General features: G+C 48.6%; 3 protein-coding genes across 3 annotated transcripts; 2 read left to right on the top strand and 1 right to left on the bottom strand.

The window, feature by feature from the left end:
- Window positions 1-3,629: 3,629 nt before the first annotated feature.
- LOC126993796 (histone H3-like) lies at window positions 3,630-4,262 on the bottom strand. Its single transcript, XM_050852954.1, has one exon. The coding sequence runs from the start codon at window positions 4,240-4,242 to the stop codon at window positions 3,685-3,687; it is 558 nt and encodes a 185-aa protein (XP_050708911.1). The 5' UTR covers window positions 4,243-4,262; the 3' UTR covers window positions 3,630-3,684.
- Window positions 4,263-13,127: 8,865 nt separating this feature from the next.
- On the top strand, window positions 13,128-13,885 carry LOC126993803 (histone H3). Its single transcript, XM_050852959.1, has one exon. The coding sequence runs from the start codon at window positions 13,420-13,422 to the stop codon at window positions 13,828-13,830; it is 411 nt and encodes a 136-aa protein (XP_050708916.1). The 5' UTR covers window positions 13,128-13,419; the 3' UTR covers window positions 13,831-13,885.
- A 14,360-nt stretch (window positions 13,886-28,245) lies between these two features.
- On the top strand, window positions 28,246-38,185 carry LOC126993802 (histone H3). The gene is made up of 2 exons (XM_050852958.1): window positions 28,246-28,374; window positions 37,412-38,185. The coding sequence occupies exon 2, from the start codon at window positions 37,756-37,758 to the stop codon at window positions 38,164-38,166; it is 411 nt and encodes a 136-aa protein (XP_050708915.1). The 5' UTR covers window positions 28,246-28,374; window positions 37,412-37,755; the 3' UTR covers window positions 38,167-38,185.
- The last annotated feature ends 30,879 nt before the right edge of the window (window positions 38,186-69,064 follow it).

The following is a 69,064-nucleotide window of genomic DNA, read 5'->3' as shown; positions in this document are numbered from 1 at the left end:
CAGAACAGATATATTTTCATTATTGTATGTGAGAGGTATAGAGGGAAGTAATTGCTTGTTAAGGCTTTTATTCTAAGAATCTACCTCAAAAAGTCTAAAAAGTTCAGAGTTAAAAGTGTAATGATTACCGAAGTAGAAAAATCACATAAGATCTCTATTCATAACTCCAGTAACACCTACTATACATTTCAGCGGCAGACAAACGCTGTTTTTCGCAAATATCTCCTAAACGAATCTTTGGATCAGTATGATATTTCAGCACACTACCTATAATACCCGGACCTAATTTATGGCTAACCTAACATTACTATATGTCTTGTGTGACGAGTTTACTTGTGCAAAATATCGCAAACCCGACGAGTCATGTTGACGCATTCGAAGGAAAGTGTGCCCCCCCCCCCTGCACCCTCCCAAACTATTCCTAGCCACAACTACTCCCCCTTCTCGCTCTCGTTATCCCTCCTCTTCTCCCCCTAACTTCTCGCCTCCCTCATCACTCTTGTGTCCCTCCCTATTTCTCCCATCACTGTATTATATATTAGAATGTTATGTACGTGTACATGTATAGATAGTATGATTATTAACTAAGAGCATGGTACAGTTCCATGGAGGCAAGACGTATTTCACGTTGATAATTACTGTACAACAGCATGTTTACATACATATAGTATGTAGAAGGTCCATGTTTGCAGTCCTTATGGTCACCCAAGTGAACACGATGTACTGGCATTACCTGTGGTCTGGACCTTCTAGGAAAAGTTATTACTGTTATTACATACTGTGTAGTACATATTCATCATAAAATGTCAACTTGGTCCAGCTAATATAATGTTATTTTGTTGACTTGTCTCTTTCATATTTCTATTTTGCCAAAATTATAAACCGCATATATTTTTCTCCATCTATACATATGGTTATCATGCGTATGAATTATTCTTTAATATATATATATGTACATCGTGTATTATTGTAAATACGATTACATACATTCCACTACTTATTAAGTGGAAGCAATATGAAAAAAGTATGACAGTGTTCCTTTGCTTGCTAATAGCACAGGTAGTTTGACGCTATTTATAAGAGCACTGATGATGATCATAGTGCTACTAGATGATGTTCAGCACCAGACTTGAGTTAGAAACAGATTCCAAAGAGCAACTCGTGGGGTTCCCCGTCCGCTAGGGGAACCTACGGCGGAGCTATGTGCGTGGTTCTCCTTAAACTCTTTTTTTTTTTTTTTTTTTTTTTTTTTTTTTTTTGTGTGTGTGTGTGTGTGTGTGTGTGTGTGTGTGTGTGTGTGTGTTCTTCTAATTCTAATTCATTCTAATTCTTATTCTTACTAGCTAGCGCAAGACTAATGTATCGCAGTGTCTGTGCTGGCTGGCTGGCTGGCCCTGGTGGTTTTGCACTTAGTTTAGCTTACCCTCCCAAACGTTTTCTTCTTCTCCTCAGGGTCTACCTCGCCACCTAGCACCTGTGTGTGAGGCCGGATGTTTAGGTTGGGTTAAACTATACCGTGTGAAGGTGAAGGTACAAACCGATGCATGCTTTCTCGGGTGAGGCAGGGGATCATACATGACGTCAGTGACTGACTGACTGATTGATTTTACTCATTCCGGACCTACTCCACAGGCCACAGCGGGTCGGAGCCCACCCAGCTACTACCTACCTACCTACCTACTTCATCTCGGCGGGGGCAGCGCCGCATCCGATCTGCACGACGGCCATCATCGTCTCAACGACCTACCTCCCGGCTCTGTTTTGCGTTTTTTTTTATTTGTTATGTTATGTTATGTCTTGTGGGTTAATTGTTGTTATCGTCGTTGTCAGCAGAGGAGTCCCTTACCTGCCGTGAAGAAAACAAACTAAGTGTGGGAAGCCTGCCAGACGTGGGGGTTGTTAATTGTTGTCATGACTGAGGGTCTTCTTCCTAGTAATATCAGCAGGAATTGACCTAGGAATGTCACTATGTAGTTGAGGGTGTGTGTCCAGAAGTCTCTTATTTGAAAAGGGTGTGGCTCCCAAGGGGAGCCGGATTAAACGGTACTGAATTGTCGTCCCTGAAAGGCCGAGGGCGATTACTTCTCGGTCTTCTTGGGCAGGAGCACCGCCTGGATGTTAGGCAGCACACCTCCCTGGGCAATGGTGACGCCGGAGAGGAGCTTGTTCAGCTCCTCGTCGTTGCGGATGGCCAGCTGCAGGTGGCGGGGGATGATGCGGGTCTTCTTGTTGTCGCGGGCCGCGTTGCCGGCCAGCTCGAGCACCTCGGCGGCCAGGTACTCCATGACGGCCGCCAGGTACACGGGGGCGCAGGCGCCCACGCGCTCGGCGTAGTTGCCCTTCCTCAGGAGACGGTGGATCCTGCCCACGGGGAACTGCAGGCCGGCACGGCTGGAGCGGGACTTTGACTTCCCCTTCACCTTTCCTCCCTTGCCGCGTCCAGACATGTCGACAGTGAGTGGTGGGGTCGTGGACTTGCGCTTCAGCTGAGGGCTCGGAGCGCGAATACCTGCCGCTCGCGGCTCTTTCGCCCGATCTAGTGCAGCGCAGGATCGGAGGGCGGGGACGGCCGGGCGAGCCTGCCAATGGGAGCGCGAGCCGCCACGCGTCCCCGCGATCCCGAGGGAGCGGCGCCGCCATAAAGGGGGAATCCGGGGGCGGCCCGGCAACATTCGCTCGCCGTCTGGGAACGAAGAAGCAGACATGCCCCCCAAAGCATCAGGAAAGGCCGCCAAGAAGGCTGGCAAGGCCCAGAAGGCCATCGCCAAGGGTGACAAGAAGAAGAAGCGCAGGAGGAAGGAGAGCTACTCGATCTACATCTACAAGGTGCTCAAGCAGGTCCACCCCGACACCGGCGTCTCCTCCAAGGCCATGTCCATCATGAACTCTTTCGTGAACGACATCTTCGAGCGCATCGCCGCCGAGGCCTCTCGCCTGGCCCATTACAACAAGCGCTCCACCATCACCAGTCGGGAGATCCAGACGGCCGTCCGTCTCCTCCTGCCCGGTGAGCTGGCCAAGCACGCCGTGTCCGAAGGCACCAAGGCCGTCACCAAGTACACCTCCTCCAAATAAGCAACCCACCAACTTGCTTGCACTGTAAAAGAACCGGCTCCATCGGAGCCACAAACTATTTCCCGAAAGAGAACGAAGACGGTTAGTCCCCCTCTCTCTCTCTCTCGCTCGCTCACCCACTCACGCCCTGAGCTGACCCACCAAGGGATGCATGGCATCAATAAGCGGACCGAGTCCCGCCAGTGCTCGCCAAACCGCGACCAAAGCTTGAAATCGCCAATGCTTCTCTCGGTCGTTTGTTGTTAGCTGCAGGGGATCACGATGAGCGATATATGCCTACATAGCAGCCGTCATCAGTAGTTAGTGATTCCGCCCCTCCGCTTATATTTATTTACTTGTTCTGGTAATTCCTGTCTTCCTGCCTGCATGTAGTCCCCACATATTCCCTACTCGTGCACCCGCCAGTTGAAATAAGTTAAGAGAGAAATCAAAGCCCCCCAATCAATTGATATGAGATTATGAAGCAGAAGGATATGTGGGAAAGGCAACAAGCCAGTGATCCTCCTGCCCCCCCTCCCGCCCCAGTGTTTGTCTAAACTATCCCGGAAAGTGACTTTGGCCCTGAAAAGGGCCTAGATATAGTGTGAGCAGATTGTAGTACTCAGACGCTTAGGCACGCTCGCCGCGAATGCGACGGGCCAGCTGGATGTCCTTTGGCATGATGGTGACACGCTTGGCGTGGATGGCGCAGAGGTTGGTGTCCTCGAAGAGACCGACGAGGTAGGCCTCGGAGGCTTCCTGCAGAGCCATGACGGCAGAGGACTGGAAGCGGAGATCGGTCTTGAAATCCTGGGCGATCTCGCGCACCAGACGCTGGAAGGGCAGCTTCCTGATGAGGAGCTCGGTGCTCTTCTGGTAGCGGCGGATCTCACGGAGGGCCACGGTCCCGGGCCTGTAGCGGTGAGGCTTATTGACTCCTCCGGTGGCCGGGGCCGACTTGCGAGCGGCCTTGGTGGCCAGCTGCTTGCGGGGCGCCTTGCCACCGGTGGATTTCCTGGCAGTCTGCTTGGTACGGGCCATGGCTACGGACGAACAGAACAGTTGAGTCTGCCAGCCGTTTCTGGTTTTTATAGTTTTGGCGGCCGGGGGAGGAGCGGTGGTCCGCCGCGCCCTGCGCGTGCGCCGCCTCCTAGTCCCGCGCTTGCCCGCCCCCGTCAGGCAGTGCATCTATCTAGCCCTATTGGAGGAATTTAGGGTCTTTGAGCTGTCTGCATATGCTAGAGCCTAGTACAGTGTGGAGGCTCACCCAACGTCACTGGGCCGTCCGGAAGTAGACGGCAGGAGCCAGCCTATCGCCCAAAGACCCACCACCGCCGCCTCTGGCTCTGCATATATAGAGCGAACGCTGCAACCAGTTCCGGCGCAGACAGCAGTGAGTGCAGACCCTCTCTCCTCACTGCTGCTCTCCCTGACTTGCCCCTGCAGACGGCCCGGTTGAGCTATCAGCTCCCGCCTCTGCTATGGCGGCAAGGAGGAAGCGGCCCACGGAGTCCGCTCCTGACGACGGGGACGGATGGACCCGCGTGCAGAGCAAGCGGGCCCGAAGGAGGACGCTTCACGAGGACGGCGGGGAGGACCGATCGAGCGGACCCCTGCCGGAGTGGAGGCTGGTGTCTTCGGACTTCAGCACCCACTACCAGGCCATTCGGTGGATGGAGGACGAGCGGAAGCTGCGACTCCGGGTGACGGTCTCCCGCGCGGGGGACTTCCTCATCCGTGCGTGGGACTGGGACCACGCCACCACCCTGGACGAGATTGCTGCTGGACGGACCCGCGGCATCACCCTGGAGAAAAAGGAGGCGGCGGTGAAGGGTGTCCTGCTTGGATACCCAACCCACCTCCCATTGGACCCGGTGTTGGCGCACCCCTGCGTTGCAGCTGCAGTGAGGTGCCACTACAACGCCGGCCACGGACGACGCCTGCCCACCCGGAGCGTGCAGCTGACGCTGCGGGGACGTGTCCCCGCCTCGCTGGACCTCGGATGCTGGGGACGCTTTACCTGCCGCCGCTACGTGCCGGAGCCTGTGCGCTGTTACAAGTGCCAGGCTTTCGGCCACAGGCAGCGGCAGTGTACCAGGACGAAGGAGCTGTGCGGCGTGTGCAGCGGGGACCACGCTACGAGGGACTGCGTTCGCCGCCTTAGGGAAGGCGTGGCGCGCCCGGTGGCTGTGTGCCCCAACTGCAGTTCAGGTCACCATGCCTGGAACCGCAGGTGCCCCGCTCGACTCCGCAGAATCCCGGGAGCCAAGCTGCAGAGGACGACGTCTTCGGCGGACCCGGCAGCAGCGCGGCCAAGGCAGCCGCCCACGGAGGAGAGGACGCCACCCCACGGTGAAGGACGAAAGAGGAGGCGCCGCAGACGGAAGAGGAGGACGGGACCCACGGAACTGAGCGTCCCGACACCAAAGTCTCCCGCTAGGGAGATGGAGGTGGACCCACCACGGCCGACGAGAACGGAGACGGCTGCGGCGACCGCCGAGGTGACACCCCCAGTAGTGTCCCCAGATGTACCCGCGCCGAAGAAGACAAAGAGGACCAGGGACCAGACACTCGAGACGGTGGACGCGCCGGCGACTGCAGTGGAGCCAGCACCCCGCGAGGCCCCCGGCAGCTGCCAGGCGACCCAGACCCCACGGACCTACAATTTCAGTGAGGGCGAGTTGGTGGATCTCCTGATCCGCTACGAGCACCTCACTGAACAAGAGGAGGAGGCTAGGTTCGAGAGGATCCCGCACGAGACAGCCCTCCCCTTAGTGAGGAGGACACTCCGTGAAGGGAAGCCGCTCCCAGCCTCCATCCGCACGGCCCGCCCACTGGGTAACCCCCCACGTCACTTCGACCACAGGCAGGAGGTTGAGTGGGCGACTTACGAGGAGGAAGACGTCTCGGAGGAAGAGGTCGACGTCGGAGACGTGGACGACGACTTCTTCCTCAACGCAGACAGAGACCTCACCGACGCTGAGCTCGAAAGCTACTACGCCGGTGACCACTGAATAAAAAGACATTTCATCCATGTGTAATCTTGTCCAATTGTAACTAGTGCCAACTATGTATCGTACATCGGGCAGGCTGCTTGTTTAGAGCCTGCTTTGGTAACCGCTTATTTTTGTAATTTTCATGTTTATTTTTATTTTTGTATCTTATGTAAAAGTTATCAATAAACTATTAAAGCAAAAGCAACAACCCAACACTCACTCCACTGTTGAGCTACCCACCTGAACCATGACTGGCCGCGGCAAGGGAGGCAAGGGACTCGGAAAGGGAGGCGCCAAGCGTCACCGCAAGGTTCTTCGGGACAACATCCAGGGCATCACCAAGCCGGCCATCCGTCGTCTGGCGCGCCGTGGCGGTGTGAAGCGCATCTCCGGGCTCATCTACGAAGAGACCCGTGGTGTGCTCAAGGTGTTCCTGGAGAACGTCATCAGGGATGCCGTCACCTACACTGAGCACGCCAAGCGCAAGACCGTCACCGCCATGGACGTGGTGTACGCCCTCAAACGCCAGGGCCGCACCCTGTACGGCTTCGGTGGTTAATGCCGCTGCCTGAGCGAGCCCGACCTAACCCACCCACCCCGGACCTCTTTGAGGTCCACATTCTTATTCACTAAGAGAATAGTAGCACACTTTTTACTTCAGTTATATTTTCTTTCTTTCTTTCTTTCGTTCTTCCTCCCTCCTCCCTCCCTCCCTGCCTAATGATGGTTCACACCTCCGCCCACTGCTCCCCATCCACCTCATTTGACACTAGTTTGTTTGTTTCCTCAATCCCATCTTTTTCCCTCCCTCCCTCCTGCCTAATGATGGTTCACACCTCCGCCCACTGCTCCCCATCCACCTCATTTGCCACTAGTAAGCTCCAATTTGTTTGTTTCAGTTCTTACGGAAACATCATTTTGCCATAATTTCCCCTGTCCCTGTCAATTCTTTGTAAAATCAGTAACAGGATATTTATGAAAAGAGAGAGAGAGAGAGAGAGAGAGAGAGAGAGAGAGAGAGAGAGAGAGAGAGAGAGAGAGAGAGAGAGAGAGAGAGAGAGAGAGAGAGAGAAAACTATATTGGAAAATACATAGACAAAACAAAGCGACGTCTGGACGGGAACAGGAAAAGAAAGAGAGGAAGAATGACATAGAAAGGTTAAGAAAGAAAAAAAGGAGGAGAAAAAGAGAAAGAAAGCAATAATGAGAAAGACGGCAAATATATAGACAGAGAGAAAGAAGCCTCCCCTTCTTGATCCACTCCTTCTATTGTCTCTTGGAGTGTGCAGGAGTGTATAGGAAAGCAAGGGTAGGGTTAGAGGGTGAGGGACAGGCTCAGAACGAACTTGAAAGGGAAAGGCTGAGGAAGTGGGAATCTCCCTCTCCCTCCTCCCTCCTCCCCCTCCCCCTCCTCCTCCTCCTCCTCCTTCTTCTTCTTCTTCTTCTTCTTCTTCTTCTTCTTCTTCTTCTTCTTCTTCTTCTTCTTCTTCTTCTTCTTGTTTCTCGTTGTCGTCCTCATCATAACGTTGCGCCCTCTCTTACTGGACCCGCTTTTTCAGATACGTTGAACCAGCCCCGCCACCGAGTAGCCCGCCGGAACCCTGGGCAAGCGTCTACATGCCCAACAGTAGACAGGTGGATGACTAAAAAGCTGCAAATACGTTTCTATGAAAGTAGGTGTGCCGGCATGTAAATAGGTGTGCCTGCCTGCCTGCCTGCCTGCCTGCCTGCCTGCCTGCCTGCCTGCCTGCCTGCCTGCCTGCCTGCCAATTAAAGCGAACGGGCTAGCTAACAGACAAACACAAAACTAGCTAGCTAACAAACTAAAAGACAAACTAGCTAGCTAGCAAACAAACAAACAAACAAACTCACTAGCTAGCTAGCAAGCAATCAAACAAGCTAGCTAGCTAGCAAACAAACCAACCAACAAACAAACAAACAAACTAACTAACTAACTAACTAACTAACAAACAAACAAACAAACAAACAAACAAACAAACAAACAAACAAACAAACAAACAAAAACAAACAAACAAACAAACAAACAAACAAACAAACAAACTCACTAGCTAGCTAGCTAGCTAGCTAGCTAGCAAGCAAGCAAACAAGCTAGCTAGCAAACAAACAAACAAACAAACAAACAAACAAACAAACAAACAAACAAACTAACTAACTAACAAACAAACAAACAAACAAGGTTGCTAGCTAGCAAACAAACAAACAAACAAACAAACAAGGTAGCTAGCTAGCAAACAAACAAAATAACAAGCTAACTAGCAAACAAACAAACTAACTAACTAACTAACTAACTAACTAACTAACTAACTAACTAACTAACTAACTAACTAACTAACTAACTAACTAACAAACAAACAAACAAACAAGGTAGCTAGCTAGCAAACAAACAAAATAACAAGCTAACTAGCAAACAAACAAAAACAAACAAACAAACAAACAAACAAACAAACTAACTAACTAACTAACTAACTAACTAACTAACTAACTAACTAACTAACTAACTAACTAACTAACTAACTAACTAACTAACTAACTAACTAACTAACAAACTAACTAACTAACTAACTAACTAACTAACTAACTAACTAACTAACTAACTAACTAACTAACTAACTAACTAACTAACTAACTAACTAACTAACTAACTAACAAACAAACAAACAAACAAGGTAGCTAGCTAGCAAACAAACAAAATAACAAGCTAACTAGCAAACAAACAAAAACAAACAAACAAACAAACAAACAAACAAACAAACAAACAAACAAACTAACTAACTAACTAACTAACTAACTAACTAACTAACTAACTAACTAACTAACTAACTAACTAACAAACAAACAAACAAGGTAGCTAGCTACCAAACAAACAAAATAACAAGCTAAATAGCAAACATACAAACAAACAAACAAACAAACAAACAAACAAACAAAGAAACAAGCTAACTAACTAACTAACTAACTAACTAACTAACTAACTAACTAACTAACTAACTAACTAGCTAGCTAACTAGCAAAAAAGCTAATTAGGGAGCTAGCTCGTTTGTTTGTTGCAAGCTGTGCTCAGTGTAGGTGACGGCATCCCTGATGACGTTCTCCAGGAACACCTTGAGCACACCACGGGTCTCTTCGTAGATGAGCCCGGAGATGCGCTTCACACCGCCACGGCGCGCCAGGCGACGGATGGCCGGCTTGGTGATGCCCTGGATGTTGTCCCGAAGAACCTTGCGGTGACGCTTGGCGCCTCCCTTTCCGAGTCCCTTGCCTCCCTTGCCGCGGCCAGTCATGGTTCAGGTGGGTAGCTCAACAGTGGAGTGAGTGTTGGGCTGCCATTTTTTGCTTTGCTTTAATAGTTTATTGGTAACCTTTACATAAGACATACAGAAAAATAAACATGAAAAATTACAAAAATAATCAGTTACCAAAGCAGGCTCTAAACAAGCAGCCTGCCCGATGTACTGTACATATACTACACATGGTACAAATCTATCAAAAATTACACGTGGGGGAAATGTCTTTTTAATCACATGTCACCGGCGTAGTAGCTTGCAAGCTCCTCGTCGGTGAGGTCCCTGTCTGCATTCAGGAAGAGGTCTTCGTCCACGCCTCCGACGTCGACCTCATCCTCCGAGACGTCTTCTTCCTCATACGTCGCCCACTCAACCTCCTGCTTATGATCGAAGTGGCGTGGGGGGTTACCCAGTGGGCGGGCCGTGCAGATGGAGGCAGGGAGCGGCTTCCCTTCACGGAGTGTCCTCCTCACTAGGGGGAGGGCTGTCTCGTGCGGGATCCTCTCGAACCTGGCCTCCTCTTCTTGCTCAGTGAGGTGCTCGTAGCGGATCAGAAGATCCACCAGCTCGCCCTCACTGAAGGTGTAGATCCGTGGGGTCTGGGTCGCCTGGCAGCTACCGGGGGCCTCGCGGGGTGCTGGCTCCTCCGTAGTCGTCGGCGCGTCCCTCGTCTCAGGTGTCTGGTCCCTGGTCCTCTTTTTCTTCTTGCTGGCGGGTACCTCCGGGGACACAGCTGGGGGTGTCACCTCAGCGGTCACCGCTGCCGTCTCCGTCAGACGTGGTGGGTCCACCTCCATCTCCCTAGCGGGAGACTTTGGTGTCGGGACGCTCTGCTCCGTGGGTCCCGGCTTCCTCCTCCGTCTGCGGCGCCTCCTCTTCCGTCCTTCTCCGTGGGGTGTCGTCCTCTCCTCCGTGGGCGGCTGCATAGGCCGCGCTGCTGCCGGGTCCGCCGAAGACGTCGTCCTCCGCAGCTTGGCACCCGGGATTCTGCAGAGCCGAGCGGGGCACCTGCGGTTCCAGGCATGGTGCCCGGAACTGCAGTTGGGGCACACAGCCACTGGGCGCGCCACACCTTCCCGAAGGCGGCGAACGCAGTCCCTCGTGGCGTGGTCCCTGCTGCACACGCCGCACAGCTCCTCCGTCCTGGTACACTGCCGCTGCCTGTGGCCGAAGGCCTGGCACTTGTAACAGCGCACAGGCTCCGGCACATAGCGGCGGCAGGTAAAACGTCCCCAGCATCCGAGGTCCAGCGAGGCGGGGACACGTCCCCGCAGCGTCAGCTGCACGCTCCGGGTGGGCAGGCGTCGTCCGTGGCCGGCGTTGTAGTGGCACCTCACTGCAGCTGCAACGCAGGGGTGCGCCAACACCGGGTCCAATGGGAGGTGGGTAGGGTATCCAAGCAGGACACCCTTCACCGCCGCCTCCTTTTTCTCCAGGGTGATGCCGCGAGTCCGTCCTGCAGCAATCTCGTCCAGGGTGGTGGCGTGGTCCCAGTCCCACGCACGGATGAGGAAGTCCCCCGCGCGGGAGACCGTCACCCGGAGTCGCAGCTTCCGCTCGTCCTCCATCCACCGGATGGCCTGGTAGTGGGTGCTGAAGTCCGAAGACACCAGCCTCCACTCCGGCAGGGGTCCGCTCGATCGGTCCTCCCCGCCGTCCTCGTGAAGCGTCCTCCTTCGGGCCCGCTTGCTCTGCACGCGGGTCCATCCGTCCCCGTCGTCAGGAGCAGACTCCGTGGGCCGCTTCCGTCTTGCCGCCATAGCAGAGGCGGGAGCTGAAAGCTCAACCGGGCCGTCTGCAGGGGCAAGTCAGGGAGAGCAGCAGTGAGGAGAGAGGGTCTGCACTCACTGCTGTTTTGCTTTAATAGTTTATTGATAACTATTACATAAGATACAAAAATAAAAATAAACATGAAAATTACAAAAATAAGCGGTTACCAAAGCAGGCTCTAAACAAGCAGCCTGCCCGATGTACGATACATAGTTGGCACTAGTTACAATTGGACAAGATTACACATGGATGAAATGTCTTTTTATTCAGTGGTCACCGGCGTAGTAGCTTTCGAGCTCAGCGTCGGTGAGGTCTCTGTCTGCGTTGAGGAAGAGGTCGTCGTCCACGTCTCCGACGTCGACCTCGTCCTCCGAGACGTCTTCCTCCTCGTAAGTCGCCCACTCAACCTCCTGCCTGTGGTCGAAGTGACGTGGGGGGTTACCCAGTGGGCGGGCCGTGCGGATGGAGGCTGGGAGCGGCTTCCCTTCACGGAGTGTCCTCCTCACTAAGGGGAGGGCTGTCTCGTGCGGGATCCTCTCGAACCTAGCCTCCTCCTCTTGTTCAGTGAGGTGCTCGTAGCGGATCAGGAGATCCACCAACTCGCCCTCACTGAAATTGTAGGTCCGTGGGGTCTGGGTCGCCTGGCAGCTGCCGGGGGCCTCGCGGGGTGCTGGCTCCACTGCAGTCGCCGGCGCGTCCACCGTCTCGAGTGTCTGGTCCCTGGTCCTCTTTGTCTTCTTCGGCGCGGGTACATCTGGGGACACTACTGGGGGTGTCACCTCGGCGGTCGCCGCAGCCGTCTCCGTTCTCGTCGGCCGTGGTGGGTCCACCTCCATCTCCCTAGCGGGAGACTTTGGTGTCGGGACGCTCAGTTCCGTGGGTCCCGTCCTCCTCTTCCGTCTGCGGTGCCTCCTCTTTCGTCCTTCACCGTGGGGTGGCGTCCTCTCCTCCGTGGGCGGCTGCCTTGGCCGCGCTGCTGCCGGGTCCGCCGAAGACGTCGTCCTCTGCAGCTTGGCTCCCGGGATTCTGCGGAGTCGAGCGGGGCACCTGCGGTTCCAGGCATGGTGACCTGAACTGCAGTTGGGGCACACAGCCACCGGGCGCGCCACGCCTTCCCTAAGGCGGCGAACGCAGTCCCTCGTAGCGTGGTCCCCGCTGCACACGCCGCACAGCTCCTTCGTCCTGGTACACTGCCGCTGCCTGTGGCCGAAAGCCTGGCACTTGTAACAGCGCACAGGCTCCGGCACGTAGCGGCGGCAGGTAAAGCGTCCCCAGCATCCGAGGTCCAGCGAGGCGGGGACACGTCCCCGCAGCGTCAGCTGCACGCTCCGGGTGGGCAGGCGTCGTCCGTGGCCGGCGTTGTAGTGGCACCTCACTGCAGCTGCAACGCAGGGGTGCGCCAACACCGGGTCCAATGGGAGGTGGGTTGGGTATCCAAGCAGGACACCCTTCACCGCCGCCTCCTTTTTCTCCAGGGTGATGCCGCGGGTCCGTCCAGCAGCAATCTCGTCCAGGGTGGTGGCGTGGTCCCAGTCCCACGCACGGATGAGGAAGTCCCCCGCGCGGGAGACCGTCACCCGGAGTCGCAGCTTCCGCTCGTCCTCCATCCACCGAATGGCCTGGTAGTGGGTGCTGAAGTCCGAAGACACCAGCCTCCACTCCGGCAGGGGTCCGCTCGATCGGTCCTCCCCGCCGTCCTCGTGAAGCGTCCTCCTTCGGGCCCGCTTGCTCTGCACGCGGGTCCATCCGTCCCCGTCGTCAGGAGCAGACTCCGTGGGCCGCTTCCTTCTTGCCGCCATAGCAGAGGCGGGAGCTGAGAGCTCAACCGGGCCGTCTGCAGGGGCAAGTCAGGGAGAGCAGCAGTGAGGAGAGAGGGTCTGCACTCACTGCTGTCTGCGCCGGAACTTTTTTTTTTTTTTTTTTTTTTTGTTTTTTTTGCTTTTGCTTTTTGTTCACTGCTGTCTGCGTTCGCTCTATATATGCAGAGCCAGAGGCTGCGGTGGTGGGTCTTTGGGCGATAGGCTGGCTCCTGCCGTCTACTTCCGGACGGCCCAGTGACGTTGGGTGAGCCTCCACACGGTACTAGGCTCTAGCATATGCAGACAGCTCCAAGAGACCCCTAAATTCCTCCAATAGGGCTAGATAGATGCACTGCCTGACGGGGGCGGGCAAGCGCGGGACTAGGAGGCGGCGCACGCGCAGGACGCGGCGGACCACCGCTCCTCCCCCGGCCGCCAAAACTATAAAAACCAGAAACAGCTGGGAAGACTCAACTGTTCTGTTCGTCCGTAGCCATGGCCCGTACCAAGCAGACTGCCAGGAAATCCACCGGTGGCAAGGCGCCCCGCAAGCAGCTGGCCACCAAGGCCGCTCGCAAGTCGGCCCCGGCCACCGGAGGAGTCAAGAAGCCTCACCGCTACAGGCCCGGGACCGTGGCCCTCCGTGAGATCCGCCGCTACCAGAAGAGCACCGAGCTCCTCATCAGGAAGCTGCCCTTCCAGCGTCTGGTGCGCGAGATCGCCCAGGATTTCAAGACCGATCTCCGCTTCCAGTCCTCTGCCGTCATGGCTCTGCAGGAAGCCTCCGAGGCCTACCTCGTCGGTCTCTTCGAGGACACCAACCTCTGCGCCATCCACGCCAAGCGTGTCACCATCATGCCAAAGGACATCCAGCTGGCCCGTCGCATTCGCGGCGAGCGTGCCTAAGCGTCTGAGTACTACAATCTGCTCACACTATATCTAGGCCCTTTTCAGGGCCAAAGTCACTTTCCGGGAGAGAATTTAGACAGACACTGGGGCGGGCAGGGGGGGAGGAGGATCACTGGCTTGTTGCCTTTCCCACATATCCTTCTGCTTCATAATCTCATATCCATTGATTGGGGGGGCTTTGATTTCTCTCTTAACTTATTTCAACTGGCGGGTGCACGAGTAGGGAATATGTGGGGACTACATGCAGGCAGGAAGACAGGAATTACCAGAACAAGTAAATAAATATAAACGGAGGGGCGGAATCACTAACTACTGATGACGGCTGCTATGTATACGCATATATCGCTCATCGCGATCCCCTGCACCTAACCACAAACGACCGAGAGAAGCATTGGCGATTTCAAGCCTTGGTCGCGGTTTGGCGAGCACTGGCGGGACTCGGTCCGCTTATCGATGCCATGCATCCCTTGGTGGGTCAGCTCAGTGAGTGAGTGAGTAAGAGAGAGAGAGAGAGAGAGAGAGAGAGAGAGAGAGAGAGAGAGAGAGAGAGAGAGAGAGAGAGAGAGAGAGAGAGAGAGAGAGAGAGAGAGAGAGCGCGGGAGGGACTAACCGTCTTCGTTCTCTTTCGGGAAATAGTTTGTGGCTCCGATGGAGCCGGTTCTTTTCCAGTGCAAGCAAGTTGGTGGGTTGCTTATTTGGAGGAGGTGTACTTGGTGACGGCCTTGGTGCCTTCGGACACGGCGTGCTTGGCCAGCTCACCGGGCAGGAGGAGACGGACGGCCGTCTGGATCTCCCGACTGGTGATGGTGGAGCGCTTGTTGTAATGGGCCAGGCGAGAGGCCTCGGCGGCGATGCGCTCGAAGATGTCGTTCACGAAGGAGTTCATGATGGACATGGCCTTGGAGGAGACGCCGGTGTCGGGGTGGACCTGCTTGAGCACCTTGTAGATGTAGATCGAGTAGCTCTCCTTCCTCCTGCGCTTCTTCTTCTTGTCACCCTTGGCGATGGCCTTCTGGGCCTTGCCGGCCTTCTTGGCGGCCTTTCCTGATGCTTTGGGGGGCATGTCTGCTTCTTCGTTCCCAGACGGCGAGCGAATGTTGCCGGGCCGCGCCCGGATTCCCCCCTTTATGGCGGCGCCGCTCGATCGGGATCGCGGGGACGCGAGGCAGCACGCGCTCCCATTGGCAGGCTCGCCGGGCCGTCCCCGCCCTCCGATCCTGCGCTGCACTATATATAGGGCGAAAAAGCCGCGAAAGCAGGTATTCGCTCTCCGAGCCCACAGCAGAAGCGCAAGTCCACGCCCCCACCACTCACTGTCGACATGTCTGGACGCGGCAAGGGAGGAAAGGTGAAGGGGAAGTCAAAGTCCCGCTCCAGCCGTGCCGGCCTGCAGTTCCCCGTGGGCAGGATCCACCGTCTCCTGAGGAAGGGCAACTACGCCGAGCGCGTGGGCGCCGGCGCCCCCGTGTACCTGGCGGCCGTCATGGAGTACCTGGCCGCCGAGGTGCTCGAGCTGGCCGGCAACGCGGCCCGCGACAACAAGAAGACCCGCATCATCCCCCGCCACCTGCAGCTGGCCATCCGCAACGACGAGGAGCTGAACAAGCTCCTCTCCGGCGTCACCATTGCCCAGGGAGGTGTGCTGCCTAACATCCAGGCGGTGCTCCTGCCCAAGAAGACCGAGAAGAAGTAATCGCCCTCGGCCTTTCAGGGACGACAACAGTACCGTTTAATCCGGCTCCCCTTGGGAGCCACACCCTTTTCCAAAAAGAGACTTCTGGACACACACCCTCAACTACATAGTGACATTCCTAGGTCAATTCCTGCTGATATTACTAGGAAGAAGACCCTCAGTCATGACAACAATTAACAACCCCCACGTCTGGCAGGCTTCCCACACTTAGTTTGTTTTCTTCACGGCAGGTAAGGGACTCCTCTGCTGACAACGACGATAACAACAACAATTAACCCACAAGACATAACATAACAAATAAAAAAAAACGCAAAACAGAGCCGGGAGGTAGGTCGTTGAGACGATGATGGCCGTCGTGCAGATCAGATGCGGCGCTGCCCCCGCCGAGATGAAGTAGGTAGGTAGGTAGGTAGGTAGGTAGTAGCTGGGTGGGCTCCGACCCGCTGTGGCCTGTGGAGTAGGTCCGGAATGAGTAAAATGAATCAGTCAGTCACTCACTGACGTCATGTATGATCCCCTGCCTCACCCGAGAAAGCATGCATCGGTTTGTACCTTCACCTTCACCTTTACACGGTATAGTTTAACCCAACCTAAACATCCGGCCTCACACACAGGTGCTAGGTGGCGAGGTAGACCCTGAGGAGAAGAAGAAAACGTTTGGGAGGGTAAGCTAAACTAAGTGCAAAACCACCAGGGCCAGCCAGCCAGCACAGACACTGCGATACATTAGTCTTGCGCTAGCTAGTAAGAATAAGAATTAGAATTAGAATTAGAAGAACACACACACACACACACACACACACACACACACACACACACACACACACACACACAAAAAAAAAAAAAAAAAAAAAGGAGGAGGAGGAGGAGGAGGAGGAGGAGGGAGAGGGAGAGGGAGATTCCCACTTCCTCAGCCTTTCCCTTTCAAAGGTCGCTCTGAGCCTGTCCCTCACCCTCTAACCCTACCCTTGCTTTCCTATACACTCCTGCACATTCCAAGAGACAATAGAAGGAGTGGATCAAGAAGGGGAGGCTTCTTTCTCTCTGTCTATATATTTGCCGTCTTTCTCATTATTGCTTTCTTTCTCTTTTTCTCCTCCTTTTTTTCTTTCTCTTTCTTTCTTAACCTTTCTATGTCATTCTTCCTCTCTTTCTTTTCCTCTTCCCGTCCAGACGTCGCTTTGTTTTGTCTATATATTTTCCAATATAGTTTTCTCTCTCTCTCTCTCTCTCTCTCTCTCTCTCTCTCTCTCTCTCTCTCTCTCTCTCTCTCTCTCTCTTTTCATAAATATCCTGTTACTGATTTTACAAAGAATTGACAGGGACAGGGGAAATTATGGCAAAATGATGTTTCTGTAAGAACTGAAACAAACAAATTGGAGCTTCCTAGTGGCAAATGAGGTGGATGGGGAGCAGTGGGCGGAGGTGTGAACCATCATTAGGCAGGAGGGAGGGAGGGAGGGAGGGAAAAGATGGGATTGAGGAAACAAACAAACTAGTGTCAAATGAGGTGGATGGGGAGCAGTGGGCGGAGGTGTGAACCATCATTAGGCAGGGGGGAGGGAGGGAGGGAGGAAACAGAAAGAAAGAAAGAAAGAAAGAAAGAAAGAAAAAAAGGAAATATAACTGAAGTAAAATGTGTGCTACTATTCTCTTAGTGAATAAGAATGTGGACCTCAAAGAGGTCCGGGGTGGGTGGGTTAGGTCGGGCTCGCTCAGGCAGCGGCATTAACCACCGAAGCCGTACAGGGTGCGGCCCTGGCGTTTGAGGGCGTACACCACGTCCATGGCGGTGACGGTCTTGCGCTTGGCGTGCTCAGTGTAGGTGACGGCATCCCTGATGACGTTCTCCAGGAACACCTTGAGCACACCACGGGTCTCTTCGTAGATGAGCCCGGAGATGCGCTTCACACCGCCACGGCGCGCCAGACGACGGATGGCCGGCTTGGTGATGCCCTGGATGTTGTCCCGAAGAACCTTGCGGTGACGCTTGGCGCCTCCCTTTCCGAGTCCCTTGCCTCCCTTGCCGCGGCCAGTCATGGTTCAGGTGGGTAGCTCAACAGTGGAGTGAGTGTTGGGCTTTTTTTTTTTTTTTTTTTTTAGGAGAGGGGGTGAAAGGAAGAAGGGGTTAGAGGAAGGTAAAGGGGGAGGGAAGGACAGTAGAAGTAGACAGATCGGTGGGCGGCCACCGTTGCATGCGGGTGATTAGGAGTTTATTGGATGTAGTTCGTGTCTTTATTATAAGTGGTTTTCATTGTGGTAGTTTTTTTGTTGATGTGTGTATTGGGTCATTGTGAATATGTTGCGAGAAGCTAGCTATTGTTGCGTAAGGCAGTTCAGTGAAATTGTGGGAGTGGTTGATTCTGCAGTGCTTGTAGACTGCTGGGGAAGGTAGCGTGGTATCTTGTAATATTTTCTTGGTTATTTTGTATTGTCGCTATTGTTGGAATTTCGAGAGTGGCAAGTCGTTGCCAAATTTTTTCTGCTTTTTGGTGGATTCTAATATTGAGGGGTAAAGTCTTAGTGGCTTGGTGTATTTCCTCGGTGTTTAGTGTGTATGGGTGTCTCTGGCCTGTGGCAAATCTAAGAGCCCTGTTTTGGATTACTTGAAGTTTACTATGTTGTTTTTGGCTGAGAGCATGTGTGGGGATGGGAGGGTAGTCAAGGACGGGGAGTATTAAAGTCTTGACTAGATGTGTTTTTGTTTTAATGGGCATTTCCGAAAATCTATATAATTTCTTTAAGTTGTTTGCAGCAATGGCTCTGCGCTGGCTGACGTGGTCGCAGTATCCTCTTTTCGAGATAGTCAGTCCCAAGATCTTTCCGCTATCCGCAGTCCTGTTTCTGCCTGCTGTTGTGATAATGTCCTCGTGTTTTCTTGCACCGAGGCGAAGGATCTTGAATTTGGTGGGGTTGGTTTGTATTTTCCATTTATATTCATATGTGGAGATGGCCTCGATCCCCCGGACTGCTGCTCTTTGGGCCATATTCACCGACGGGCCTTGGTAACCAAAGATCTGTGTTACGTCGTCGGCGTACGTTATGTTGGTGCCGACGAGAGGGTGGAATATCTCTTGTGTAAATCGAGAAGAGCGTCGGTGATAACACACTGCCTTGAGGGACACCACAGCTTAGGGCAAAGTTGGCGCCTAGGTAATTTCCAACTCTTATTCTCGCCTTCCTGCCATCTAGAAAGCTACAAAGTAGTCTTTCCAGAGTGACAGGGAGATCGAGGTGAAGGATTTTGTACTTTAAACCTAGATGCCAGACCTTGTCAAATGCTTTTGTGATGTCTCTCATGGCTACGTGGCATTGCCCCTTGTCGGCTTTGTATTGTGCTATCGTCTCCGTCGCTAGTGCGAGAGCGTGTGTTGTTCCCCTACTTTGCCTGAAGCCGAACTGTAAGGGGTAGTGCAGGGCGTTGTCTTCTAAGTGTAGTCGGAGCCTATGGTTCAGGATTTTTTCGTATATTTTGCCTGGTACTTCTAATAGAGAGATGGGTCTGTAGTTTGTTACGTGAAATGGGGATTTTTCAGACTTTGGAATGAGAGTTAGTGTAGCCTCTTTGAATTTCTGTGGAAAATAGCCTATTTTGAGGGAGGTGTTGAGGGCTGTAGTGAGGCAAGTGAGTGCACTGTTGGGGAGGTGTTTTATTATGTTTTTGTTGATGCCACTGATTCCCGGACTTGTGTTCTTTAATGTCTTAATGATGGTTTTTATTTCGTCAGTGGTTATTGGGCGATCCAGGAAGGTTTCCTCGGTTTCTTGATCTTGGTGTTCCTGGGGCCTCGTTCTCTGTGCGTTGTTCTGCATGAAGTTCTCAACTAACTCTCGTTGTACTGCGTCACCGGCTGCTGCATCGTTATCCGTGAAGACTTCCTCCCATATATCCCTGAACGCAGCCTCCTTTTCTTCCTGGGTGTGTATCTTTTCCCCATCTGGCTTTTTTAAGTAGGAGGGTTTGACGGTGTCGTTGCCCATGAGATTTTTTATTTTCCTCCAGAAAACTGAGGGATCATTGTGAAGGGAGGCCGTTTCTGAGACAAGGTTTGACCAACATCTTTTGCTGTCTTCTGTCAGGGAGTTTTGGAGGCTCGTCTTGATGTGTCTGTAGTGCCTGTACAGTTGCAGGGTCCAGCCGTTTGCTGTGGCCTCTCTATTTATTGCTGTGAATTGTATTTTTAGTGTGTTGGTGCGGTGACTAAAGTTGGTGTGAGGCACTGTCTTGAAACGTGTTGTGGGAATGTGTGTTGCGAGGGAGGATTGTATCTTTGTGTACCAGTCGTTGATAGTGTGATCAATGGCTGCTGTGGTGGTTGCTATAGCAGCCTCGGGGTTGGGGAGTTTGCTATCGATGTCAGCTTTGAGGCCAGCCCAGTCTGCTTGTTTGAAATTTAGTCTGGGTGGGCATGGGGTGAGAATGGGTTGTGCAGATATTGTTAAAATTATGGGGAAGTGGTCGCTTGTGGTTATAGGTCCTTGAGCAATATGAGTATTGTGGTATGTTCTGGTGTTGGTTAAGATGATGTCGGGGGTGGAGGCAACATTGTGGGAGACGAAGGTGGGGAAGTGTGGGCCGATGTGTCGGAGAGTTCTATTGTTAGTCAGGTGGAGCAGTTGGCGGCCTTTTACGTTGCTCGTTCTATAACCTAGAAACGGGTGATTAGCATTGAGGTCCGAGGTTCCGGGAGAGAGTTTAGACAGACACTGGGGCGGGCAGGGGGGGAGGAGGATCACTGGCTTGTTGCCTTTCCCACATATCCTTCTGCTTCATAATCTCATATCCATTGATTGGGGGGCTTTGATTTCTCTCTTAACTTATTTCAACTGGCGGGTGCACGAGTAGGGAATATGTGGGGACTACATGCAGGCAGGAAGACAGGAATTACCAGAACAAGTAAATAAATATAAACGGAGGGGCGGAATCACTAACTACTGATGACGGCTGCTATGTATACGCATATATCGCTCATCGCGATCCCCTGCACCTAACCACAAACGACCGAGAGAAGCATTGGCGATTTCAAGCCTTGGTCGCGGTTTGGCGAGCACTGGCGGGACTCGGTCCGCTTATCGATGCCATGCATCCCTTGGTGGGTCAGCTCAGTGAGTGAGAGAGAGAGAGAGAGAGAGAGAGAGAGAGAGAGAGAGAGAGAGAGAGAGAGAGAGAGAGAGAGAGAGAGAGAGAGAGAGAGAGCGCGCGCGTGACTAACCGACATCGTTCTATTTCGGGAAAGAGTTTTTGGCTCCGATGGAGCCTGATCAATTCCAGTGCAAGCAAGTTGGTGGGTTGCTTATTTGGAGGAGGTGTACTTGGTGACGGCCTTGGTGCCTTCGGACACGGCGTGCTTGGCCAGCTCACCGGGCAGGAGGAGACGGACGGCCGTCTGGATCTCCCGACTGGTGATGGTGGAGCGCTTGTTGTAATGGGCCAGGCGAGAGGCCTCGGCGGCGATGCGCTCGAAGATGTCGTTCACGAAGGAGTTCATGATGGACATGGCCTTGGAGGAGACGCCGGTGTCGGGGTGGACCTGCTTGAGCACCTTGTAGATGTAGATCGAGTAGCTCTCCTTCCTCCTGCGCTTCTTCTTCTTGTCACCCTTGGCGATGGCCTTCTGGGCCTTGCCGGCCTTCTTGGCGGCCTTTCCTGATGCTTTGGGGGGCATGTCTGCTTCTTCGTTCCCAGACGGCGAGCGAATGTTGCCGGGCCGCGCCCGGATTCCCCCCTTTATGGCGGCGCCGCTCGATCGGGATCGCGGGGACGCGAGGCAGCACGCGCTCCCATTGGCAGGCTCGCCGGGCCGTCCCCGCCCTCCGATCCTGCGCTGCACTATATATAGGGCGAAAAAGCCGCGAAAGCAGGGAAGGAACACTACCAGCATGGCTAGGGTGAAAATAAAGCACCCTAAGCCGGACCAGGACTCCCGGCTCAAACTCCTAGAGATCCTATCAATAAATCTAATATATGCCACGAGAATCATCTCAAACAATGATGGATTTGTAACCCTTACCAACAAAGAGGAGGACATAGATAAAATCTTCAGTGAAGCTGTAACAACAAACCTGAAGAATGATAACTTCACTCCCATCCTCCCACCAGAGTTACGGTCCAAAAGAACCATTATGATCTTCAATATAGACAAACACATATTTGAACATACAGAAAAGGAAATACAAGAGGAAATAATTCAACAAAACCAATGGATAAAGGGAATAGACCAAATATATAAATTCCCAAACAAAAACATCCTGAAAATACAATTTGCAACCACTGCTTCCGCCAAAAAAGCAACGGAATCGGGAATTCTAGGATTCCACATGCGACTACCAGAACATAACATTAAAATAGAAGAATACATCCCAATCAATGTCTGCCTTAGATGTTATAAACTGGACGACCACTACTCAGGAGAATGTAAGAAGGACAAATCATACAAGATCTGCTCAGAATGCGCTTCAACCGAACATACTTGGAGAGAGTGTAAATCAGACACAAAAAAATGCATAAACTGTGCAGGAAACCACAGAACATTGGCTTATAAGTGCCCAGAGAAAAAGGCAATAAGAGAGAGGAAAACAGAGGAGCAAAAAACAAGAGGCCAAAGAACGTACAGTCAAGTATCTAACACAGCACCGCAACAGCTAAACACAGCAAATCTCAACATAGGGAAAGATACAGCTGCAACCATCCTGACATGTATGCTGCATGCTCACTTGGTGAATGTAGCTCAACCTGGATCATACAACACCGAGATCAACAAATTGCTTAAAGCAAACAAACTCCCAAGTGTCATTCTCCCCGACAACCCGCCTTCACTCAAAATACTAAATACAGCACAGGCTAACTTACAGGCAGAAGAAACCACGGAGGAAAGTCATATGGAGACAAAAAGTCAAGATGAGACAACAAAAGCAAATGAGGAAGAGAAGGAAGAACAAGAAACACACACAGAAGAACAAAGAACAAGATCATCAGGGGAAGTGAATATGAAAAAACAGATAAGCGGCAACCAAATAGGACTGGAGATATTCGCCAAAGAAAGTGAAGGATACCCTGAGGCAGACTTCAACCTAAGGGCACTCACAAAAGGAATGTTGAAGGGAACATTTAAATGGACCTACACCTCACCGGAGTACAAAGAGGAAGACGTGCTGAAGCTCCTCAACGACAATGAAATCAGCCTGAGAGACAGTTGGAGGGTGGTAGACGATGCCATCTTCAGGAAAATACGGAATGGATACAACCCACAGAAGACACCACCTCCAAGCAAAGGAAGAAACAGGATTGAAAGCAAATAAACAGTCAAACCGAAACACTCAATAAAAACAACATGGATATAATAGCAACACTAAGAATTATTCAGCATAACACACAACACTGGAGGACCAACAAAATAAACTTGACAAATACGTATCTCCAATCAAACCCAGACGTTATCCTCTTAAACAGCCATGGAGCAAAAGACACACATAGCATACAAATAAAAGGGTATAAAACATATATCAAAAATACATCCAATGAGTTGCACGACGGATCAGCGATACTAATAAGAAGCAGCATAAAACACAAAATTCAAGATGACTTCATATCCGACATACTAGAACTGAAAATACAAACTACTGCTGGAACCATCTCCATCGCTACAACATACCTGCCACCCAGAAGACCATACCTTCCATACCCAGATTTCCACAGACTCCTATACAACAACCATCCAACATATATAATAGGCGACTTCAATGCCAAGCACAGAATTCTTGGAAACAATATAAATAACACAGTAGGCAATGGACTCGCCACCTTCATACATAATGGAAAAGCAACACACTTAGGCCCAAACTTTCCAACTTTCTTTGGCCATAGCACAAGTTCCACTCCTGACTTGATACTAAGCAACAACAAGGCAATACATAACATAGACATCAGACCTGGACCACTCACCACTTCAGATCATCTGCCAATCCTTATCAAGATAACAACAGAAGCAGTGCGGGAAGAGATAATACCAAGACCTGATTACAAGAGGGCAGACTGGGAAAAAATAAGAACAGAAACAACTGAGGGAATGGGTAATATAACAACACCAGTAAACATGAATAAACAAGAAATAGACAGCAAAATTGAAGAATGGTACAAAACAATAGAACAGAATGTGGGAAAGCATACTCCCATAAGAAACAGTATGGTAACACAGAAACCGCTCGACAGCCCTCAACTTAGAAACTTACAACACCAATTTGCACAAATTCATTTGCAATCAATAACAGCAGGATGGACCATACGACAATACCAACAATACAAAACACTCAAAGCAGAAATAAAACAAGAAACCGAAAATATAAGAGACAAAAACTTCAAAGATTCGATTGGAAAGCTAACAACTCTCACACAACCAAAAACATTTTGGAGTCAACTGAAAAAACTAAAAGGGGAAAAATCCAACAACGACCAACACTTAATAAAAAACAACAGAAAACTAACATCAAACAAAGCGAAAGAGCAGGCATTCAGAGAAGAATGGGAACCTGTATTCAGCATAACAAGAGAAGAAAACATCCGGTACGACAGAAACACAGAAAACGAAGTTATAAACTATCTTAACGCACACGAACATATACGCACGATGCATCCCCTCTCAGATACAAGCAGACTACAAGGAATGAATCACACAGATGAACTGATATCGATGGACGAAATTAAACGAACAATCAAATCATTTAAAAACAACACTCCGGGTGAATCAATAATAAATAAACATATTCTGGAAAACCTACCTGAAATTGCCCTAGAAAAGCTACAGGTGATCTTTAATCACACATTATCAATGGGATACTTCCCAGAAAAATTCAAAACAGCTGTTATCAAATTATTGCCAAAAGAAAATTCAGACAACACAAACCCAATAAATTATAGACCAATATCTTTACTCGAAGTCACAGGAAAAATACTAGAGAAAATTATTAACATAAGATTACGAAAGCTCTTGGAAACAAAAAACATCTTGAAAGACTCTCACCACGGATTCAGAACAAAAAGAGGAACGGATACAGCACTCACAGTAATTCACGAAACCGCAGCACACCACACAGCCCGAAAACAGCAATGCTACTTAGTACTTCGAGACATAAGCAAAGCCTTCGACAAAGTATGGCTGCAAGGTCTACAGTATAAGATAGGCCTTCTACACATCCCACACATCACCAAAATTTTTCTAAACAACTTTATCACCGACAGGAAAGCCAAGATAAGAGTTAACCACTACACAGGCCCAGCATTCACACTGAAAGCAGGAGTCCCTCAGGGGAGCGCTCTGTCACCAACGTTATTCACGATTTACACCAATGATCTACCAGAGCCAGCAATAGACTGCACAAACATACAATATGCAGATGATATAACTCAAATAATATGTTATGCAGGGAAGTCAAGAACATTAATGGCCAGCAGGGTCCAAAGCGAGATTATGAAAATAAACAACTATGAGAACAAATGGAAAATCAAAACCAACAAGAATAAATTTAAAATAGTTCCACTGGCGGTAACAAAGAAAAACAACATAACAATTGATGGCACACCAATAAACTACGCAGAAAAAGGGAAAATACTAGGACTCACTATAAGCAGAAATGGAATAGAGCACCATGTGAATGAAATAAAGAACAAAGCATTATTGGCACTAACAGAACTATACAGATTTAGAAACTTACCAACAAAAATCAAAATACACCTTATCAAAACACTTGTACTACCAATACTACGATACCCACACATACCACTAATAACACTCAGCGACAAAAACACAATGAAATTACAAAAGGTGCAGAATCAAGCTCTAAGGTTCGCAAATAACGAACGATTCCCCTATATAAAATCAACAAAAGAAATGCACGAAGAAGCAAAACTAGATCCCGTAAAGTACCACATACACATGCAGGCGGAGAAAACATTCATCAAGATGACATCCATGAATAGCGAACAATTCACGAGAATAACAGAAAACTACGAGAGCCACAAAAACCACGCATGGTTTAAGAAGACAAAAAATATACTGGACAGAGGACCACCGAGGAAAAAGTACACAACGTAAAGCAGGAACGAACACGGAAAGCAAATAAACAAAACACATAAGATAACAAGAAAACAGAGCGACGCTAGATACAACATACTTAAGGACTAAATAAAGGACTAAGCAAGGCGGACAGCCCGCCACCTTTTAACCTCTCACTTTACTTCAACATCACTTCAAAAACTTTACTATACCTATACTCTTATTTCACCACACCCTAATCTATCCTACATCTTTAGATTAGATTAGAAAGCAGGTATTCGCTCTCCGAGCCCACAGCAGAAGCGCAAGTCCACGCCCCCACCACTCACTGTCGACATGTCTGGACGCGGCAAGGGAGGAAAGGTGAAGGGGAAGTCAAAGTCCCGCTCCAGCCGTGCCGGCCTGCAGTTCCCCGTGGGCAGGATCCACCGTCTCCTGAGGAAGGGCAACTACGCCGAGCGCGTGGGCGCCGGCGCCCCCGTGTACCTGGCGGCCGTCATGGAGTACCTGGCCGCCGAGGTGCTCGAGCTGGCCGGCAACGCGGCCCGCGACAACAAGAAGACCCGCATCATCCCCCGCCACCTGCAGCTGGCCATCCGCAACGACGAGGAGCTGAACAAGCTCCTCTCCGGCGTCACCATTGCCCAGGGAGGTGTGCTGCCTAACATCCAGGCGGTGCTCCTGCCCAAGAAGACCGAGAAGAAGTAATCGCCCTCGGCCTTTCAGGGACGACAACAGTACCGTTTAATCCGGCTCCCCTTGGGAGCCACACCCTTTTCCCAAAAGAGACTTCTGGACACACACCCTCAACTACATAGTGACATTCCTAGGTCAATTCCTGCTGATATTACTAGGAAGAAGACCCTCAGTCATGACAACAATTAACAACCCCCACGTCTGGCAGGCTTCCCACACTTAGTTTGTTTTCTTCACGGCAGGTAAGGGACTCCTCTGCTGACAACGACGATAACAACAACAATTAACCCACAAGACATAACATAACAAATAAAAAAAAACGCAAAACAGAGCCGGGAGGTAGGTCGTTGAGACGATGATGGCCGTCGTGCAGATCAGATGCGGCGCTGCCCCCGCCGAGATGAAGTAGGTAGGTAGGTAGGTAGGTAGGTAGTAGCTGGGTGGGCTCCGACCCGCTGTGGCCTGTGGAGTAGGTCCGGAATGAGTAAAATGAATCAGTCAGTCACTCACTGACGTCATGTATGATCCCCTGCCTCACCCGAGAAAGCATGCATCGGTTTGTACCTTCACCTTCACCTTCACACGGTATAGTTTAACCCAACCTAAACATCCGGCCTCACACACAGGTGCTAGGTGGCGAGGTAGACCCTGAGGAGAAGAAGAAAACGTTTGGGAGGGTAAGCTAAACTAAGTGCAAAAGCACCAGGGCCAGCCAGCCAGCCAGCACAGACACTGCGATACATTAGTCTTGCGCTAGCTAGTAAGAATAAGAATTAGAATTAGAATTAGAAGAACACACACACACACACACACACACACACACACACACACACACACACAAAAAAAAAAAAAAAAAAAAAGGAGGAGGAGGAGGAGGAGGAGGGAGAGGGAGAGGGAGATTCCCACTTCCTCAGCCTTTCCCTTTCAAAGGTCGCTCTGAGCCTGTCCCTCACCCTCTAACCCTACCCTTGCTTTCCTATACACTCCTGCACAATCCAAGAGACAATAGAAGGAGTGGATCAAGAAGGGGAGGCTTCTTTCTCTCTGTCTATATATTTGCCGTCTTTCTCATTATTGCTTTCTTTCTCTTTTTCTCCTCCTTTTTTTCTTTCTCTTTCTTTCTTAACCTTTCTATGTCATTCTTCCTCTCTTTCTTTTCCTCTTCCCGTCCAGACGTCGCTTTGTTTTGTCTATATATTTTCCAATATAGTTTTCTCTCTCTCTCTCTCTCTCTCTCTCTCTCTCTCTCTCTCTCTCTCTCTCTCTCTCTCTCTCTCTCTCTCTCTCTCTCTCTCTCTCTCTCTCTCTCTCTCTCTCTTTTCATAAATATCCTGTTACTGATTTTACAAAGAATTGACAGGGACAGGGGAAATTATGGCAAAATGATGTTTCTGTAAGAACTGAAACAAACAAATTGGAGCTTCCTAGTGGCAAATGAGGTGGATGGGGAGCAGTGGGCGGAGGTGTGAACCATCATTAGGCAGGAGGGAGGGAGAGAGGTAGGGAAAAGATGGGATTGAGGAAACAAACAAACTAGTGTCAAATGAGGTGGATGGGGAGCAGTGGGCGGAGGTGTGAACCATCATTAGGCAGGGGGGAGGGAGGGAGGAAACAGAAAGAAAGAAAGAAAGAAAGAAAGAAAAAAAGGAAATATAACTGAAGTAAAATGTGTGCTACTATTCTCTTAGTGAATAAGAATGTGGACCTCAAAGAGGTCCGGGGTGGGTGGGTTAGGTCGGGCTCGCTCAGGCAGCGGCATTAACCACCGAAGCCGTACAGGGTGCGGCCCTGGCGTTTGAGGGCGTACACCACGTCCATGGCGGTGACGGTCTTGCGCTTGGCGTGCTCAGTGTAGGTGACGGCATCCCTGATGACGTTCTCCAGGAACACCTTGAGCACACCACGGGTCTCTTCGTAGATGAGCCCGGAGATGCGCTTCACACCGCCACGGCGCGCCAGACGACGGATGGCCGGCTTGGTGATGCCCTGGATGTTGTCCCGAAGAACCTTGCGGTGACGCTTGGCGCCTCCCTTTCCGAGTCCCTTGCCTCCCTTGCCGCGGCCAGTCATGGTTCAGGTGGGTAGCTCAACAGTGGAGTGAGTGTTGGGCTTTTTTTTTATTTTTTTTTCGGAGAGGGGGTGAAAGGAAGAAGGGGTTAGAGGAAGGTAAAGGGGGAGGGAAGGACAGTAGAAGTAGACAGATCGGTGGGCGGCCACCGTTGCATGCGGGTGATTAGGAGTTTATTGGATGTAGTTCGTGTCTTTATTATAAGTGGTTTTCATTGTGGTAGTTTTTTTGTTGATGTGTGTATTGGGTCATTGTGAATATGTTGCGAGAAGCTAGCTATTGTTGCGTAAGGCAGTTCAGTGAAATTGTGGGAGTGGTTGATTCTGCAGTGCTTGTAGACTGCTGGGGAAGGTAGCGTGGTATCTTGTAATATTTTCTTGGTTATTTTGTATTGTCGCTATTGTTGGAATTTCGAGAGTGGCAAGTCGTTGCCAAATTTTTTCTGCTTTTTGGTGGATTCTAATATTGAGGGGTAAAGTCTTAGTGGCTTGGTGTATTTCCTCGGTGTTTAGTGTGTATGGGTGTCTCTGGCCTGTGGCAAATCTAAGAGCCCTGTTTTGGATTACTTGAAGTTTACTATGTTGTTTTGTGCTGAGTGCATGTGTGGGGATGGGAGGGTAGTCAAGGACAGGGAGTATTAAAGTCTTGACTAGATGTGTTTTTGTTTTAATGGGCATTTCGAAAATCTATATAATTTCTTTAAGTTGTTTGCAGCAATGGCTCTGCGCTGGCTGACGTGGTCGCAGTATCCTCTTTTCGAGATAGTCAGTCCCAAGATCTTTCCGCTATCCGCAGTCCTGTTTCTGCCTGCTGTTGTGATAATGTCCTCGTGTTTTCTTGCACCGAGGCGAAGGATCTTGAATTTGGTGGGGTTGGTTTTTATTTTCCATTTATATTCATATGTGGAGATGGCCTCGATCCCCCGGACTGCTGCTCTTTGGGCCATATTCACCGACGGGCCTTGGTAACCAAAGATCTGTGTTACGTCGTCGGCGTACGTTATGTTGGTGCCGACGAGAGGGGGTGGAATATCTCTTGTGTAAATCGAGAAGAGCGTCGGTGATAACACACTGCCTTGAGGGACACCACAGCTTAGGGCAAAGTTGGCGCCTAGGTAATTTCCAACTCTTATTCTCGCCTTCCTGCCATCTAGAAAGCTACAAAGTAGTCTTTCCAGAGTGACAGGAGATCGAGGTGAAGGATTTTGTACTTTAAACCTAGATGCCAGACCTTGTCAAATGCTTTTGTGATGTCTCTCATGGCTACGTGGCATTGCCCCTTGTCGGCTTTGTATTGTGCTATCGTCTCCGTCGCTAGTGCGAGAGCGTGTGTTGTTCCCCTACTTTGCCTGAAGCCGAACTGTAAGGGGTAGTGCAGGGCGTTGTCTTCTAAGTGTAGTCGGAGCCTATGGTTCAGGATTTTTTCGTATATTTTGCCTGGTACTTCTAATAGAGAGATGGGTCTGTAGTTTGTTACGTGAAATGGGGATTTTTCAGACTTTGGAATGAGAGTTAGTGTAGCCTCTTTGAATTTCTGTGGAAAATAGCCTATTTTGAGGGAGGTGTTGAGGGCTGTAGTGAGGTAAGTGAGTGCACTGTTGGGGAGGTGTTTTATTATGTTTTTGTTGATGCCACTGATTCCCGGACTTGTGTTCTTTAATGTCTTAATGATGGTTTTTATTTCGTCAGTGGTTATTGGGCGATCCAGGAAGGTTTCCTCGGTTTCTTGATCTTGGTGTTCCTGGGGCCTCGTTCTCTGTGCGTTGTTCTGCATGAAGTTCTCAACTAACTCTCGTTGTACTGCGTCACCGGCTGCTGCATCGTTATCCGTGAAGACTTCCTCCCATATATCCCTGAACGCAGCCTCCTTTTCTTCCTGGGTGTGTATCTTTTCCCCATCTGGCTTTTTTAAGTAGGAGGGTTTGACGGTGTCGTTGCCCATGAGATTTTTTATTTTCCTCCAGAAAACTGAGGGATCATTGTGAAGGGAGGCCGTTTCTGAGACAAGGTTTGACCAACATCTTTTGCTGTCTTCTGTCAGGGAGTTTTGGAGGCTCGTCTTGATGTGTCTGTAGTGCCTGTACAGTTGCAGGGTCCAGCCGTTTGCTGTGGCCTCTCTATTTATTGCTGTGAATTGTATTTTTAGTGTGTTGGTGCGGTGACTAAAGTTGGTGTGAGGCACTGTCTTGAAACGTGTTGTGGGAATGTGTGTTGCGAGGGAGGATTGTATCTTTGTGTACCAGTCGTTGATAGTGTGATCAATGGCTGCTGTGGTGGTTGCTATAGCAGCCTCGGGGTTGGGGAGTTTGCTATCGATGTCAGCTTTGAGGCCAGCCCAGTCTGCTTGTTTGAAATTTAGTCTGGGTGGGCATGGGGTGAGAATGGGTTGTGCAGATATTGTTAAAATTATGGGGAAGTGGTCGCTTGTGGTTATAGGTCCTTGAGCAATATGAGTATTGTGGTATGTTCTGGTGTTGGTTAAGATGATGTCGGGGGTGGAGGCAACATTGTGGGAGACGAAGGTGGGGAAGTGTGGGCCGATGTGTCGGAGAGTTCTATTGTTAGTCAGGTGGAGCAGTTGGCGGCCTTTTACGTTGCTCGTTCTATAACCTAGAAACGGGTGATTAGCATTGAGGTCCGTGATCATGTACACTGGGATGTGTCTTCTGAAGAGGGAGACGAAGTCAGGGACGGGTATGTAGTCCCGCGCTGGTGGCTGATAGAGGGTAGCTATTAAAATTTTTCCCGTTGAGGTCTCTATTTCCGCCGCCAGTATGTCAGCGAAAAAATCATCAATGATTCTGTATTTCAGTTCGTGTTTGATTGCAATTGCTGTGCCATCTGTATGTGTATTGGAAGAGTTCTTCTTGTGTGTGGTATAACCGTGTATTTTGAAAGGCTCAGAGTTCTTTAAACCGTGGCTATTTATTAGTATGATATCAGGGTCTAGGTGTTTGTAGGTATTGGTCAGGTCAAATTTTCGCGTTCTCCAATGTAGGACGTTATGTTGTAGAATCTTGATCGTCTCTGCCATCGCGCATTAGTTTTGTTTTTCTTCGTGTCCTTCTTCTTCTTTTGTCCGGACGGGGGAGAGGGCGAATGCCGTGTGGTGTCGCGAGATGGTGGAGGGAGGGTTGAAGTGGGGTGCTTGGGTTTGGCGCTTATCTCGTGGGCGGACGAGCGGGTGATTGGGTGAGATGCTTGTGGGTGGGTCTCGTTGCTGGTAGCCTTTGTGTTGGTGTTGCGGGCGAGGGGGCCTTCTGGTGTCTGTTCTGGGTCAGTGTCACTATCGGTCTGGTCTTCTGCCTCGTCTTCCGAAGAGGATGGGTCGTCATTGCTGGGGGGACTTTGCAGGCTTTCCATTTCTGGGCGGGCTGGAGTGGCAATAGGGGCTACAGTTTTTTGGAGAATTTTGCTTGAGTCAGGCGGGTTTGGGATGACGATTGGCGGGAGTCCATTTGCCGTGAAGAGGTCATGTAGTTCTTTTTCGTATGTTCCTGGAGAACCGAGATCTGCCACTAATGACTGCAGGATACATGCCATGATTTTAGTCGTTTTGTCAGAATCAAAGTTAAGTGCAGGTTGGGCTTGGTTGATGAGGTTTGTGGATGCGGCAGAGACATATGTTTGCGACTTCTTTGCATCCAATGTCTGCTTGACTTTCTGGGAGGCCGCCTTTCGGATAGGGCATTTGTGGGCGAGGGTTCTGTGTTCGCCCCCGCAGTTGAGGCATTTTTTGGTGTTTGATTGACAAGTTTGCCAGACATGGCCCTCCGTGCCACACTCTGAGCATGCTTTGAAGTCTGTGTCCTTTGGGCAGTCGGAGGTGTTGTGTTCTTCTACCTTGTAGCAACGCATACAGGTTTGGATGGGGATGTATTCCTCCTGCTTTATACTGTGGCTTGGTATCCTGAGATTAAACATTTTGAGTCCAACATCCAGGCACTTTCTGGCGGGTGGTGTCTCCAGGAACGTGATCTTTATGACTGGAGCATTGTTTGGGAATTTGAATATGCAGTCGATGTTCTTTTCTGTGTACTCATTGAGGCGTTCAATTTCTTCTTGTATTTCGGCTGGAGAGTGCTGTAGAATGTGCGAGTCTACGCCGAAAAGAATGACTGTCCGCTTGGCTTTGATGTCAGGAGGGAGGATGGGGATGAATTGTTCGTCAGCCAGGTCCTTGATTGTGGTTTGCTTGAATAAGTTGTCGGTGTCATTGGCCTCGCTTAGTATGGTGAGGAAGCCGTCGCGGACGGGGATGGCACGATTGCAGTACACATCGTGTCTTGCTAGGAGACGGAGCAGGGCTGCCTTCGTCTCTGTTGCGTGCGGATTGGGATGTTTGATCTTTACTTTCGTCATTTTGCTGGCATATTCAACTTGGATAGAGCGAGAAGTGCGGGCCCCTACCTATTCGCCAATGTTTTACTGATGGACGGACTCCTAAAAGCCCTCGTATCCACCCACTGGCAAAGCCTAACCCTACAGCTTTGTGCCCTATCTCCAGGTACGTTAAGGCAGCCAATTAGGCCCCCCTTGAGCAAGCCGCGGGGTTCACCTGAGGCACCTGGAGATGTCTGGGGCGTGGTTGGCCGGAAAAGGAAAGAATGTTGAGGGGGAGGGAAATGTTGCTTTTGCCCTGAGCGGGAGCTCAACCAAGAGGGAGCTCCCCGGTATACAGGGTAATGCTTGGTGGTGCGCCGCTAGGGACTTTAAGCCTTGAGTGTCATGCGCGCGTAGGTGGAGTTGGCTGGTGGAGCGCGGGAAGTCAGGCTGGAGCGGAGGAGATGTTGTCTCGGCGGGAGCCAGCGGAGTGAGTCAGTGAGTGAGTGTTGGGCTGGTGGTGGGTGGTGGTGGTGGGTTTTTGAGGGTTGTTAGCCCTCGCGGGCTATGTGCCATAGGCTGGCCCGCCTCTCTCTTGGATCTCTCTAAGCCACGGACGCGTCACGCCCAGAAACGCCAGTGCCGCACCCAACACGGCCCCAATGGCCAGCGCGCAGCGTACCATGAGCGACCGACAAAACCCCACTCCAGGTCCCGAGGATTGAAAGGTGTGAATAATTGAAATTAAGGAAGTCAGAGGGCGACAGTGGTTTGTACGTATATTTGGCAGAGTGTATGGTTTGAGAAGTACTCCGTATAGCGGAGGGACCTTTAGATGGGGTCCAGCCCTGATAGTCGGAGGGAGGCGAGCGGAACGGAGGGGATTCTATGAGGGTAAAAGGTGGCACAGTAAGATAACAGGAGGAAGAGACCTTTGTACAGCAAAGGGATCATTTGTTTAAAGTGGGTCATTCGAACCACGCAAGTAAAGTGGGAGGCAGTAGAAACAGACCTTTTTGGTGGGGTCCAGCCACAGGTGGTGAGCGGAACGGAGGGGATTGCATGAGACCGAAAGATTGAACAGTAAGTGACAGTTGGAAGAGTCCTTTGTATAGCAAAGGGATCATTTGTTTAAAGTGGGTCATTCGAACCACGCAAGTATAGTCGAAGGTGTTGAGAAAGAAAAAAAAAAAAAAATAAAAAAAAAAAAAAAAAAAAAAAAAAAAATTAAATAAATAAAATAAAATAAAATAATAATAATAATAATAATAATAATAATAATAAATAAAATAAAAATTAAGAAAATAGATAAAATAAAAAATAAATAAATAAATAAATTAATAAATAAATAAATAAATAAAAAATAAATAAATAAATAATAATGATAATAATAATAATAAAAATAATAGTAATAGTAATAATAATAATTAAAAAAAAAAAAAAAAAAAAAAAATATATATATATATATATAATAATAATAATAGTAATAATAAAATTAAATAAATACATAAATAAATAAGTAAATAATAAAATAAAATCTAAATAACTAAGTAAATAACTAAATAAAAATAAATAAGTAAATAAATAGATAGGTAAAAATAAAAATAACTGACTAAAAAATAATAAAAAAAAAAAAAAAGGAAGTCATACTGTCTCGTCGTTTACCGTGGAGGCTCTCTCTGTCTGAGGAACCTCGTGAGTGTCCCGAGGTCGTCCGTCAGGTACCGTACCATCCTTGCTGCAGCTGTTCTTCTCTCTCCGCAAGGGGTGTAACCCCTCCTGGCCGCCATCGTCCTTAGCGGGCCTGTCTGCGCACAGTCCAGGAGGTAGTGGACGAGGGGGTCGTCCGCATCCTCCAGGCAGTGCAGACACAACTCGCCCTCGTAGTCCGCTATGAGGGAGCGAACGGTCGGGTAGCCGAGTCGCAGTCTGTGGATCATTCACCTATCCCTCCTCGCTAAGGAGGAGGGAAACGGTCTCGTAGCCGGTGGCGTTGGCGTACCAATGAAGGGACGCTGAGGTTGCCTCAGCGTCCTTCACTAGCGCGAGCGCGCGCCTTCCTGTGGTCCTCTTCGCTGTGCGTTTTAGCTGTTGTAAGCTAACAGGGACCTCGATTGCGATCCGGTCCTGGTCCAGCGCCTGCTTGGCTGCTGCATCCGCCGCCTCGTTGCCCGGGACACCCACGTGACTGGGTATCCAGGCGAACGTCACGGCTCGCTCGTCGCGTCGCAGGCGTGCCAGAGTGTCTAGTGTCATAGTCACCAGTCTGATGTTGTCACGTACCCTGTCTCGTCTGAGCGTCTGGAGTGCTGTCATCGAGTCAGTGTAAACGTTGATGTCCTTGTTGTCGGTGCGTAGGGCGTGCTGGAGCGCTGTCAGGAGTGCCACTAGCTCTGCCTGAAGGGTAGAGCAGTGGTCGCCGGTCCGCCAACCGTGTGTCTCCTCGCCGCTCACGAAGGCCGCCGCTGTTCTGCCTCTCTCTCGGTCAACGGATCCGTCCGTGTAGTATACACTTGCCCCATCCGAAGATGTGCGGGCAAGGGTTCCTCTTGCGTGGGCGAGTAAGGTCTCGCGTGAGCACTGCTGCTTGCTGAAAGGCAGGGGTTCCATGTGGAAGCGAGCCACATCCGCAGCCCATGGCGGCGGGTCGACGTAGCCCTCTGCCTTCTCATCCGGTCCTCTTCCTGCCAGGTCCACGTCCGGGAGTGAGAGTCGGGTCGCTCTCGCTATCCCTCGTGCCCACGTCCTGTCGGTGAAAAGCCTGGCATCCTGTGCTAGAGAGGTTAGTAACCTCCGTCTCGCAGGGGTGTCGGACAGTCTGACGACTGTTTTGGCTGCCCACGCGGCTGCCACCTGTTCGATCCGGAGCATCAGGGGAGGGAGCTCAGCCTCTGCTCGCAGAGCCTCTAGCTTCGTCCACCTGGGCGCTCCGAGGATATGCCGCAGCGCGTCGTTCTGGCACCTCTCGAGAGAAGTCGCGACGCTGTCTGAGAGGGACACCATCGCCACCGCCGCGTAGTCCGCGAGGGTACGGACGGCCTGTACGTAATACAGTTTAAGGACTCGGTGCGTCGCCCCCGCTCTCGTGGTCGTCATCCTCCGCATCACGGTGAGCCGGCACTTCATCCTACTCTTCAGGTACTCAGCCTCCTTCGAGAAGGTGAGCCTGTGGTCGATCCACACTCCAAGGTACTGGTACGCTGTGCACCACTCGAGTCGTACACCCTGTATCCTCAGGCTCTGCTCAGGCGTCGGGCCGAGGACCGACATCGCCCTCGACTTCCCGGCTGAAACCGAGAGACCTAGGTCTCTGCAGGCAGCGGTGACTGAGTCGAGGGCCTTCTGTGCCCATGAGAGCCTGTTGCCTCTACCTACGGCGACTAACGCGAGGTCGTCGGCGTAGCTGAGTAGGGTGACGTTGCGTCCTAGCGGAAGCCTAGCAAGGGCTTCCATGAGGGCGTTGAAAAGCGTTGGGCTGAGGACGCCCCCTTGCGGGGTGCCGTTCTCGAAGCCCTGCTTGCTGGAGACGTGGCCCTGGAACCTTACCTTTGCTGTGCGGTCGCGAAGGTAGTCGTGTGCCCAACTGAGGAGCCGCCCTGACACCTTTTGCCGCAAGAGCATCAGCAATGGCAGTGGGCGAGGCCAGCTCGAAGGCCTTCTCTAGGTCGAGGAAGACCACAACAGCCGGCTGGTTGTTGATCGTGGACAGAAGGGAGGCCATGCTGTCAGCAGCACTCTTCCCCTCTGTGAACCCGTACACGTTGTGATGGGGCGGGCCCATTTGCCACTGTAGGCGAGTCAGTACCATTCTCTCAGCTGTCTTGGCAGCACAGCTGATGAGAGAGATGGGCCGTGTCTTGCCTGGGTCCTTGGGTTTCGGCACCGGGTGGACGAGTGCCGCCTTCCAACGGACTGGAAGGCGACCCGCCTCCCAGGAGGCGTTGATGAGGGCCAGAAGGGCGCTCTCACCAGCCGACCCCATGTTGCGTAACATGGAGTAGGTAATACCATCCTCGCCGGGCGCGGTGTCTTTGCTTCTCTTCTCTGCTCTCTTCAGTTCTTCTCTCGTAAAGAGTGGGTCGGTGACTGCAGGCCGGGCCTCCGCACGCCGGATGCGGGCCAGCCTGCCTTGTAGTAGCTCCTGCTGCTTTCGTTGCACTTCTTGGGGGAGGTTGCCTGCGGATGCGCGGTCCGCGTACGAACGGATGAGCCTGTTGGCTTCTTCCTTCGGGGTGGGATGTGCGGCAGGCCTGGGAGGTTCTCCTCCGTTGCCCGCCGGAGGCATGACCAGAGCGTTCCGAGGCTGGTGCGCGAGCCGAAGCTCTCACACCAGCTCAGCCACTTGGTCTCCCTCTCCTCCCTGGCAACCTGTCGGGCGTGGTCCACTGCTTCGCGAAGTAGCTGTAGATTCTCCTGCGTGCGGTCCCTGCGAAAGCGCTTGCGGATGGTGTTGACTCGATGGTTCATCTCCTTGACTCGGGGGCTGCGGAACCATCCGTTCTTGGTAGGCGGTCTACGACCGACTGCCTTCGGGATGGCTCTGTCGGCGGCGTCGGTCAAAGCTGCAGCAAGGTCTCGGTCGAAGCGGTCTATGTCTTCAGGCTGGCTGTAGTGAAGCCACCACTTAGCCACCTCTCTACGAAAGGTGGCCCAGTTGGCCCTGTCCAGCCGCCACCTGCTCGGCCCGGCCTCCCTCGGCGGGAGGGGGACATCGAGCGTCGTCAGAATCGCAAAATGGTCGCTCGTCAAGGTTGGGCTGCCACAGCGTTCGCTCTATATATGCAGAGCCAGAGGCTGCGGTGGTGGGTCTTTGGGCGATAGGCTGGCTCTTGCCGTCTACTTCCGGACGGCCCAGTGACGTTGGGTGAGCCTCCACACGGTACTAGGCTCTAGCATATGCAGACAGCTCCAAGAGACCCCTAAATTCCTCCAATAGGGCTAGATAGATGCACTGCCTGACGGGGGCGGGCAAGCGCGGGACTAGGAGGCGGCGCACGCGCAGGACGCGGCGGACCACCGCTGCTCCCCCGGCCGCCAAAACTATAAAAAACAGAAACGGCTGGGAAGACTCAACTGTTCTGTTCGTCCGTAGCCATGGCCCGTACCAAGCAGACTGCCAGGAAATCCACCGGTGGCAAGGCGCCCCGCAAGCAGCTGGCCACCAAGGCCGCTCGCAAGTCGGCCCCGGCCACCGGAGGAGTCAAGAAGCCTCACCGCTACAGGCCCGGGACCGTGGCCCTCCGTGAGATCCGCCGCTACCAGAAGAGCACCGAGCTCCTCATCAGGAAGCTGCCCTTCCAGCGTCTGGTGCGCGAGATCGCCCAGGATTTCAAGACCGATCTCCGCTTCCAGTCCTCTGCCGTCATGGCTCTGCAGGAAGCCTCCGAGGCCTACCTCGTCGGTCTCTTCGAGGACACCAACCTCTGCGCCATCCACGCCAAGCGTGTCACCATCATGCCAAAGGACATCCAGCTGGCCCGTCGCATTCGCGGCGAGCGTGCCTAAGCGTCTGAGTACTACAATCTGCTCACTATATCTAGGCCCTTTTCAGGGCCAAAGTCACTTTCCGGGAGAGAGTTTAGACAGACACTGGGGCGGGCAGGGGGGGAGGAGGATCACTGGCTTGTTGCCTTTCCCACATATCCTTCTGCTTCATAATCTCATATCCATTGATTGGGGGGCTTTGATTTGATATAAACGGAGGGGCGGAATCACTAACTACTGATGACGGCTGCTATGTATACGCATATATCGCTCATCGCGATCCCCTGCACCTAACCACAAACGACCGAGAGAAGCATTGGCGATTTCAAGCCTTGGTCGCGGTTTGGCGAGCACTGGCGGGACTCGGTCCGCTTATCGATGCCATGCATCCCTTGGTGGGTCAGCTCAGTGAGTGAGTGAGTAAGAGAGAGAGAGAGAGAGAGAGAGAGAGAGAGAGAGAGAGAGAGAGAGAGAGCGCGGGAGGGACTAACCGTCTTCGTTCTCTTTCGGGAAATAGTTTGTGGCTCCGATGGAGCCGGTTCTTTTCCAGTGCAAGCAAGTTGGTGGGTTGCTTATTTGGAGGAGGTGTACTTGGTGACGGCCTTGGTGCCTTCGGACACGGCGTGCTTGGCCAGCTCACCGGGCAGGAGGAGACGGACGGCCGTCTGGATCTCCCGACTGGTGATGGTGGAGCGCTTGTTGTAATGGGCCAGGCGAGAGGCCTCGGCGGCGATGCGCTCGAAGATGTCGTTCACGAAGGAGTTCATGATGGACATGGCCTTGGAGGAGACGCCGGTGTCGGGGTGGACCTGCTTGAGCACCTTGTAGATGTAGATCGAGTAGCTCTCCTTCCTCCTGCGCTTCTTCTTCTTGTCACCCTTGGCGATGGCCTTCTGGGCCTTGCCGGCCTTCTTGGCGGCCTTTCCTGATGCTTTGGGGGGCATGTCTGCTTCTTCGTTCCCAGACGGCGAGCGAATGTTGCCGGGCCGCGCCCGGATTCCCCCCTTTATGGCGGCGCCGCTCGATCGGGATCGCGGGGACGCGAGGCAGCACGCGCTCCCATTGGCAGGCTCGCCGGGCCGTCCCCGCCCTCCGATCCTGCGCTGCACTATATATAGGGCGAAAAAGCCGCGAAAGCAGGTATTCGCTCTCCGAGCCCACAGCAGAAGCGCAAGTCCACGCCCCCACCACTCACTGTCGACATGTCTGGACGCGGCAAGGGAGGAAAGGTGAAGGGGAAGTCAAAGTCCCGCTCCAGCCGTGCCGGCCTGCAGTTCCCCGTGGGCAGGATCCACCGTCTCCTGAGGAAGGGCAACTACGCCGAGCGCGTGGGCGCCGGCGCCCCCGTGTACCTGGCGGCCGTCATGGAGTACCTGGCCGCCGAGGTGCTCGAGCTGGCCGGCAACGCGGCCCGCGACAACAAGAAGACCCGCATCATCCCCCGCCACCTGCAGCTGGCCATCCGCAACGACGAGGAGCTGAACAAGCTCCTCTCCGGCGTCACCATTGCCCAGGGAGGTGTGCTGCCTAACATCCAGGCGGTGCTCCTGCCCAAGAAGACCGAGAAGAAGTAATCGCCCTCGGCCTTTCAGGGACGACAGCAGTACCGTTTAATCCGGCTCCCCTTGGGAGCCACACCCTTTTCCAAAAAGAGACTTCTGGACACACACCCTCAACTACATAGTGACATTCCTAGGTCAATTCCTGCTGATATTACTAGGAAGAAGACCCTCAGTCATGACAACAATTAACAACCCCCACGACTGGCAGGCTTCCCACACTTAGTTTGTTTTCTTCACGGCAGGTAAGGGACTCCTCTGCTGACAACGACGATAACAACAACAATTAACCCACAAGACATAACATAACAAATAAAAAAAAACGCAAAACAGAGCCGGGAGGTAGGTCGTTGAGACGATGATGGCCGTCGTGCAGATCAGATGCGGCGCTGCCCCCGCCGAGATGAAGTAGGTAGGTAGGTAGGTAGGTAGTAGCTGGGTGGGCTCCGACCCGCTTGTGGCCTGTGGAGTAGGTCCGGAATGAGTAAAATGAATCAGTCAGTCAGTCACTGACCCGACCCGAGAAAGCATGCATCGGTTTGTACCTTCACCTTCACCTTCACACGGTATAGTTTAACCCAACCTAAACATCCGGCCTCACACACAGGTGCTAGGTGGCGAGGTAGACCCTGAGGAGAAGAAGAAAACGTTTGGGAGGGTAAGCTAAACTAAGTGCAAAACCACCAGGGCCAGCCAGCCAGCCAGCACAGACACTGCGATACATTAGTCTTGCGCTAGCTAGTAAGAATAAGAATTAGAATTAGAATTAGAAGAACACACACACACACACACACACACACACACACACACACACACACACACACACACACACACACACACACAAAAAAAAAAAAAAAAAAAAAAAAAAAAAAAAAAGGAGAACCACGCACATAGCTCCGCCGTAGGTTCCCCTAGCGGACGGGGAACCCCACGAGTTGCTCTTCTGCTGTAACTAAAAGCCATTGCTAAGGAGTGATTTTTTTTTTTCCTTGAGAAATATCTTTAGCATATTCTTTGGCCAGTATGTGGGTAGAGTTTATTACATTGTATGATTCTCTCTTGATTATATCTTTGAAGTCTTTTGCAGTATATTCACACCTACTATACATTTCAGCGGCGGACAAACGCTGTTTTTCGCAAATATCTCCTAAACGAATCATTGGATCAGTATGATATTTCAACACACTGCCTTTAGCACCCGGACCTAATTTATGGCTAATATACCATGTTGCAATATGTGTTATGTTAGGAGCTTACTGAGTGATATTAAGCCTAATCCAGTCATCATATCTAAGGTGTTAAACAGAATCGGACGAGTGTGGGGTACTCCTCTAGCCCCTCCACCAACGCCCCGAACAACCCAAAGACCACTCCTTCCCTACTCCAATATCGCAGTATCCCCCTCCTGGTTGCCCTCTTCACCCCCCTACTCACACCATCCCCCTTCCCCAGCCCGAGGCAATGACTTAAGCAGACTACACTATCATTATATATATATATATATATATATATATATATATATATATATATATATATATATATATATATATATATATATATATATATATATATATATATATATATATAATTACATACTTTTTTCATATTGCTTCCACTTAATAAGTAGTGGAATGTATGTAATCGTATTTACAATAATACACGATGTACATATGTATATAGTAATGACTACGTATTACGCATGATAACCATATGTATAGATGGAGAAAAATATATGCGGTTTATAATTTTGGCAAAATATAAATATGAAAGAGACAAGTCAACAAAATAACATTATATTAGCTGGACCAAGTTGACATTTTATGATGAATATGTACTACACAGTATGTAATAACAGTAATAACTTTTCCTAGAAGGTCCAGACCACAGGTAATGCCAGTACATCGTGTTCACTTGGGTGACCATAAGGACTGCAAACATGGACCTTCTACAACGTGAAATACGTCTTGCCTCCATGGAACTGTACCATGCTCTTAGTTAATAATCATACTATCTATACATATACACGTACATAACATTCTAATATATAATACAGTGATGGGAGAAATAGGGAGGGACACAAGAGTGATGAGGGAGGCGAGAAGTTAGGGGGAGAAGAGGAGGGATAACGAGAGCGAGAAGGGGGAGTAGTTGTGGCTAGGAATAGTTTGGGAGGGTGCAGGCGGGGCGGGCCACACTTTCCTTCGAATGCGTCAACATGACTCGTCGGGTTTGTGTTATTTTTCACAAGTAAACCCGTCACATAAGACATATAGTAATGTGGTAGGTTAGCCATAAATTAGGTCCGGGTATTATAGGTAGTGTGCTGAAATATCATACTGATCCAAAGATTCGTTTAGGAGATATTTGTATATGTATAGTAGGTGTTACGGGAGTTATGAATAGAGATCTTATATGATTTTTCTCCTTCGGTAATCATTACACTTTTAACTCTGAACTTTTTAGACTTTTTTGAGGTAGATTCTTAGAATAAAAGCCTTAACAAGCAATTACTTCCCTCTATACCTCTCACATACAATAATGAAAATATATCTGTTCTGGTTGTAGGTATTAGAATATTTCAGTAACTATGAAAGAGTTGATAAAAGCGCTGTTAGATTTCATTTTTCCTCCCATATGCACAGGATGTAAAAACAAACTTGTTCAAGGAGAATGATTTATTTGTACCATTTGCTTGAGTAACAGATAATCCTATTACCAATCGTTTTGTAGATACAGCCAACGTTGCCAGATTGTCGTACTCTGCCTTTAATGTTTGCCGATATCCTACCCCAAAACCGCTTTCATCACCCAAATAACTGCCTTCATATATGGTTATCGTTTAAATGGTTAATTATTGGTGCTTCTTGGCAACAGTTATGGGCCAGAAACCGGTAAATACGAGGCTCTGAGTACGATAATCTGGCAACTGTGGATACAGCTACTATTACCTATGGTCTTGCATTAAAAAAAAAAAAAAAAAAAAAAAAAAAACAATTGGGGAGGTATTAGGAGTTGAGTATTTTTGTATCAACATCCAGCTATTTCAGTGATAGATGAAATAATACTTATTCCATTGCACAGGCAAATATTGCAGGAAAGACACTATAATCCAAGTGATTATTTTCGCTGAAGGACTTTCAGAATCACTAAAGAGAGACAGTCATCTAACATATGTAAAAAGAAATCGCAATACTCCATCCCAAGCAAACCCCCCCCCAAAAAAAAAGGAAAGCCAACACGCATTACAAACCTCAACAAACTAAGAACAAAACTCCCACAACAAAACTAACTAACAAGTTAGCTTGCAACAAACAAACGAGCTAGCTCCCTAATTAGCTTTTTTGCTAGTTAGTTAGTTACTTAGTTAGTTTGTTTCTTTGTTTGTTTGTTTGTTTGCTTGCTTGCTTGCTAGTTAGCTTGTTATTTTGTTTGTCTGCTAGCTAGCTACCTTGTTTGTTTGTTAGTTAGTTAGTTAGTTAGTTAGTTAGTTAGTTAGTTAGTTAGCTAGCTAGTTAGTTAGTTAGTTAGTTAGTTAGTTAGTTAGTTAGTTAGTTAGTTAGTTAGTTTGTTTGTTTGTTTGTTTGTTTGTTTGTTTGTTTGCTAGCTAGCTTGTTTGCTTGCTTGCTTGCTTGCTTGCTAGCTAGCTTGTTTGTTTGTTTGTTTGTTTGTTTGTTTGTTTGTTTGTTTGCTAGTTAGCTTGTTATTTTGTTTGTTTGCTAGCTAGCTACCTTGTTAGTTAGTTAGTTAGTTAGTTAGTTAGTTAGTTAGTTAGTTAGTTAGTTTGTTTGTTTGTTTGTTTGTTTGTTTGTTTGTTTGTTTGTTTGTTTGTTTGCTTGCTAGCTAGCTTGTTTGATTGCTTGCTTGCTTAGTTTGTTTGTTTGTTTGTTTGTTTGTTTGTTTGCTAGTTAGCTTGTTATTTTGTTTGTTTGCTAGCTAGCTACCTTGTTTGTTTGTTTGTTTGTTTGTTTGTTTGCTAGCTAGCTTGTTTGCTTGCTTGCTTGCTTGCTTGCTTGCTTGCTAGCTAGCTAGCTAGTTTGTTTGTTTGTTTGTTTGTTTGTTTGCTAGTTAGCTTGTTATTTTGTTTGTTTGCTAGCTAGCTACCTTGTTTGTTTGTTTGTTTGCTAGCTAGCTTGCTTGCTTGCTAGCTAGCTAGTGAGTTTGTTTGTTTGTTTGTTTGCTAGCTAGCTAGTTTGTCTTTTAGTTTGTTAGCTAGCTAGTTTTGTGTTTGTCTGTTAGCTAGCCCGTTCGCTTTAATTGGCAGGCAGGCAGGCAGGCAGGCAGGCAGGCAGGCAGGCAGGCAGGCAGGCAGGCAGGCAGGCACACCTATTTACATGCCGGCACACCTACTTTCATAGAAACGTATTTGCAGCTTTTTAGTCATCCACCTGTCTACTGTTGGGCATGTAGACGCTTGCCCAGGGTTCCGGCGGGCTACTCGGTGGCGGGGCTGGTTCAACGTATCTGAAAAAGCGGGTCCAGTAAGAGAGGGCGCAACGTTATGATGAGGACGACAACGAGAAACAGGAAGAACAAGAAGAAGAAGAAGAAGAAGAAGAAGAAGAAGAAGAAGAATCACGAGTTGGACTCGATTTCACCAGCAGGTACCCACAAGTCGTGAGCAAGCGCTCATTATTGTCGACCTCTGGGTACAGTAAGGACCTCACACACCCCACCCTCCTTGCTCAAGGGGGGACAGTAGCCACTCCTAGTCAACGGAAAGAATTCGGCCTGATTGGGGCTCGAACCGCCGCCTGTTTGGCCGTGAAGCCTTGCAGCACGGCGCTCTAACCGATTGAGCTACCGGAGCGGCCTGATTTTTTTTTTTTTTTGTGTGTGTGTGTGTGTGTGTGTGTGTGTGTGTGTGTGTGTTTGTGTGTGTGTGTAAGGGTGTGTGCATCAAGGATACTCTTCTGGGAAGCTTATTTCCCTGATTTTACTACCAAGATCAGTTACCTTTACGGATGAATCCACACTCCTTACATTCATAGTTCTTTACCCCAGTATGTATAAGGGTGTGTGCATCGAGGATACTCCTCTAAGTGGATTGTTTCCCACTTTCTACTTTACCAATGTCAATCACCCTTCTGGATGAATCCCACACTCCTTACATTCATAGCTCTAAGAGATACCTAGAACCCTGGTGGCTGGCGGGAAGCTGTAGCAAGTCAATAGAAACTACATCCCAAGGCCGGGCAGGGGGCGGGTATTCTAGGATCGGCGCAGGCCTAGGCACCGTCCCTTTATGTTGGGCACACTTGACATACGCGTCAATATCTACACGCATAGTTGGCCAAAAATAGACCGCTCGGGCCGCTGTTAATGTGCGCTCCCTCCCCGGGTAGCCAGCAATGACCGCGTCATGAAGTAAGTTCAGCACCGCCGGTACATAACACTCCGGTATCACAAGCTGTACGACAGACTCCTTTTTGCGGGGCCAGTAGCGGCACAGGACACCGTCCTGTGACAAGAAAAAATGTGAAAAAGACACAGGTAGTGGCGGGAGACTTGTTTCGTCACCCGACTCCAGAGCGTATATTACTTTTCCCCAAACGTCATGGCGACGCTGGGCTGCTGCTAAATCATTTAGACTGAAATTTTGAATTTCAGTAGGCGCTTCTGCCACTGAGCCAACAGGTATGTTCCTAGACAGTGAATCCGCGACGACATTCGCGCGGCCAGGTAAATACTTAAAGGTTGGCCCAAACTCCTGGATAGTCAGGTACCACCGGGCGAGTTGACCGGTAAGGTTCCTACCTTTAAAAAGCTCGGTGACTGGCGCATGGTCCGTAAAGACAGTGATAGGATAGCCAAGGATAATATCCCTTAAATGTTTAAGAGCCCAAACAACCGCCCGGGTTTCGTGGTGGGTCACTGAATAGTTCGACTCAGCCTGGTTTAAAGTACGACTTGCGTACGCAATAGCGCAATTTTTACCGCGAGCGTCCGGTTGCATCAAAACAGCACCAAGACCAAGGGCTGAGGCATCTGTAAAAAGTGTAAAAGGGACGTTGTAGTCCGGGAATGACAAGGCTGGAGCGTTGATTAACGCTGACTCCAAGTCTGTAAAACTCCTGTGTTGTGGGACATTCCAATAAAAAGGTACCTCTTTCTTTAAAAGTTGCGTTAGAGGCGAAGCGATTTTGGCAAAACCTTGTATGAAAGGCCTATAGTAGCCGGACAACCCAAGGAAAGACCGAACGTTTTCGACGGTTTTGGGTTGCGGAAAACTCTTTATGGCCGATATTTTATCGTCCATCGTGTGGATACCATCTCCATCAACAGTTTTTTTTTTTTTTTTTTTTTTCACGTCGTTGCCTGTTGCGCCTGTAGGCATCTTCGTGGTGGGGCCTGATGGTCGGCCCAAGGCTTCTTCCAGGTGGGGCCTGATGGTCGGCCCAGCCCGTTCTGGCGCAGGCGAGTGTTTATAGTGGCGCCATCTTGCATTGGCTCATGCTGCCCCCCGAAACTCGTTCTTGATTCGCTTGGACGGTTTCCTCTAGAGTCCGGGTTGATGGGTGGTCTTCAGGATAGCATGTGGGTAGTTTTAAGCCACTCGGCGGCGACTGAAAAATCCGAGTGGTAGCGTGGGGATTCGAGCCCGCGTCGTCCATCACGCGGTGAATGTGGGCCCAGTACGCTACCAGTTCGGCCACCGCCTAAAAAGGTGATTTTCGCCTTTAAAAATTCACATTTAGTCAGCTTGGCCTTAAGGCCAGCGCCTCTGAGTTTAAGCAGAACCGCTTCTAGTTTAGCTAGGTGACTGGCGCCATCCTTGCTGCAGATGATTAAATCATCTAAATATGCATAGACTTCTTTGCCTATCATGTTTGAGAACAATGTGTTGATCATCCTCTGAAAAGTAATGGGTGCGGTTTTGAGGCAGAATGGCATCCTAACCATTCAAAATGACCGCTAGGGGTACTGAAGGCTGTAATCTCTCTGGATTCAGCTGCCATCGGCACCTGCCAGTACCCACTTAAAAGGTCAAGACTACTGAAAATAGTATTCCCTTGCCCCAGGGACATTAACAAGTAACCTAAAACAGGCAGAGGGTACCTATCATCCTCAGTCACCTCATTTACTTTCCTAAAATCGATGACAGGCCTGAAACTTCCGTCCTTTTTAGGGACTAAAAACAAGGGCGAGTTCCACGGAGATCGGGAATGCTGAATAACACCCTGGTCCAACATATCTTTAACCTGTTCATCTACAACCTGCCTTTGACTGTGTGGGAGTCTGTATGCAGGAATGTACACCGGTTTGGTGTCGGGTTTAACCCTAATGTTGTGTTCTGTCGTAGCAGTCGCACCTAAAGGTCCACCGGGCAGGGCAATGACATCACGATACTGATGTAAACGCTTCAGAAGCGGGCCCTTAAGCTCGGGATAATCGACTACTTTGACTAAAGAATCGACAGATGAGGCCTGACAAGATGTGTTGCCGGCGGCCGGTTGACCCACAGCGCCGAAACAAGGCCGCTTTAACTCTAAAGGGTCTGGGGACTCCTGTCCGTCGAACGCTAAGGCGCGACCCAAAATTACTAAATTTCTGAGTTTAACTGGACCGCCAGTGGCATTAACCACTAAAGCTACGGTCCCACCTCCCTCGCGCACCGTGTTAAGGGTGGACTCTATCGCTACCGTGTTGACACGACTAGACCCTTCTAGGCAGATGTCACAACCTACGGTGGCTTTAGGGACTGACACGGGGACGTGCATTGCGGCTCGTTGAGGGATTTCGTGATTCCCCACGACTATCGCATTGACATTTTTCCATCCCCTGCAAACGTCAGCTGGTGTTGGTGGTTGACCATGAAGTGAGGTGGTGCCCGCGCCATGCACCGGCACTGTGGAAAGAGTCGGCACGGTATGCACTACCGACTCAGGAGAAACACATTCCCGACCCTTGCTGGGTATTTCTTTTCTTTCCCAGGGAGAAGCGAGGCGCACAGGTTGATCCATGGCCTTGACACACCTCCCTTGAAACCTTACTGTATTATTATCTGGAAGTATTACCATGCGGTTAGACCTCAGTGACGACAACCCAAGAAGACCGTCAGACGGCAGGGAAAAGTTTGACATCATGTAAAAATCCAAACGCATGACAGGGGTGTTTCGTCCCAAACTCACTGGCAAACTCACCAACCCAAGGATGTTAAGCCTGTCGGCGGTAACACCGCAAAGGCTCAGGTCCGAGGGTCGTAGCTGGTAGCGGCCTCCCCGCGACGCGCGTTTTAAAGCTATGTATGTCCTTTCAGACAACACATTAACCGCAGCGCCGGTGTCGACCGCAAATGACGCTTGTAGCGGACCCAACTTGACTTTAAGTGCCATAATTTCAGGCTGACTGCACGCGGCCACAACAGATTCATACGAGCTACTATTGTCAGCCTGCACCGCAGTCTCAATTTCCTCCGGCCCCCGGGTTGCTACCCTGGGTCGTTTTGGGGGGGACGCTCGGCTTACCCCGACCCCTTCACGAACTTTCCTGCTCGCTCTTTCTTTAACTGTAGCACAGAGAAACACTCCTCTGTGGTGTGTCTACCAGTACCGTGGACAAAACAGAACTTGCCAGTGTGGTAGCCCGCGGCTCGACTTTTTGAAGCGGCCGGGGTCTTCTGAGAAGCAGATTTGCCTGACATCGGCGAGCCTCCCTTCTCCCTATTAGCCTTGCGATCCCGCTGACGTTTTACACAATAGTCAACCGTATGACCGTCAAGCTGACATTACGAACAGTGGCGCTTAGGCTTTTCGGTGGTGGACGCCAACACTGATGAGGACGCGCTAACATTAGTGGCCTTCTGGTCGACAGAGGCTACAGCGGGGACTGGCGCTCCGTTTTTCTCCTCAATTTTAGTTTTTATTTTAAGCATGAAGTCGTGCAGCTTGTCAGCGGGGCCGTAGACTTGGGATAACAAACTTTTTCGAAACTGGCCCTTGATGACAGCCATGTATACAAAAAAAACAAAAAAATTGAGAACATTTGATAGAGACATATTCTCTCCCTCTGTCCAGCCACCAGCTTTCAAATATGAGCCCAAATCAGTAGACAACCGATAGGCGTCTACTTGTCCGGCTAAAAGCCCTTTACTCTCCACAGCTGAAATCAATTTGGTCATAGCTACATTAACACCTTTGACGAGGCTGTGCCTTACATCTTCCCCAAAAGACTCCAGAAAATGTGACCGAAACTGGGCATAATCTTTGGTTTGTTGCGGTTCCATGAACGCGCTGGTGTACATACGAGCTGATGCTTCTGTTCCCGGCTTTAATCTAGACCTAATGAAGGAGATTTTATCACCCAGTTCTGACACAAATGAGTTGTTCATAACATCCTCGCATTGCAGGATGAAGTCTCTCGCACTGTAATCCGGTTCATTGCCTGCGAAAGCTCTGACTGATGCCGTAGTCGGCAGAAGTTTAATAGTGTTAGTAGCCATTGTGGATTCTTGGTTAATCAATATATTACCTTTGTTATCATGCGGGAGAGAAGGAGGAGGAGGAGGAGGAACTCTGTCATGAGTTGACCCGCTCCTTAGGACACGGGAATTGACATCCTCGGCGGGCGCTTCCGAATCCTGCATCAACTTCTGGAACTCCTTGGCCAAAATTTATATCTCTTTATCAGACTGACCTGCCATTTAAAAAAAAGGCATTAGGAAAATAAGGCTTCATGAGAAAAAATATGGGAAAAGGAAAAAGTATCACCGCCAAGTGTGTGCTCACTTGCCTCAGATGCTTCCAAAACGCATTAAAAAGAGGGAAAAGAACAATGAGTGAATACTTAGCATGATAAAAACACACAAGAAAGTAGAACATAAAATGAATGACTATACTCAAAATGCAAACAATGTTCACAATTCAGGAAAAATATTAAACATCCCTCTACACCTGAATAAAATTCAACAGCCTAATGGAAACTATATACGGCTCCACACGGATCAACAAGTGGTGTATTAATATAATTAATATGTTGTGTCAGCTACATGCATGTGAAGATGGTGCCCGTGGCACTCCTTCGTCCACGGCTGGCTCGCCCTCGTCCTTGGCTGGCTGTCCCCGCGTCCTTGGAGCGCCCAGAGAGACTGCCGGCAGTGCCCGGCAGCGGCTGGCAGCGGTGAGGAATGGGCGGAGGAGCATCCACGCTCCACGAAGATCTCCACCAAGGCGAAAGTAAGCGCCCACCCACGAATGACTGTGTCGTAGGCAGACAAGTGGGCGTCACAGAATTGGGAAGCAGGATCCCGACAGTGGGCGATGTGGGCGCACGGGGCGCGTCGGGGCGGGGCGCGGGGTGGTGTGGTGGAGTGTGCTGACTGGACTCGGACGGGCCTAAGGGGGGGTGTCGCTGCTTGTGTCAGCGTTCCTGCACACTTTCCTGTCTGCCCCTTGACGACACTTGCCACCGTTAAGTGTTATGTGTTAAGAGAGAGAGAACATTTCGGAGAAGGTCCGGAAGCCGCTGTTCACCACTTTTGTTAACCTTTTTGTTATCATGTTTTTTTCTGTGTGTTTTTGATTAAGGCGCGAACTGTTATCTCACGTCAGGTCCGATGTACCGTTGCCTGCTTTCTCCAGTTGATAGAAGTCGTGAGATAACACAATAGCCTTTTAGTTAAGTGATGTGTGTTATGTGATGGCCGATCATTAGCCGTTATAAGTTCACTTTGAGTTCACCTAATTTACTCTCTCTCTCATGTAATTAAAACAGTTGTGGCTTTTTAACTATATTCACAGTCGTATAACAGTGTGGAGGAGTCACGCACAAGAGTCACGCACAAGAGTCACGCACACCCCCGAGCAATACTCTGCTCTCGCCCGCCGCCCGCTATGTTCTCCCGGCTTCTCTTGGTACAGGAGCGGCCAGCGGGTAGCATGCTTGCTGAATCAACACCGTTCCCACGGCAAGGAGCACCTCCTAAGCACAACGTAGCGTCTGTGTGTAACGTCCTGGCGCCACTGGGCCATGGCGATACGACATACATTCACACATTCACATTACGTTATGATATACACATTACAGATGACACCCACTGGATAGAAATGACTATCTGTACCTCTCAAGCCATTTTTCACTCTTGCAGAGGTGAGGTGTGCAGAGGTGATGTACAGGTTTCTGCGTTCCTCTTGAAGAAAGCGGACCCAGCGGTTGAGGAGTTCCTCGTACGGGAAGGCATATATGGTGCCCTACAAATCACAATGCAAGGAATGACACTCATTCAAGTCAAGAAAATGACGACCGCTATATTAATTAACGATTCATTACTCCGTATAGACACCTACAATAACAAGAAGACAGTTTATCAAGTTCCTAACACACGCTGACTCGTTTTATCTCATTCTATCCTCACCAGGTTCTCTAACGATATTAGCGGAAACCCTTGTCATTTACTGTCGCTACTAAAGAAATACTTCGTACTATAGTCAAGCCCTTTCAAATAGTCCGTTTAGGCGTTAGTTTCTGCGGGTCCTTTCCTCCCCTCTGCTATTTGCCACACCCTCTTAACACCTATCGCTTCCTCTAATAGGTTACCTATATGTAACATAGGAGAGTGATAAAAATTAGGTTTCGGGACTGCCTGGCAGAGCCGAGGGGAGGAAAGGCCCCGCAGAACCGGAGGCCCAAACGGACTATTTGTAACAGTTTAACTATAGCAGTACCCGTGACAATTCTGTGGCCCACCTTCTTCCTCTCCCTCCTCCTTTTCTTCCTCTTCGTCTTCTTCTCCTCCTTCCTTTCTTCCTTCCATCCACCATTACTACAGAAGCCCTTGCTACCATACACCTACTATCATCACCATAGCCACTTTTCAACCCTCCCACACTACTTACGACCCTCATATACCTTATGTTCAACACCTAACAGGACCCCTCTACCATACCAAACCCCTGCCATAACTACCATAGCCCCTTGTAACCATCTCCCATACTACTGACTACCCCGCAAAACCTACTAGTAGACACCCAAACGTGACCCCGCAACCGTATCCACTCGAAACCATACATTCCCATAACCACTATGAAAACCATCTCTCTCTCTCTCTCTCTCTCTCTCTCTCTCTCTCTCTCTCTCTCTCTCTCTCTCTCTCTCTCTCTCTCTCTCTCTCTCTCTCTCTCTCTCTCTCTCTCTCTCTCTTCTTTAGCTTATAACAAGTTATTACAGAATGTTATACTTTCCACTTTCAATTCATTACAGAAGTTGTAGATACGGTATAACATGCAGAAAACCTTACACAATACGAATAAAATCCAATATTCCTCAAAACAACTTACTTCGTTCCCAGGAGATCACGACTCCCAGTTAAGAACTGCTGAATTAGAAGCAAGAAACAATAAAGCAATATCAGCGACAGCAAGGGAGGGTAGCACGGGCTACTACTTACTTGAAGCACTGGGTGTTCGTTACTAACCGACTATCAAATTTGAGTCGACACAAGCAACTGGCGTTGCCAGATGGGGATTATTTTACCATATTGAAAACCTATAAGGTTGAGATGCCGAAATAATAACCTTAGCGTTAGAGCGTCGGGATATGCAGGGTGCCAAGATTAATTTATGGTTAGTTTGTGCGTGTGTGTGTGTGTGTGTGTGTGTGTGTGTGTGTGTGTGTGTGTGTGTGTGTGTGTGTGTAATAATAATAATAATAATAATAATAATAATAATAATAATAATAATAATAATAAATGGTTTATTCATTTGTAGGCAGCCATAAGGCTGAAAATACACAAAAAATACCATACAATGAGTAATGTGGTGAGTTATGGGGGAAGTGGGGAAGGGTGATGTGTGTGTGTGTGTGTGTGTGAGTGGAGGGGTCATGTGATCATGGAGGTGTTAATGACCCTCGCAAGTGTCGGTATCGCACTAAGTCGATTCCTGTCCGTGCGAGTTTTGACCGGAACGAGAATATTGTGGTGTCTTGTGGGTCTGGTGGGGGGAGGGAGGGCGGTGTAGATCTCTATGACGGGGGTTGTGGAGGAGGGACTTGCCGAATTTGGTCAGGTTTGTCTGGTATCAGTCCTGTAGGGTGGGCATATTCAGCTGGGTGAGTGCATGCTCGTAGTTGGTGTAAGAATTGCCCAGAATATGTCTGCATGCACGCCTTTGCACTCTCTCTAATTGGCGTTGCTGGGTCTTAGTGATGGAGGAAGCCCAAGCAGGAGAGGCGTAGAGGAGTCTGGAAAGGATGAAGGTGGTGTACAGGTCCTTGAGCGACCTTTGGGGGGCCCCCAGTGCCTTCATGCGCCTCAGCATGAACATTTTGTAGGAAGCCGCCCTGATGATGGTGGTGACGTGTTTGCCCCAGCTCAGCTTGCTGTCCAGGGTGACTCCAAGTAGTTTGGTGAATTCAACCACATGCAGCTGGTGAGGGCCAACCTCCAGGGCTGGCGGTGGGATGGCAGTGGTGGAGGTGTGAAAATGCATCACCACCGTCTTGTTGGTATTGATGGTGACGTGGTTGTCTTGCGTCCAGCTCTGCAGTCGGTCCAGAATGTGTTGTAGGGGCGTGTAGTCAGGGGCTGTGTTGTTGATGGAGATGCCCACTGTAGAATCATCCACGTACTTCCAGCGATGAGGGGCGTCTAACAGTGCATTGTTGATTAGAATAAGGAAGCAAAGAGGCCCCATGCGCGTCCCTTGTGGCACCCCAGCAGAGAGGGGCTGGAGGGTGGAGGTGCAGCCTTGATGACGCACAGCTTGGTGCCGGTGCGTCAGGAAGTCCGCAAGCCAGGATGTCAGGTGGGAGGGCAGGCCGATGTTTATGGCCTTGGTGTTGACAGTGGTGTGGTCAACCAGGTCGAAGGCTTTCCGAAAGTCAATAAAGGCGAGGGCAGAGGAAGTTTTTTTTCTGGTTTCCAGGTTTTTTAGAATGAAATCATGGAAACTAATGAGGCAATATGTTGTGGAGGAGGCTCTAACGTTGCCGAATTGCCTCTGATCAATTTTGTAATGAATAGTATCATATGCCCAGTTAAATACAAAGTCTTCACAAAGCAGGCTCGGGATTGGAGTGATGGCAATGGGTCTTAGTTCATTAAGTGAGGTGGGGTTGGTGACTTTGGGGATGAGAGTGACGAATGAGGTTTTCCAATCTGTGGGGCATTTACTATAAGTGTGGGAGGCATTTATGATGGAGGCAAGGGGGGTAGCAAGTTCATAGGAAAACTCCTGATAAAGCTTTATGGGTAAATCTAGAGGTGTGGTAGACCTTTTGAGTTTGAGAGATCTGAGCTTTTCGGCAACTTGAAACTCCTCCACAGAGGGAGGATTAGACGGGGAGGGTAGGTAGGCGGGGAGGGAGGCAAGGTCTAGGGGGGGAAGGCTTTGGCAGATGGAGGAAAAGTGAGAGTTAATAAGTTCAGCTATCTCAAGGGGGGAGGAGGAGGAGGGGAGAAAAGGGAAAGCCGACGACGGGTTGCCCAGACCACAAAAATGGCGAATCTTGGAGAACAACTTGCTGGTGTTATTGCCCTCCAGGTGTTGTAGTTCTTGGGGGTAGTACTCCTTCTTCGCCGCTGCGATTTCGCTGATGACTGTGTTGCGAATGGCCCTGTATCTTGCTCGGTCCGTGTGGAAGGCCCGGTTCCTTTGCTGCATTAAGGCCTTAATCCTGGAGGTCATCCAAGGTAGGTCGGCTGGGTGGGTGTGTTGTGTCTTGGTGGGGAAGAAGTGGTGATACGCCTGAGTGATGGTGGCGAGGTAGCTGTTCCACTTCTCCGTTACGTCACGAACGGTAAGGACCTCGACCCAAGGATAGCCCACCAACCACAGCCCAAACTGCCTAATCTTGGAGTCAGGTGTCGGGCGGATGGTCCTCTTGGCCGTTTTGCACCTCTGTGAGATGGTAGGGGAGGGCGTCCACAGGACTGAGGTGTGATTGCTTCGGCCCATGGGGGGGAGGGGCTGAGGGGGGGGAATACCAGTCCGTCAGGTCAGTGAGGTGTGTGTGTGTGTGTGTGTGTGTGTGTGTGTGTCCGCTTATATGGGTCGTACAGCTACGCGCCCTCGACGTTTTCTCGACCACGCGTGCGACGTCGAGCGTCGTCGAACGGCTAGACGAGGGGCGGTCGCTCATAGTCGCCAGGCCCTGCGTTCATCGCGAACCGTCGCAACGGGTTTTATTTTCAAAATTGGGCTCCTCTGCGTACAGTCGCGCGCATTTACGCACGATTCACCTAGACGTCCCGTCGCCTGTCGCCCTCGTGTGCGTATAGACGAGCGCCCCTTCCTCGCCATGTTGCTGTGAGTTGAAACAGAGGCAAACTAGCAGAGACAGTGGCGATGCTCCCACGATTTCGTGCATTTTCAAAATCGCCAACCGTCGCAGAGCGAAATCGCAGATGTGTCATCCCAGCATAAAAAATGGTCATGTTTGGTTCATGCTGATGTCAATAATATCCTTTGCATAGTTCAATGTCCAAAAAAATTACACTTAGAGCACATAATATTCTAAATCATTGATATACAACTTGTCTCTATATCACTGCAGGGCCAAAAATTAAGCGAATGCGGGGGAACACGGAAATGGAGCTGGCGGATGCAGTATCCCGGCTCTATTCAACTGACGGCTGACTTTGAGTCCTTCAGCAGCAATCAGAAGCCACCTCATGGTCCACCAATGCCCCTCATGGAAACAACTACCCCCCTCCCCCAAAACACACACACATTAATTAATTTATTAATTTAATTCTATAATGAAGTACTTGTCTTTTCAGAAAGCGAGGCTTCATCGCTTGTCAAGTGGAGATTTGAGCCCCGCTCAGTCGGGATTTTTTTGCTGACAAAGGAGTGGTTACTGTCCCACCTTGAGCAAGGGGGGGGGGTGGGATATGTGGTGTGTAAGGTCTCAGCAATGCCCAGAGATCGACTGTAATGAGCCTTGCTCTTGTTGGGAGGGTACTTTCTGGCAGACAAAGACCAGACCTTGTCATTGCCCTTTGAGCCTATGATGATTAAGAACCCATTACCCTGAAACACATGGTAGGTGTGACATCCAGGTTGTCCAGTGGGGGTTAATGGGAAGAGCCTCCCAAAGGTAGATATGTTATTCAAGGCTGTTATTCAAAATTGGTTGATTAGTTAATATAGCAAAAATAGGCCACTATCTGAGGGCTGAAATACATATAAATGCAACAGTGATGGCAGAGTTCATATTTACTCCACACCGGAATAACAAAACACAGGCTGCCACAGCACTTGATTGATGTTTTTTTTTCAAGACACTTTATTTCTAAGTGAGCAAGCTTTGTGTAAGAAATGGAAGGGTGGTTTGCTAATTAAGGTATCAACAAGTGTGCATCACAATAAACAGTTAATTATGTAATCTCTTTTTCCTAAGCTATTCAATACATCTACAAAATATTGTGAGTTTTCAAATAATATCCCTCTTTTACTACCCCAGCGCAATGCTTGACAATAATTGGATAGTGAACCCTATTAATATAACCACTTTTTTTTTTACAGCTAAGGATACACTTCAAAGGCGTAAATAAAAATAAAAATAAAAATAAAAAGCCCGCTACTCACTGCTCCAGAACAGAGGTCAAAGGAATGTTCAAAACAAGAGGTCAATTTCGGGTGGAAAGGTATCCTGATACCCTCCTCTTGAAAGAGTGCAAGTCGTAGGCAGGAGGAAATACAGATGAAGGAAGATTGTTCCAGAGTTTACCAGCGTGAGGGATGAAGGAGTGAAGATGCTGGTTGACTCTTGCAGAAGGGGTTAGGACAGTATAGGGATGAGCATGATTAGAAAGTCGTGTGTAGCGGGGCCGCAGGAGGAGGGGAGGCATGCAGGTAGCAAGTTCAGGAGAGCAGTCAGCATGAAAATATCGATAGAAGGTAGAAGGAGAGGCAACATGGCGGCGGAATTTGAGAGGTAAAAGACTATCAGTATGAGGAGGAGAACTGATGAGACGAAGACCCGTTGTCTCCACTCTGTCAAGGAGAGCTGTGTGAGTGGACCCCCCCCCCCACACACACACACACACATGATATGCATACTCCATACGAGGGCGGACAAGGCCCCTGTAAATGGATAGCAACTGTGCGGGGGAGAAGAACTGGCGGAAACGGTACAGAACGGCCACTTTACTTTACACTTCACTTTCTCTTTACTCAGAAGAAGTGGCCTCACACATGATGCAGTAAGCTCGGCTGTACACTGAAACTTTCACATATGTAATAGAGAATGTGATAGGGATTAGTTGTGTTTATTAGCCAAGATTATAGACGCATCCTCTGCCTCCCTTTCTTTTGACAGTGGTGGCTCCTATTTAGCATATGTTCCGCGTTTGTGTGATTGCGAGTCACTTATGGAGTGTTTTAGGGACTAGACTGTGACGAAAGGGTCAGCGGAGGGAAGCCCGTCAAGTGTAAACAAAGTACGTGTCGGCCAGTTTTACGGGAGTGGAGACTAATGGACGAGTGATTGAGGCAGCGAAAGCGTTATTGGAGAGTATGTGGTCTGCGAGATATAGGCAATGATAATTTGCCTCGAGTAGAGCACCGTCTGGTCTGTATGCTTTGTTTTCTCTTCATAGGAGCTGCCAGTACAAAGGCCTGTTTTGAGATAAATCTCTCGACACTTGTGACATCAAGGTTAGATTAGTGATTTGGCTCCCCTACCCTAAAATCCCGCTTTCCCACCAGGTCCCCAAGCTTGTTGGAGATAGGGAAAGAGAAAAATAAGGTAGGATGTATTGTGTTCAACTATTTCTTCCAAGTGATCTACAAAAGCTGGTAAATGTGTGCAAAATGTGAAGTTAAAGATTAATGTCAACAAAATGTGGAGTGGTTGAGGAGTCAAGCACAGCATCCTGAGATGGTTTGGCCACATGGCATATTTACTTACCTCACAAGAGAATCTTCAGACATTTTACTGTATATGTTAGTCTTCTTTACTTAAAATTCTATAACTACTAGATATGTCGTTTATTTTGTATTTGTATATGCTACATGTAAACATGTATACTGCCTGCTTAGTATGTGTTTGTTTCATGTACAGATATATGCTGCCTGCTTATTATGTGCTAATTCCTATCTTTTCTTTGTTTCATAAACAATGTTTTCTTCCTATTATTATTGCTGTACTCTTTGATCTTGGTAAACATTTATTTTTATGTTTCAAAACCATTATGTCTGCATATGACACATGTCTGTTAATGCAGTTCGTCTTACATTGTAAGCTTGTACTATGAGTAGTTTACAATTTTTCCGGCCTCTTGTGCGTGTTGTTTTGCTAATTTCTATCGCTTCTGTTATTCAATGAAAGTCAATAAAGTATGGAATTAGAATATATCTGCATTGATTTTACTATCTACCGTGTTTATATATAACGTATATATGAGTTATGTATTTTCATATGATTTCCTGTTATACCATAAAAAATATAAGACTATACAGCACGTGTCTGCCGAGGAGGCTGTAGCTGGGGGGGCGGCTGTTCTTGCTGCTGCTGCTGCTGTTGTGGCTGGGGATGAGGCTGTGGTCCTGCTGCTGCTCCTGAAGAAGCTGCTGCTGCTGGTGTAGCTGCTGCTGCTGTTGCTACTGACCTCGCTGGCTGCTGAGGGGCTCTAAAGGTCGTGGCTGGCTGTTGGCGTTCATGGCTGACTGCTAGCTTGAAGCTCGCAGGAATGTTTATTTACATGTTTGAGGGGCTACATCTTTAATTTTATCATTATTCCATGTGATGTTGGTCTATGCATCGCCAACGATACCCAACAATACTTTTATTTTATTTTATATATATTTCCAATACGTCAATATGCTTTAAACATCAAAATTATACCAAAGTCCAACATTTAATTTTGAGTTGGCATCGCTTTTTTATGTGCAACGATTTTATATGTGGCAACGATGTACTAATACTCACTTATGTCGAGGTGGTTATGTTGAGGGGGTCAAACGTAAGCAGGGCGGTTATGTCTCGTCATTGTTAATACTCGGATAATTAACTCGGAATTTACGTCTCACATAAATTTCTTTATAAGTACGGGCCCTGAAGACCAACTATTAACCCGGACTCTAGAAGCTGTCCAAGTGAAATCAAGAATGAGCTCCGGTGGGGTAACATGAACCAAGAATAATGGCGCCACTCTAAAATAAATGTCTGCGCCATGATGGGTTCGGGCCGACCATCAGGCCCTATAGGCCATATGTTAAAAAAAAAAAAAAAAAGCTTACCTTGAAATTGTACACTATAAAAAAAAAATAATAATAAAACTCACGCGAGGATTGAATAGATGGAGCTGACCGGACTGATTTTTTTTGGTATAGTCTTTGACCATAATGGGAAATGCGGGTAGCCAAAGACGGAATTCCGAGCCTCGTCAGGCATAGTGTGGACGCTGCTTTAGCGGGCGAAACAAGCACTGAGACGGGCCGCGCTGCCGCGCGGGCCGCTTGCAACGCTGCATCAGTGGGCGCAGGATCAAAGGACAGTGGGTCAACTGGCTTGCAGAAAATGTCGTCAGTATGTGGAGCGAGGAGAGATGAAAAAGAAAACGAAAGTACTCACGTCGAACGGTAACGGAAATAAAATCTAAAGTATTTACGTCGAGTGGTAACTCAAATATAATCGAAACAGGGTTTCATTGTCTTTGTCTTTGATTGGCAAATATCGTATCTTCTTGGTTTCTGTAGTAAATTTAATATTGTTTTTGTATATATTGAATATATATATATATATATATATATATATATATATATATATATATATATATATATATATATATATATATATATATATAGATATATAGATATATATATTTTTTAGTTTTAAATTGGAGGCAGGTGGGAGGGAGGCAGATAGCAAGAAGGCAAGTGGGAGGGATGCTAGAGAGGCAGTGCCGCAGCTGAATGGAACAATTTCAAAGGAACAAGAATATAGCTTTAGTCTGAATAGATATCCAACATTGTAGGAAATAAAACACATATTTGACTTTTATTTCACCAGGTTGCTCAATTTCCTTCCTTATTTTTTTGGAAATTATTGATATCTCTATTTAAAATCCTAATCCTAAAAAAAACATTCTACATCTTACAAAATATGAAATTACATCTAATGGTAAACTCATAATTTCATTAATATCTTTTTGCAGCTTTTGAATTATATTCCTACCGGACTTTAGTTCCCCTTCTCCATGGTAAGATACAAACATGTCCTCCAATTGCTGTAGCTGTGGAAAAAATGCATTGCTTTTTGCCATAAGGTTTCCTCTAATTAAGGTCTGTATCTTACGTATATGTCTATTCTCTTGCAAAGATTAATCATTCGGAAACCCTTTAAATGCCCCCGACAAGCCCGTTACAATTTTTTTTTTTTAACACAGACTTGCAGCCAGATACTAAACAACTGCAAGGCATTGTGATTTGACAAGAACAAGGAACCCATACACCACCGCTTCCGGCTAAGTACTGTGGCGTGAATCTTAGCTGAACCCACCAACCCTCCGCTTAATGATGTCATGCGCCAGTTGATTCAAAATTTGACGCGCTCTCCGGTATACCCATTGTCCTTTGATCCTGAGTGGGCGAGCTCACTAATGAATGCGAAGATGAATTCACGGGAAAAATTGGCTGGAGATTAGTATTTGGTTAAATAAGTCTGGTTAGAACGAGCACCCGTACCGGGGACAGGTTATATTAGGTTCATACTCGTCGCTTTCGCTTTCGTCGCGTGATTTATGTTTCCTCGTATTATTTCTGATATAGAACAAGCTATATGGTGAAACATTGGGTTATTGAGCTGCTGGGAGTGGCTATCATTATTTTAAAAATAATATTTTTTTTTTTATGTTTTTGGTCGCGCAACCCTCGCCTTCCTACGGTTGGAGATTCATCTTGAACAGGTGCACTTGGCAAAGAGGAAGAGCACGCGGAAAAAATGGAACGTGAGTCAGATAAATGTACAATTAGACTTTTGACTCAGGCATAATTTGGTGCTCCGCATCAGGGCTGATGTATGGCTGACCGCCCATTCCCGCTGACAGCCACTGACGTGTGATGGAGTCTATGAGTCAAAATCAAATTGGGTCGAATAGTGTCCGGTGAATGGTCTGCAGGTCTTAACGTTTTTCTTACACATACACAAGGCAGCTTCACTGAAGGTATATTTCCGACCTGTACTTACCTGCAGCAGCGGCCTCCTGCAAGGAATGTCAGCAAATATCACACAGCACAGGATAATATAAAGAAAACATATCAGTATATCCTAATGTAAGTAACGATAAATGTATATGGGGGCTTATTGGTCTACTCACCTCAGTATCAACATTATTATTTGGAAGTCTTGCTCAGTTGCGCAAACACAGAACTGTGCCACTTTTATAAATGTGTGCGCAGGTTTGAGGTGCTTCCTGAGACCTTGACTGTCCTTCCGCAAATGTTGCATTTAGCCTCCGTTGATGTGATGGAAGAAAATTGCTTCCACACAATGCTCTTCACTCTGCCTGGATACATATTTGGCACACTCGACACTCTCACTTGATAGCTCAAAGAAAAGCAGCTGCAGGAGTGAGGGGTACTTATTTTTCTGATTGTCTATCAAGTCCCAGGAACAGGGAAAACGGGCCATTGTAGTAAGGGGTTCTTTCCGTGTCGATTAAAAGAAAAAAAATGTGTGCGGAGACGCAGAAGTAGATCGCCCGTGAACATACGCAAAAGTGGTTCAAGGCATGAACATGTTGTGCTAGTTCTTTTTTTTTTTTTTGCGAACAAGACATCATTATCTCATCACCAATACAAATGAGGGCAAGGTGGCAATGGCAACACGCAAAAGACACAAAGGAAAACTAAAGCAACTAACAATGCCACGAAACACGAAACTAGACTTTTATGGAGGAAAATTCAACATATGCAATAAGTTTTTGCTAGCTGGGATGTTTTTATTTTTTTATAATACTTTTTTGAGAACAAAGATAGCGAGGTTGCAGGCTTGCAGCCTTGCTATATGACAGAAGACAGTTCGTAATGAAGAGGACAGGTAACAAACTGCAACTCACTCGGGCAATAAAAGATCATTCATGTGCTACGGGAAACAGTCACTCAAATCCGCCATTCATCTGACTACACTCAGGTAAGTTACCATGTGAGTAAGATATTAAATCCTTCAAAAATAATGAATTAATGTTGTAAGTTCAACATAACTATTGTAGAGTATATATATATATATATATATATATATATATATATATATATATATATATATATATATATATATATAGTATATATATATATATATATATATATATATATATATATATATATATATATCCCGGTGAGGTATATATGGGAGGTGAGAAGGGAGCTGAAGCCCTCCAAAGACCCTTCCCATGTCCTCACTAACCGTTTCCCTATTGTCTCACCAACACCGGAGAGTAGTTCAGCATGCTCTCTAAAGACAGATCCTCTCTTTATCCACACCACACTACATTCTCACAACATATACACCTTTTCCCAAAATTAAAATATCAAATGGCGCACATACACCAAGCCTCGGAGTCCCCGCCTGGGGGGGGGACCACAAATTCCCCCAGGGAGGACTCCCCTTCTGGCTGCCGACCCGAGAGGTGTCTTGATAACTCCTCGAACCTCTTTCTTCTCAATTTCTGCAACATTCGCGGTCTTCGCTCTAATTTTCATTCTGTGGAACATCATCTCTCCTCCTCTAAACCTCACCTTCTCTTCCTTACCGAAACACAGGTTTCTGAGGCTACTGACAGCAATCTCTCTGTTTCCTTCTTCTACTATCTCTATCCTAAATTTCAATCCAAAGCTGGATGTTGCGCCTACGTGCGCAACGACATCACCTCGTCGTGCCCACGACCTTGACTCTTCTGAATTTTCCACCATCTGGTTAAGACTTCACTGTCATTCTATTACTACATCCTGTGCTGTTTTCTCTCACCTAACTCTACCAACTATGTAAATTCTTTGACTATTTGAATTCTAAAGTGGAGCACATCTTGACCACTCTCCTTCGCTGAAATCTCCATCCTAGGAGATTTCAATGTTCACCACCAGCTTTGGCTTTCATCCTCTTTCACTGACCATCCTGGTGAACAAGCTAACAACTTGCTATCCTCAACGACCTAGAGCAGTTGGTCCAGCACCCTACGTATTCCTGACCGTCTTGGAGATCGGCCCAACATTCTAGACCTCTGCCTTACCTCAAACCTCTGCTTATTCTGTCAAACTGTTCTCTGTTGGGCTCCTCCGATCACAATCTTATTTCTGCATCCTGTCCTATCGCTCCTGTACACCTGACCCACCGAAGAGGCGATGCTTCTGGCATTTGCTTCAGCTCGGTGGGACGACCTGAGGATGTACTTCCATTCCCGTGGAATGATTATTGCTTCCAGGATGAGACCCCTCTGTGTGCTCAGCGCATCACAGAGGTGATTATCTCTGGAATGGAGGCATACATTCCTCGTTCTTACTCCTCCTCACGCTAAAAGCCTTGGTTTAATCACGCTTGTTCTCGTGCTGTCAATGATAGAGGTAGCTCACAAAGATACCAGAGCCTTCAAACTAATGCTAATTATGAACTTTACATTTCTGCCCGAAATCGTGCCAAATCTATTCTCCGACTAACCAAAATTCTTTCATTAATAGAAAATGTCAAAACCTTGCTTTCTCTAACTCTTCCCGTGACTTCTGGCATCTAGCCAAAACATCTCCTCCAACTTCACTTCTTCATCTTTCCTCCACTCCTCAGTCCTGACAGCAACACTGCCGTCTCATCTATCTCTAAGGCTGAACTCTTCTCTCAAACTTTTCTAAAACTCCACTCTGGACGATTCTGGGCATATTCCTCCTACTCACCCCTTCTGACTCCTTTATGCCTGTTATAAAGATTCTTCAAAATGATGTTTTCTATGCCTCTCTGGCCTCAATCCTCAGAAGGCTTATGGACCTGATGGAGTGCCTCCTATTGTCCTTAAAACTGTGCCTCCGTGCTGTCACCCTGCCTGGTCAAACTCTTTCGCCTCTGCCTGTCAACATCTACCTTTCCTTCTTGCTGGAAGTATGCCTTCATACAGCCTGTACCTAAGAGGTGACCGCTCAATCCTCAAACTACCGTCCCATTGCTTTACTTTCTTGTCTATCTAAAGCTTTTGAATCAATCCTTAACCGGAAGATTCAAAGCACCTTTCTTCTGACCTTCTATCTGATCGCCAGTATGGGTTCCGCAAGGGGCGTTCTACTGGTGATCTCCTCGCCTTCTTAACTGACTCTTGGTCATCCTCTCTTAGCCGTTTCGGTGAAACTTTTGCTATTGCGCTGGACATATCAAAAGCTTTTGATAGGGTCTGGCACAAATCTTGCTTTCTAAACTACCCTCCTACGGTTTCTATCCTTCTCTCTGTACCTTTATCTCCAGTTTCCTTTCTGACCGTTCTATTTCTGCCGTGGTAGACGGTCACTGTTCTTCCCCTAAATCTATTAACAGTGGTGTCCCACAGGGTTCTGTCCTATCTCCCACTCATTTTCTGTTGTTCATTGATGATCTTCTTTCCAAAACGAACTGTCCTATCCATTCCTACGCCGATGATTCCACTCTGCATTATTCAACTTCTTTTAATAGAAGACCCACCCTTCAGGAACTTAACGACTCAAGGCTGGAGGCTGCAGAACGCTTAGCCTTAGACCTTACTATTATTTCCGATTGGAGCAAGAAGAACCTGGTGTCCTTCAACGCCCTCAAAACACAGTTTCTCCACCTATCCACTCGACACAATCTTCCAAACAACTATCCCCTATTCTTTGACAATACCCAGCTATCACCTTCCTCAACACTAAACATCCTCGGTCTATCCTTAACTCAAAATCTCAACTGGAAACTTCATATCTCATCTCTTACTAAATCATCTTCCTCGAGGCTGGGCGTTCTGTACCGTCTCCGCCAGTTCTTCTCCCCTGCACAGTTGCTGTCCATATACAGGGCCTTGTCCGCCCTCGTATGGATGCATCTCATGTGGGGGGGCCAGTCACATAGCTCTTCTGGACAGAGTGGGCAAAGGCTCTTCGTCTCATCAGCTCTCCTCCTCATACTGATAGTCTTCTACCTCTTAAATTCCGCCGCAATGTTGCCTCTCTTTCTATCTTCTATCGATATTTCCGCTGACTGCTCTTCTGAACTTGCTAACTGCATGCCTCCCCCTCCGACCCCGCTGCACTCGACTTTCTACTCATGCTCATCATACTGTCACCCCTTATGCAAGAGTTAACCAGCATCTTCACTCTTTCATCCCTCACGCTGGTAAACTCTGGAACAATCTTCCTTCATCTGTATTTCCTCCTGCTTACGACTTGAACTCTTTCAAGAGGAGGTATCAGGACACCTCTCCTCGAACTGACCTATCTCGGCCACCTCTTTGGATTCTTTTTAGAGCAGCAGTAGCGGCTTTTTTTAATGTTTACTTTTTGTGCCCTTGAGCTGTCTCCTTTGCTGTAAAAAAAAAAATATATATATATATATATATATATATATATATATATATATATATATATATATATATATATATATATATATATATATATATATATATATATATATATATATATAATGTATCTATTTTTTTTACAAGACATATCAAGGCCACAAAAAAAGGAAACAATAATATAAAAAAAAGCCCGCTACTCACTGTTCCCCCAAAATAGAATCAAAAGAGATGGCCGAAAGAAAGGTCAATTTCGGGAGGAGAGGTGTTCTGATACCCTCCTCTTGAAAGAGTTCAAGTCGTAGGCAGGAGGAAATACAGATGAATGAAGATTGTTCCAGAGTTTACCAGCGTGGGGGATGAAAGAGTGAAGAAGCTGGTTAACTCTTGCATAAGGGGTTTGGACAGTATAGGGATGAGCATGAGTTGAATATCGTGTGCAGTGGGGCCGCGGGAAGGGGGTAGGCATGCAGTTAGCAAGTTCAGAAGAGCAGTCAGCATGGAAATATCGATAGAAGATAGAAAGAGAGGCAACATCGCGGCGAAATTTAAGAGGTAGAAGATATCAGTAGGAGGAGGAGAGTTGATGAGATGAAGAGCCTTAGACTCCACTCTGTCCAGAAGAGCTGTGTGAGTGGAGTCCCCTCACACGTGAGATGCATACTCCATACGAGGGAGCACAAGGCGCCTGTATATGGATAGCAACTGCGCGGGGGAGAAGAACTTGGGGAAACGATACAGAACGCCCAACCACGAGGAAGCTTATTTAGCGAGAGAGTAGATGTGAAGTTTCCAGTTGAGATTTTGAGTTGAGGATAGACCGAGGATGTTTAGTGTTGAAGATGGTGACAGGTGAGTGTTGTCGAAGAATAGGGGATAGGTGTTTCGAAGATTGTGTCGAGTTGATAGGTGGAGAAATTGAGTTTTTGAGGCATTGAAGGACACGAGGTTCCTTCTGCCCAAATCGGAAATGATAGCAAGGTCTGAGGTTAAGCGTTCTGCAGCCTCCAGTCTGGAGTCGTTTACTTCCTGTTGGGATAGCCTTCTATTGAAAGAAGTTGAATAATGCAGAGTGGAGTCGTCGGTGTATGAGTGGACAGGACAGTTTGTTATGGAAAGAAGATCATTGATGAATAACAGGAAGAGAGAGGGTGATAGGATAGAACACTGTGGAACACCACTGTTGATAGGTTTAGGGGAAGAACAGAGACCGTCTACCACGGCAGAGATAGAACGGCCGGAAAGGAGACTGGAGATAAAGGAACAGAGAGAGGGATAGAATCCGAAAGAGGGCAGTTTAGAAAGCAAAGACTGGTTCCAGACTCTATCGAAGGCTTTCGATATGTCTAGCGCAACAGAGAATGTTTTACCGAAACGGCAAAGAGAGGATGACCAAGAGTCAGTTAAGAGAGCAAGAAGATCGCCAGTAGAACGTACCTTGCGGAATCCATACTGGTGATCAGATAGAAGGTTAGAAGTGGAAAGGTGCTTTTAAATCTTCCGGTTAAGGATTGATTCATAAGCTTTAGATAGACAAGGAAGTAAAGCTATAGGGCCGTAGTATGAGGGTTTGGAACGGTCACCCTTCTTAGGCACAGGCTGTACAAAGGCATACTTCCAGCAGGAAGGAAAAGTAGATGTTGATAGGCAGAGACGAAAGAGTTTGACCAGGCAGGGTGTCAGCATGGAAGCACAGTTTTTAAGGACAATAGGAGACACTCCATCAGGTCCAAAAGCCTTCTGAGAGTTGAGGCCAGAGAGGGCATAGAAAACATAATTTGGAAGAATCTTAATAAAAGGCATAAAGGAGTCAGAGGGGGGGATGAGTAGGAGGAATATGCCCAGAATCGTCCAGGGTGGAGTTCTTACAGAAAGTTTGAGCGAAGAGTTCAGCCTTAGAGACAGATGAGACGGCAGTGCTGCCGTCAGGGTTAAGGAGAGGAGGGAAAGAGGAAGAAGTGAAATTGGAGGATATATTTTTGGCTAGATGCCAGAAGTCACGGGAAGAATTAAAAGAAGCAAAGTGTTGACATTTTCTATTGATAAAAAATAGTTTTGGTAAGTCGGATAATATATTTGGCACGATTCCGGGCTGAAATGTAAAGGTCAAAGTTAGCGGGAGTCCGAAGGCTCTGAAACCCTTTGTGAGCTGCCTCTCTATCTTTAATAGCACGAAAACAAGCTTGATTAAACCAAGGCTTTTAGCTTGAGGAGTAGAGAAAGAACGTGGAAGGTATGCCCATTCCAGAGACAATCACCTCTGTGATGCGCTGGGAACCCACAGAGGGGTCTCTCTCCTAGAAGCAGTCATCATTCCACGGGAAATCGGAAAAGTACATCCTCAGGTCGTCCCACCGAGCTTAAGCAAAATGCAAGAAGCATCGCCTCTTCGGTGTGTCGAGAGGATGTACGGGAGCGATAGGACAGGATACAGAAATAAGGTTGTGATCGGAGGAGCCCAACGGAGATAACAGTTTGACAGAGTAAGCAGAAGGATTAGAGGTTAGGAAGAGGTCTAGAATGCTGGACCTGTCTCCAAGACGGTCGGGAATACGAGTAGGGCGCTGAACCAACTGCTCTAGGTCGTTGAGGATAGCAAAGTTGTAAGCTTGTTCACCAGGATGGTCAGTGAAAGAGGATGAGAGCCAAAGCTGGTGGTGAACATTGAAATCTCCCAAGATGGAGATTTCAGCAAAGGGAGAGTGCGTCAAGATGTGCTCCATTTTAGAGTTCAAATAGTCAAAGAATTGTACATAGTTTGTAGAGTTAGGTGAGAGGTAAACAGCACAGATGTATTTAGTAATAGAATGACAATGAAGTCTTAGCCAAATGGTGGAAAATTCAGAAGAGTCAAGGTCGTGGGCACTAGAGCAAGTGATGTCGTTGCGCACGTAGGCGCAACATCCAGCCTTGGATTGAAATTTAGGATAGAGATAGTAGGAGGGATCAGAGTAGAGGTTGGTGTCAGTAGCCTCAGAAACCTGTGTTTCGGTGAGGAAGAGAAGGTGAGGTTTAGAGGAGGAGAGATGGTGTTCCACAGAATGAAAATTATAACGAAGACCACGAATGTGTCATAAATTAATAAGATGGAGGCTCGAGGAGTTATCAGGACACCTCTCAAGTCGGCAGCCAGAAGGGGAGTCCTCCCTGGGGGAATTCAGTGTCCCCAGGCAGGCGGGGACTTGAGGCTCTGTTGTTCATCGTCATTTTGAATTGAATTTTGGGAAAAAGGTGTGTGTGGGCGTTACTGTTAATGGTTCTTGTTCTGTGGAAAACACTGTTATATATTATTTATTAAGGACTTTAAGACCTGATTCTCTCTCTCTTCATTTGGGAATTTAGCGTCAACAATTTTATTGAGGCTTTTTTTTCCTTGCTTCAAGCTCTGTAAGCTTCAAGTCTGTCTTAACTGTGTCAGCGGTCTGTACACTAGATACTTGTGGCAGATCAGCGTATTGCTCATGAGTGAAAGGCTTCACAAATCCTAACGTTGTATTATCATCTATCTTTACATTTTCACTTTCAATATTCAAATACGGCACAGTGACATAAGATCTTTGATTGTCAGGTGAAGGGGTCAACTTAACTATCCCTGAGCACAAGACTCTAGCCTGAGTATTACTAACACAAGGCTCAAATAAAGCTTCACTTGCCTGTAGTTGCGTCACTAGCGTTATGTAACCTGCAACATATGCATGCAGTTGCAAAGGTTCAGCTGCTTGGAAACGTACGGCCTAATTTTCAGTGAGACATTCTTCATTTCCATCTACATTTAGCTAAGATCCTTCACCTCTAGATATAAGACATATTTTTCCTGGCATAATGGGTTGTATTGGTATGGTTTCCCTTTATCTAATCAGTTTTCAGCTTCGTTTCTTTTGTTCCTTATTTAGTTGCCATGTTTTAAAACTTATCTCGT

Source organism: Eriocheir sinensis, unplaced genomic scaffold (genome assembly GCF_024679095.1).
Source record: "Eriocheir sinensis breed Jianghai 21 unplaced genomic scaffold, ASM2467909v1 Scaffold678, whole genome shotgun sequence".
NCBI classification, from domain to species: Eukaryota; Metazoa; Arthropoda; class Malacostraca; order Decapoda; family Varunidae; genus Eriocheir; species Eriocheir sinensis.
This window is presented reverse-complemented; position numbering and strand designations above follow the sequence as displayed.

What these genes read in the sequence shown, in the direction of transcription:
- LOC126993796 (XM_050852954.1), bottom strand. Translation starts at nt 4,242, where the DNA reads ATGCACTGCCTGACGGGGGCGGGCAAGCGCGGGACTAGGAGGCGGCGC.
- LOC126993803 (XM_050852959.1), top strand. Translation starts at nt 13,420, where the DNA reads ATGGCCCGTACCAAGCAGACTGCCAGGAAATCCACCGGTGGCAAGGCG.
- LOC126993802 (XM_050852958.1), top strand. Translation starts at nt 37,756, where the DNA reads ATGGCCCGTACCAAGCAGACTGCCAGGAAATCCACCGGTGGCAAGGCG.